The sequence below is a fragment of the Diabrotica undecimpunctata genome, chromosome 8 (assembly GCF_040954645.1).
Source record: "Diabrotica undecimpunctata isolate CICGRU chromosome 8, icDiaUnde3, whole genome shotgun sequence".
In the NCBI taxonomy this organism is placed as follows: domain Eukaryota; kingdom Metazoa; phylum Arthropoda; class Insecta; order Coleoptera; family Chrysomelidae; genus Diabrotica; species Diabrotica undecimpunctata.
The window spans coordinates 36,506,861-36,569,661 of NC_092810.1; the positions used below are offsets into that span (position 1 = coordinate 36,506,861).

Consider the following 62,801-nt stretch of genomic DNA (forward strand, 5'->3'; position numbering starts at 1 on the left):
GAGAGATTTCGTCAGGGCAATTCAGCTGTGAGGAAATCTACTACCAACTAGAGGCATCCCTTCAAATCCATCACATGAACGGAGGTGCCGAAAGGGATGCGAACGTAACGAGAGCCTTTCTCACGTTTTGCAAAAGAGCCCCGCAACACACTGGCACCGAATTAGAAGACACGACCAGCTCGTTACGTATCTCCGAAAAGCAGCTGAAAAGAAAGGGTGGACTTGCGAGGTCGAGCCTCGGATAAGATGCGCCGACGGGACTCTGAAGATACCTGACCTTGTCGCGCATTGGGATGAGCAGGCAATTGTCATGGACGTTGCCGTCAGCTGGGAGGGTCCTGAACCCCTAAGTACAGCTGCTGCCAATAAAACAGCGCTGTACACAGAGCCTCGATTCCTTTAGACCATGCAGACCCGATATCCAGGGAAACAGATTTGCATGGCACATCTAATCGTGGGAGCTCGCGAAACATGGTGTCAGTCGAATTCTCGTGTCATGAGAATGCTAAACCTATCACGGTTCGACGTCCGCAACTTTATCACTAAGGCAATTATGGGTAGCATCCATATCCATAGTCATTTTATGAGTTCCTAACATAAATGACTTATGAGATCTTTCATTTTCGAGTATTCTTATCGGCTTTTTCCTATCGCGGGACCGACGTTCGTCTAGTTAGGGTTTTTTTTTCTATTTTACTTATTGACAACGTGTATGTTTGTGCTGTCTGTTCATGTTTGTGAAGGTCCCATTTTACTATTTTCATATGTTTTATACTATTTTTAAAACTTTTATGACAGCCTTTTTGCTGTCCGGCTGATTTTTCCAGTCCGCGATAAGCGTTTGGCGATGGTTGCACTACAGAGGGGGGAGGTCGGTCTCTCACGGTTTTTAAGCTGTTGCTTTCCGGATCGGAACGGGGAGGAACAGACCAGCAGGATTGGGCCGGTTTTCGGATGGCGGGGGTTTGGTTGCGTGATGACCGTAGCCACCCAGCAGGCATCGCCCGGCCTGCAAACTAAAAGAGGTTATGGCTCCACTCTAATACTTATGCTTAAATCAATTTTGCATGGGACACGCACAAACTTAGAAAGCAATACCGTAAAATATCTCTGTTCTGGTCATAGTTTTCTGCCCAACGACACTGATTTCAGTGATATTGAGTCGGCTCTTAAACGACAGCAAAGATTATACACTCCAAATGACTACATCTAGATTATGCGTTCTTGCAGAAAGCAGAGACCATTGTTTGTTACCCAAATGCACGTCGAAGATTTTTTAGGCGTAATGAACATTGAAAAAAAATTACTAATCGCAAAGTGACAGTAGATAAAGAAAAAATTAATTGGTTAAAGAATAGGTCAATCAAAATAGAAAAGTAAGACCCATTTCGGCTAATAATACCTACAACACGATTTTTCACAACCTTAAGAAATCTTTAGCGATTTAATACCACTGTGGCCTAACGGAAAGCCTATCGTTGAAGCGAAATTACAAAATTGGAAATGATGAACGTGATGATTTTGAAGTGGATGACGTAGATTAATATTAAAATTTATTAAATTAATACGTTGCATAATCATATCCCTAACTTTTCGGTAAATAAAAATAATTTTTCTAACTTTACTTTTGTTTTTATTTAATATTGTTGGTATTAATTTCCCACTTTGCAAAATGCAAAAACCTACCAATCCAAAAAAATTTCCCGTTTCTCTTTTTAATATACAACAATTAAAATATTTAAACATGTAGAAAATACCAAAATAACTATCCACAGTAAAAAAAGTAACACAGTAGTAGCAACATATCCTACAGATATTTTAAATCAATAAAAACTTTAAACTTGATTATCTCAGTTTGTCACTATTGAGGGTTGGTAGCTTTCTGCATAACGCCGTCCAATTATGGCTTATATTCAAGAAAAATAATAAATCTTATCCTTATTACCATATGGTTTTCTTTATATTTGTCGTCATCAGTAACTTGCAATAGGTATTTTTAAAAAGTTTTTGTTATTAGTTCGCAGAAATTGTTTCCCCAAAAAAAGAAAAATAAATAAATCTTTCAGCAATTTAAAACTGTCCGTCTAGGAAGTGCAAGATCGAGCACTGGGTAATATGCAAAAAAGAAACCAACCAAATGATTTATAAAGGAGCCATTGTTAAACGGTTCGGTCCAGCATCCAGCGAAAATCACCGCGGGAAACTCAATTTAAAATACTCATAAATCTCTCAGTTACAAATATCCCACATTTTTCGTATAATCTTTTATAATAACAACAATCCGTGTACATACAAGAATTTGAACAGCGTATACATTTATGTTAATATGGGCCTTTTTTCTTAACCAAATGCAGATTTCGTTTTATGTTGAAAAATTCCTCGATTTAAAAAGATCTGAAATAAATTCTTTCCATTCACTGATATAAAAAAATCAAATGCCATTCTGGTTTAGTGAAACAGTGAGCAATTGAAAGAAAGAGGACTGTAGGTAGCCAATAAATTATTTAAAGAATTATGAGAAAAATGTAGCATTCAAGTAAAAAACGCTATCAATTAACTCTAAATAAATTATGTCCTGTTATATTTTGGTTGTAACTTTCGAAAACATTTAATTTTTGACAGTTAATGTATGGCCTTTTCTTTTATTTTTCTTCTTGATCTTTTTTTTTACTAGCTTTTTATGGTATTTAACTTTAGGTTCGCAACATTGCTCTTATTGACAGATTTTTATAACTAACATCTAATTGTTATTCGGTATTGTTAATTATTTCATCGTTAATAGGCTGACACCTGTACAAAGCTTCTAAATTGTGCAGATTTATGTAGAAAACTATGGTTTCGTTAGTGAAACTTCGTGCATTACGCCCATTTTTTGGTCGACCAAATCGTCCATCAAAGCCACTAGTTATATATTCTTTAATAATAAGGTTAATACATGTGCCATGGTAGAATTAACAATGTGAAACTGCATCTCAAGCAAGTAATTCAGCCTTCAAAGAACTTAAGAGGCATAAAACAACTGTAAATAAAATCAGATTTAATTCACTTTTAGCAAAATCCCAACTTATTACCTGCCATACTAAAAAGTCCCCTTGATCGAAGTACATTTAAGTTTTGAAAAGGATAAAAAAAATCTTTAGTTGAAATACATTCTTCTACTTCTATAAACGCTATCGATTGTTAAATATCATGTTGGCTATCATACTCGCTCTCATATCTGTTACAGCCTAGTAACATATAATTCTGCCCTCACATATTTCTATATTGACACACTTAATTAACATTGGAATTTTCAGTGATTTAGTTATACCATTATCTACAATTAGATTTAAAATCCGAAATAAAAAAATTTAAAATAAATTAACATTTATGCATTTTATGCAATTTTTTGGATAAATATGCAAAATTCCCAGATATTTGCATAAAATCTGCAATAAAGTCTAGTCATAAGAAATAATTTGAAGCCCGCATTTATATTTGAAAGTTTTTTTACTAGTCGGTCGTAAAGTATTTTATTGTTTTTGAATTTACAAAACTAAGCCATAAAAAGATCATAAAAAATCTCCCCTTGTTTGAAAATTAGTATAAAAGGCTCGCTTTCTTTCCACGCCAATACAACTTCCAGAGGGTATCATCCCACTTCTAACAAAAACTATTAATGCATGTCTCAAAAATAGCTACTTTCCTACTCCATGGAAGGTAGCTAACACCATCTTGTTTCCCAAACCTGGTAAACCTCGAAATAATGTGGAATCATACAGACCAGTATCTTTAATCAACACGTTAGGGAAAGTCCTCGAGCTCGTCCTCAAAGAGAGACTCAACGGCTTTCTCGAAAAAGACGAATAACATCATCCCAAAATTTCAGTATGGATTCCAAGCTAATAAATCTACTCAAAATGCATTAATAGATTTCATATCCAAAGTCACCCAATCAATAAACTACAATTCTATCGAATTAACACTTTTCTAGATGTGCAAAAGACTTTCGATCCAGTCTGGCACGACGGGCTAGTTCGGAGGCTAATTGACATCAGGCTACCTCTTACTACACTACCTCTACACTCTTACCTTATGAATCGAACTGTTAGAGTGAAAATAAGAGATCAAATATCAACCCCTTTACTCCACGAGCCAGAGTCCCCCGAGGCTCAGTGTTAGCACCCTTATTGTATATAATATACAACAGCAGCATTTCCAGTCTAAACATCCCAGGTATCCCACTGTATCTCTATGCAGACGACACTGCCCTCCTCACAACAGCGAACGGTTATTTTCCTGAGAGAACTTCCAGAAGAGCACAAATTGTTTTAAACGGCGTCGAAGAATGGTGTAATAGGTGGAGAATCACACTAAACGCTGGCTGCAAAAACACAAACAATTGTGTTCCGCAGACCTGCAACATCTGTGAAAATCAATCGCTATGGCGACGACCAATTCCCCCTGAATCTGATGGGACAAAGGCTCGTTATCAGCCTTACAACTTCCTATTTGGGCGTTCTTTTCACTAGGACACTCAACTGGGAACCTGATCTAAAGGCAACTTTAGATAGGGTCAGAAACCGAACCCGACTTCTCATACCACTTACAGGGGTAATTTGAATAATACATACAAAGACTCTCGTACACACTTACAAAACATTCATTCTGATCGTTTTGGAGTATAAGTACAACTTATATTGCCTTCTTAAAAATCATTAAAAGAAAAAACTGCTCGCTGCGGAGCGCCGAATTTTGCATAGTGTATGCAGGAAACGCTGGTACTTCCCATCCCGTGAAATCCACAATACCGCAAATGTTGCCACAATCAACGAATCAAAGCTCTCAACAGGAATTTTACTCTTTCACGTATTCCATTGAAAAATATTGTTTTTTCCACTTGCTTTGCATCCGCTATATGGTTGTGTGTCCCACTTCTTTTTACTACTGCATCTACTAAGGTTATAACACGAGCTTTACACTTGAATGTATTGTAGTAATCACATTTCCAATAAATGTTTTGCTTTTCTTTATCTTTCTGGTAAAGATAACCGTCGATCAATAATTTACTCTTACCTAGTGTTGCCCAAAATCGGTCTTGGTCTTGCAGTCTTGGTCTTGTTCTTGCGTTTTCGCAAGACCAAGACCAAGACCAAGACCGCCTAATTTTAGCAAGACCAAGACCAAGACTGACCGTGCAAGATTTACGCAAGAACAAGACTAAGCCTGCGAGACTCTTGCGTCTTGCAGTTAGGACGGAGTGTCGTTTTAGCGAGTATTGTAGTTCGGATATATGCTTAAATACTCTATGAGACGCAAAAAAATATGTAATAAAAATTTAAAAAACTGGACTTATGCGCATTAAGAACAATACCATAAACATACATCAAAATCATCAATCAAAATATTCATTAAAAACAACACATTTGACACGTGCTTAGAGATCATATGTAAAAATAAAATATTTTGTACATTCTTTTCCAGCAGACGACTTCTTCGCTCTGAAATTAATTGTCCAGATTTATAGCCGCCCTTTAATCATAAAATAATCTTGCATTGATACGTCGACAGTAATATCGTATCGAAATTTTTTTAAAATATCTTACCCCCACCCACCCACTTTTTTTTTTCTCATTATAATTTAATTAGGAGGAATCTAAATAAACAAATCTTATCGGCCTAAGACTAAACATTGTTTATGCTGAGTGTGCGATGAGATCATTCGGTTAAACCAAATTTGCTGAAAGAGTGCGATAATATTCAAAAGTTTATTAATAACAGATAATGTAGCTTACCGCGTAAACAAAATACCGAAATATTTAGAATGACGAAGTAACGATATATAATTCTCGGTTTGTTATTAGATACTTAGGGTATTGAATAGTAACGGGCATTTTTATAGTAGTAGGTACTTTTTCGACATCACTAAACTTCATTTGACAAGTTTACAATTTGACATGGGGGACAAAGATTCAAATAGTTTTAAAATAGTCGGAGTAGTGAGCGTTGGAATTATAGATATAAAAGACCTAAAAGCAAATTTGATGAGTTTTTCGAAATAATTTATGCATCCCAAATTGCTTTGTGAATGAAAATGAAAAACAGAAACACTTCAAGGTTTAACGAAGCATCTAATATCTTTTCACAAAAAATTACAAATATTTCTTCCTGAAAAACCAAAATTCTGATTCCTAAAAAAATATTCCTACTACTTTATTTTGGTAAATTAATGTATTTATTAGGTAGATATCTCCTTAATTTAAAATAACTTCTTTTGATTCTCATTGCTTTCTTACCTATTCTTTATTTTTTCAAGTTAGTTTTTTATATAAAAGTAGAGCTAAGATTGTTAATAACATTTATGTTGCTTTTGCTTTATTAAGTGGATTATAGTTTGTTATCTTATCACCTAAAGAATATGTGCCCTTGATACCTGTATTTGGATTTTTGCCACGTACCAATCTTTTTTAAGATTTCCATTTCATATATGGTGGAGGTCCATCAATACCTTTCTAGACAGAAAATGTTCTTTAAAATACAGTCAAGTTTATGTCATTAATTTTATTTTTTTGTGTTTTAACCATGTTTAATTGACTTTCATGGGGCATGGTAGATAGCTGGGTTAGTTAGAGCATAGGCACGGATCGCTTAGATCGTGGCTTCAAACTTCCCTAGTAACGTTTAATAAATAGCAATAGGCTAATGGGTAACTGCAAGACTTGCAAGACTCTTGCTGCAAGACCAAGACCAAGACCAAGACCGGGAGTGCAATACCAAGACCAAGACCAAGACCAGGTGTATTGGCGCAAGACCAAGACCAAGACTGTCTAAGTCTCGTCTTGTTTTTGCATTTGGGCAACACTACTCTTACCCTTTTCACTAAGTACACACTCCAAATCCATTTTGCGTCGAGACAATATCTCAGAGTTGTGACAATCTCAGTCTATCAAATTCAGACCAAAATGAAATTAATTACAAAATATAAATAAATATCATTTGGTACTAAATTTAATTATATAAACAAATAATGTTTAAAAATAATAATTGTATTTATATGAAATTATTTTAAAACGGGAAATATCATAAAAATTTAAATGTTGCTCTTGATTGGATAACATCTTTAAATTTTGACAATTGTTACAAATCGAATCTTTTAGTGGCATATATTCTTTTAATTTTATGCTTGTATTTAACTATGAAATACTTATTTCCCTGGACTAAGATCACCAACGATGATATGATCCAGCGTATGAACAAAAATAATTGTTAAATACTATTAAAGACAAAAAACACGACACTTGGATCAAATATTGAAGCCTGCCTGCAAAGTATTTCGTGGTAATATTTCAAAAAGTACAAGTGCCATTTGATTAACGAATCTTCGAAAGGAGACTACGTAGTAAGAAAAATTATCTTCTTAATTCGCTCCCAATTTTCAAAATAGAGTAAACGCGTAGTCACTCCCTGGTACCTCATTTTGAAAAAAAATTTCAACATTTATGATCAATTTAATATTAATAAAATATTTTTAGCCCAAGAAATTCTATACTATCGAATAAAATTAGTAAGTTTCCGTTCACCAATGCGTGAGTGAAACATTATTTTCGTTTGACTTTACCAACTGATTTATCGCTAGGCAGACAAGCTGTGATAAATGGCTTTTACCAAACCCGAAAATCATCTCATTTAACCAGTTAACATTCCGACTGTACAACTCTCTGGGCTGTATTCATACATAAGTCATCTTTAGCAGATATGTACTTTTACCATATATCTCAATATGTACACTTCTGCGCAAAAGTAAAGCTTCACTTGAGGATTTCTTTGCGTACAGTGTAGATCTTATAGACATTTATTAATATCGACTACTATTAAGCCTCCTATAAAAATATTTTAATAAAAATGTTTTCATATTAATCTGTGTACTCATTTATAGTCGTTTACCGATCAATATACAATACTATATATATAGTATACAATACTATACTATATGATATATATATATATATATATATATATATATATATATATATATATATATATATATATATATATTATATATATATATATATATATATATATATATTATATATATATATATATATATATATATATATTTATATATATATATATATATATATATATATATATATATATATATATATATATATATATATCGACTGCTTACCGCCAATAACCTCCTATCAGTTTTGTCAAAAATGAGGTTTTTACGCCATCTACTAATGCATAGCGAAATGTATTATGTGCCAATGACTCGTATCTGTACGTAATCTGTAATGTGAGAAACTCTTTGTATGACAATACCTTCTAAATGTATCCGTACTTTTCAAAGAAGCAACAACTTGTATCTTCCGTATAACCTATAATAATATTGTGGCAGACACGTGTTGCTGCAAACAATTCCAAACAAAATGTAAGTTTTATTGTATATTTTAGCATGTTTGTTGTGAATCGTATTTAGTGTAACTCGCGTTAAAATGTATAGTTTTATGATGCCATACTATTTTTTAGTCATGTTTTTTAGATAGCAGGTATTGGTATTCTTGTAAATGTAAAGTAAATTAACTTTTATATAATAGGGCATATTTAAGATAGGTATTTAAGATAGATAGATATTAAGATGCTACCGACCTCAGGAATTACAGACCCATAAGTCTACTTTCACATATTTATAAACTATTTACAAAAATAATTACGAAACGACTAGCGGAATTTTATCAGCCCATAGAACAGGCGGGTTTTAGAAAAGGCTATGGAACAAACGATCACCTACTGGTAATAAAAAATCTTATAGAAAAATGCACTGAATATAATAAACCACTAGCTTTAATATTTGTCGACTATGAAAAGGCATTCGACACCGTCAATCAACAAAAAATGTTGGACGCCTTGACAGAATGCCGAATTGACTATAATGATTTGGAATGCCGAAGATTTTGAATAGTCACTCAATTCGAGTTGTGAACAAGTATTGTAAGAAATCGACTACATTATCGGTTGTTCATATTTTTTGTAGTATTTGTGGCCCGAGTAAAATATTGTCGATTCCAATTTCAGAGCAAAAATGCTTTGCAAAAGATATCTACGTTTACTAAAAATTGTTTCTTTCAATAATGTTTATAATTTTCTCTTACAAACAACTTTGAACCAAATACATCGATCAAAAGCAAATCGATCCTTAATTTGAAATTTAATAATATTATCACTTTTCCTTCTAGAAAAATTCAGATTCTTCTCATTTCTTACCCTTCAATCTCTTCAGTCCCCTCAATTCTTGTATATTTTCCATTACAGAGTTTTTGATGTAAACAACAACATATCATATTACAATTTCCTGCAACCAAGTAGCATTATTGAAGTTATACTTCTATACGCGTGTTCGGCGTTGAAAATTTGTACGGGAGTGAATTGGCAAAAACATTACATATGTAAGATATAGGTAAGAGAGAGACAGAAGATATATTTCTCTCTCTTTCTCCCTCGAGAATAAAAATGTTCCTTTTGTAAATACATTTAATAATTATTAATATTATTATTATTTTATATTAATTCGGTAGATATATACATTTGGCCAAAGTCTTTTGCAAATAAATATTGTTTTATTCGTAATAACATTTTTATTTTTGGAATACAATAAATAAATAAGCACAAACACAAAATACAACCAGAAAACTGACATAATGTTCTTGACAAAGAATGACATTGATTAGCCACCTTATTACTTTAGGTTTTTGGTCGAATGAGTTGAGGCGCGGTATTTAGAACCAGAAGTCGCGAGTTCGATCCCAATGAGGGAATATATTTTTTTAATTATTGTTCTGATTTTTGTCACTTTCGTTTCAAAAATCAAAAAATGGAGATATCATAATATATTTTTTAATATTGTTTGGCTGATTTTATACATTATTTAATTTTCCAAACTATTTTATTTATCATTGAATATTTAGTACATATAGAAGTCACGGGCGTAAAGATGAAAGGGACAAATATAATGATTGTTATTTTAAATTTCTTTTATGTATATGTCTATATGCATGAGATAAATTTCAAAACAGGTCGATTTTATTTTTAAATTATGATTTTTGGCATATATATGATACTAGGTTCGTTATCCATCTGGGAAGAAAGAGTCATTCTTTCACTGAGAGTTAATTTAATATAATTTTCACAATTTAGTGGGGATTTTGAAACGGTGCCACAGATAATCAAAAAATCCAGGGATCTAATGATTTATACAAGTGCTTTCAAATAGTATAATAATTTCTCCAGGGTCCCATTTAAAAGTATCTTACAAAATGGCGCCAAGACGCTATTAATAAAACTGAGGCTTAGTTCAATTACCTAAAAATTTCGTAATTCAAGTTTTAAGGTTCAGAAAAGAGTTGTGTGGGTGAGACTTCGTTTTTGAAGTTATACTTCTATACGCGCGTTCGACGTTAGAAATTTGTATGGGAGTGAATCGGCAAAATCATTACATATGTAAGATATAGGTAAGATAATCTGATATCTGTAATCCAGATATCTTGCCTATATTACCAAAAAATATACGAATTAGAGTGCTTCACATGGCAGTTTTGCAATGCCATGCAAAATGCAAAATGCAAGAATATAAATGCAATATGCAGTATGCAATAATACAAAATGCAATAATGCACAATGCAATAAGCAAATTGTAATCATGCAAAATGCAATAATGCAATAATGTAAAATGCAATAATGTATAATACAATATAGCAAAGTGCAATAAAGCAAAATGCAATAATTCAATAATGCAAAATGAAATAAATCAAATTGCAAGATTGCAAATCGCTGGCTTCTATCGTTTTTTTTACTCCTTGATAAAAATTTCTAATTTCTTTTTGGACATAATTGTCTTTTGTGTGTTCTCTTCTTCTTTAGTTTCTCTTGTTTTGGTTACCTAATGCTTTTTACTTTTGTGTGTATTAGTTCTAATATCAATTTTTGCGTTGATCCTCTGCGCTAGGATTATTTTGAAGTTCTCATCAAACCAGTCTTTTCTCTTTGCTTTTTTTGCTTTCTCGGTGTTAAGGTCTGTCGCTTGTATCATCGCTGTTTGTATTAGTTTCCATTCCTCCTCTAAGTCCCCATCGTGATCTTTTCCAATCTCTTGTTTATTTCTTCCTCTATTCTGTTTGCTACCTCTTTATCTTAAAGCTGCTACTTGTACTTTTTCCGTTGTTTTCCTTTTTTTGCGTTTTCCTTAAGTTTGACTATTGTCAAGACATGGTCACTGTTGGCATCTGCTCCTCTGTAGCTCTACAATTAGTCACGGATCTATTGTATTGGGAACATGGTCTATTTGGTTTCTCGTCAATCCATCTTTCTTTTTCCATCCAATCAATTCCAACCAATCCAACCAATTTTTTCCATCAGGAGAGGTCCAGGTTAATTTACGTACATCTTTATGATCAACTTGTATACTTGCTACTTTAGTACAAGTTATGTTCCATTGAAATTTCTATTAGTTTTTGCCATTGTCATTACTTTTTTATGAAGACTTTTGCCACATATATTCATATAAATATCTTCTTTTCCTACTTTCGCATTAATATCTCCTACGATTATTTTTATGTCATATTTTGGTACTCTTCCAATTAGCTCACTGAGTTGTTCCTGATTTTTTTATTTCCACGTCTTCCTCTCCTGTATTAGCATGTGTGGTAATTATGCTGATTTTTCTATATTTTCCGCGCAATCTTAAATAGCAGTATTTCTGATATGGCTTAAAAATCAGTAAGTACTACCATCAGAAACTAATCCCAAGGTATATATTTGGCCCGCTGCTTTTAAAAAGAGTAAAGACAAACAAAAGACAAACAAAAGACAAAAACGCAGAAATAAGGCAGCCACAAAATATAACAATAGGAGAATACAACATAGAGGGGGTAAAAAACTTTGTATACTTGGGATCCCTAGTCACGTCTGATAATAACGTTACGGAGGAAGTGAAGAGGCGAATACTTATTGCAAATAAATGTTGCCATGGCTTAATTAGACACCTAAGATCAGATAACGTCGCAAGAAAGACAAAATGCCAAATATATAAAACCCTAATAAGACCGGTACTCACATATGGCTCAGAAACCTGGACACTCACTAAAAGAGAGGAAACGTTGTTAGCCACCTTCGAAAGAAAAATCTTGCGACACATATATAAGGGCACAAAAGAAAACGGAATATGGCGAAGACGATACAACTCTGAACTATACAAAATATACCAGGATCCGGATATTATCACATTCATTAAAATAGGACGGCTGCGTTGGATAGGACATGTAGAAAGAATGGAAGAAGGCGAATACCAAACAAAATATTCAAACAGATGCCAGTAGGAAAAAGAACAAGAGGAAGACCGAAACTGAGATACTTAGAACAAATAGAAAATGATATAACAACCTTAAAAATAAAAAACTGGAGAAAAAAAGCACGAAACAGATCAGAATGGAGAAGAATCCTGGAACAGGCCAAGACCCAAAAAGGGTTGTCGAGCCAGTGATGATAAAAGACAAACAAAATCATGGTTGAGATGTTTTTAGATATGTTTTTCTCTGTCAATATTAACTAACCTATTCAGGTTGGCTCGTTTTAAGGAATGCGCTGTATTTACTATTAAAATTGCACTCTCAATTATAAATTATACCTATACATAACATTATACTAATTCAAAATAATGGTCCGAAGATTATGCAGACCTTCGTTCGGCGTTCTCTCTACACATTTACTAACACTCAGTATTTTTGTGCTAAAACGAGATAAACGATAGGAATGAATACGCGTCCACTCGTGCGTATAATCAATGCCTAGATTTCTTGTTCACGGGCGAAAGTTCGCTTTTTGATTGTAAAATGATACATTTTAATGCTCTTGAAACAATACATGCTGCATAACATGGCCCAGTTATATCTCGTGTACGTTTTTAAAAATAATAAGTAAATACGGCATTCCGAGAAGGAAGAAGAATTAAAGCAGTGTCGGACTGTGAGAAAATCAGTAACACTATACAGCTTTTCTTTGTTACAATTAAAATCTGGTCTAGATGACCAATAATTTTTGAATATTTATTGATGGTATTAAATTGTTATCAAAATTATGATTTTGGACGGAGTATCATAAAGGAAAATTATAAATATGAAATAAATTATTGAAACTGACTTATATAGTAGTTTAATAAACTTCTGGTGCATTTAAAACTTATAGAAGGTCCTAATTCAACTCAAAATATATAATATTTTTGCTGATATATAAAGACTATTATGCTGTGCATATTATAATAATCCTAGTAGCGTGACTAATGCACTACTTTTTTTTCAAGCAGTGGACGCCGTTCTCCTCTAATTTGGCCATATAAGGGTCGTAGAATGGCTTGGGAAAGTAATGAGGGTAGTGACTTCAAAGCAATAGGCAACCAAGATCCTGGAGACCTATAACATAAGACAAAAGTGATTAATATACTTTAAACTATTCAGAAGTTATATATTAGATATTTTTAGAAAAACATATAAAAATCGCTAGGGATTAAGTTAGGAGTGTAAAGTGGATGTTTAAAAATTTAAACACGCCCATTTTCATGTAAATTATATTTTTTATCCCACCTAGTTCACAACGCTTTAGAAACTTACGAGGCTAGAACAATGAACAGAATATAGGTTTTACAAGAAGGTATAAGTACCTAAAAAGAAAGCTAAATATCTTTTACCATAATGTGATGATATTTTATCATTTTTTATGTGGGCCAGAATCATCGCCAACGTCTCATGAGCATACGGTATGACACTAAAAAGATATAAGGTGGTGGCTAAGTTTTCTCTAACGTTGGCAATAGAATATACGTGTTCATATTCACTAATATCAAAAAAGAAAACCCCATGGTTTAGAGAGGAAGTGAAGAAAAAATGTGAAGAAAAGAAGAAAGCATTTTTACAATACAGGACACAACAAACATAACAGGCATATAACCACTATAAACGAATCAGAAATTAAACCAATAGTTTAGCTAGACAAATAAAAAGGGAACACTGACAAAGCTTCTCAAAACAGATGGAACACGACTTCTATGGAACACAAAAAGAAATATGGAGAATGATCAGAGGACAAAGAAAAGAGATAAGCGAACTAATAAAAACGAAACACATTCAAAAGGAAACATGGGTAGCCTACTTTCGATCCCTATTTGCTAAGGTGACGATAATGAACCACCAACACGAGAGGTCATGGCAAATGAAGAAATAAATATTGAGTAGGAAGAGGTAAAGGAAACATTAGGTAAATTAAAAAAACAGAAAATCACCAGAAGAGGAAAGAATACCGAACGAACTCCTAAAGTACGGAATACCAGATCTGACCAAACAACTATTAAAACTAATCCAAAAAATAATAGAACAAGACAGAATTCTTCAAAAATTGAGATCTTTCTTTAAAAAGGGAGACAAATTGGACCCGGAAAATTACAGAAGAATTAATTTATTAAACACAACACTAAAATTAACAACCGAAGTGATAACAAATAAACTGAATGAAATTGTAACACTAGCAAAAGATCAACAAGGCTTTAGGTTGCGAAGATCATGCACCGACGCTATATTTATAATGAAGCAAGTGCAAGAGCAATCATTAGAATACAACAAACCGGCATATCTATGTTTCGTGGAACTTAAGAATGCATTTGACCGGGTCAAATTAAAGGACGGTATCTATTTATTGCACGCAAGAGAAATACCTTTAGGAATAATGAAAACGGTTGAAAATATCTACCAAAACAATACGATAAAAGTAAAACTAGAAGAAGAACTAACTGACCTTATTGAAGCTGGCAATGGGATAACACAGGGAGATTCTATTTTTTAACCTGATTATGGATGAATTAATAAAAAATAAGAACTAAAAAGGATACCAAATGGGAGAAAAACAACTTAAAATAATCTTCTACGCAGACGACGCAATACTACTATGTCAAAGTGAAGATGATTTACAACGTATGCTGCACCAATTTAATTAACCGCCAGAAAATTTAACAAGTTAATTTCCACAAAAAAGACAAAATGCTTGGTTATAACAGCAAATTTACTAAGATGTCAATTGGAGCTGGAAGGTCAGATAATAGAACAACTGACGGAGTTTAAATATCTAGGCATCACATTATCTACATAGCTACGGAAAGCTCGAAAGAGAAGAGAAAGATTAAGTGAATAGAGCAAACAGAGCTGCAGTTTGCCTCAATGGAACAATATGAAGAAATAAAAATATCGGGAAAGAAATGAAAAGCAGAATTTACAAAATAGTCATCAGACTAATAATGACATACGCGGCAGAAACACTACCTGACAGAGAGGACAAAAATAATGTTAGAAGAGATGAAAACACTTACAAAAATTGATTTAAAACACTATGGGACAGAGCTAGAAGTACATATATATGACGTAGATGCAAGGTGGAGAATATCAAGGACTGGGTAAGAAATAGAAGAGTCATGTCTACATAAAAAGAAGACGAAGAAGATATTCACTAATAGTAAGATACCTAGGTGAAAGATACCATGATGCAAAGATCTAGAGTTAGAAACAATCAATAATCAATACAGCTACGTCCTTGGTGAACATGATGCAGGAAAAGGCTGATATTTATATAAAGAAGGGCACAAAATACACTACGAGGTCTACAATAGACAACAGATTATATATCATAATCATATCATTATCCGGAAGCTATCAAAAAGTTATAATTTAAACGTCAAACTTTACTGTTTTTTGTAAAGCCTTTAAATATTTGACAGTCAGTGTAGTACAAGTGTTTTACAGTGAAATTTTTTCTCATGCTTATTGAAGAAATGAAGAAGAGTGTACTGGGTTTAAGAAACATTAGTGTTTTTAAGGAAATTAACTTCGTGTGTTAATGGTGCAGGGTAAGTCGATGGTAGTTAATGTTTTGCTGTATTGCTTTGTCTTACTATTTGGTTTTAAAGTAACAAGATTATATATTTATATCTAATATTAATAATAATATTAGATTTGTACTGAAAACTGATTATACTATAATAATTATACTGAAAGTATGGTATATTCTGAGGTAAAATATTCCAGAAAGCAGACTGAGCCTCCGTTCAGATTTCCAAATGAGGAATATTTCTAGGTGGCTATTACAGGTTAGAAAAATAAGGATAGGGTCTTGGAATCTTGGAAGTCTTACCGGTACGTGTATGGAGTTGGTAGAGGTGCTTAAAAGGAGAGTACAAATTGCTTGAAAACAGGAGATGTGAGAATTAATATAAATATTTAATGTTGTTTGCGTAAGAACTTAGAAGCCTTTAAGTTTGCTTTTCCTATGGTATGAAGGAAGCCTAAAAACCACACTGGTGGTTGCTACTTTTGCAGTATTGATATTACTGGTCATAACTGGTCATAATTCAAAAAACAAGAAGAAAAAAACCAACCCTAACCTAATGTCCGCCATCCGACTAGTAGGACTATCCGATCTAGATTTGCGGTCCCAAAACTTATAAATAATTTGAATTTTGTTAAAACTGAAGTGTTTTCTGATGCACAGTCAGAGTAACATAAGCCAGCTAATGCAAAGTTCTAACGTACTTTAGAAAATATAGATCCTAAACTGTTTAAGCAGATCGAACTTAACGACTCGGTTAGGAATCTTGGGTTAACAAAAGAAAAAGCTGAATTGCTTGGTTCTAGACTAAAAAAAACTTGTTGGCAGTAGTAACGGTTTTTGAACAAGAAGGTAATTAAATGTACTGCTCAGGCATTCCAGGTCTGATGAACCAGTTTGAAGTTGAATACAAAAAAGAAGACTAGAAACTGTTTATTGATTCATCCAAAGCTTGTTTAAAGACTGTTTTGGTACACAATCTTAATACTTATGCATATATACCTTATAGTGATCGACATTGCTGCAGAAAGAACTGACCTGTGAGGGAAAGTTTAAACTCCGGCGAGATAAACATTCTCTGCAAAAATCCTAAAAACATTCTCCTACGACCTCTACATATAAAGTTAGGCCTCATGAAACAGTTTGTAAAGACATTGCCTAAAGATGGACCTTATTTCAAGTATCTCTGGAAAAAGTTCCCAAGCCTTTCAGAAGCTAAACTTTGAGAGACGTCTTTGTAGGACCCGACGGAAAAATGACGGTAACTTTGAAACCACAATGACCATAAATGAAAAAAAAGCATGGGTATTATTCAAGCAAGTTGTTACAAAATTCTTAGGAAATGCAAAATACCCAGAATATTGTACTATTGTAGCTAACATGCTAAAGAAATTTTAAAAATAAGGATTTTTGATGAGCCTGAAAGTTCTCTTTTTGAAGTCATCTTGACTACTTCCCAAAAAAATTGGGAGATATTAATGAGGAGCGGGGTAAAAAATCAGGGCCGTTAGAACACCAGCATGATGGACGACTACAGTTGGTCAGTTCACCGACAGTCTCTACAAGCTTCTTGTCGCAGAAAAAGCAACACAAGATGCTTAAAAAACAGAAAAGGTGTATATACCAATTCCGTCTGACTAGTGAAACCTACATTACTGTACTGGATTATTATTTCAAGTATCCTACTGTAAGTTAAAACCATGATTGTGATTTAACATAGCGTTTCATAAATTTTACCATATACCATATAGAGATTTTAAACTATTTAATAAAAATCAGGTTTCTCAAAATCTTTGGGTGATACTAAAAAACTAAGAACAGATTTGATTTTAAAGATAAAAATCAGCAATTAAAGTCAAAAACATTTTCAACCAAAATTTTGTTGTTGGCTGCTGTAGTTGAAGTACCGAAATATTGCTTAAATACTAGAGTGATTTAATAGTGCTCAAAGTGTGAGAAAATCGTACCAGGTGTGCTATTAGGCATGTGTCTGTGTATATAAGCTAGAATCAGTACTCAATGTTAAATATTATTATGACATATCGCATGCCACAGTTTATGTATTAAACCAGTGTCAAAACATGCAGAAAACCTAATCAAACCTATTATTTTTCGCTCGCTTCCGAGCTTATGTCTATATAGCGAAAATCATCGGTCAGAATCTTGGTAGTACTAGAAGAATCAGACAGGGAACTATTTGGTATCGCCAAGATGAACACTAATCGTAGCCTAACAAGAGATCTGTGCAGCTGGCTGTAACTAAAAGATATTATTTTGTCATTAGCGATATGTAATGACCCTTCCTACTTGTTCAAACTTATTTACCATGTTTATTGAAGAAAGTCACTAGCTGTTTACAAGATATGGCACCAGTTTGTATAGAGAGACTTAAACTAACGTCATTTCGCTTAAGAAATTTCTGCGAAACATATGAATCAGCAGAGGATGTAAATCACAATCAGACAATAGAGCTTCCCAGGTCATTAACTAGTGAAAGAACCCGTATAGGATAGCTGGAAGAAATTTAGAGGCTGGTAAGTTAAGAAATCTATTCCTTGAACTGGGCAAGCTAGATTTGTCTATCATTGGGGTAAGTGTGACAAGTTGACGAAACACATCAATAATTATGAAATAGCATATTAGTAAGTATGTCACTTTACGAAAAGAAGTAGAAAAGGCTCTCAATTAACTAAGAACCAAAAAACCCAGAAATCGATGACATACCAGTGGAAACTCTAAAAGCAATAAACGATATTGGCATATATGTAATACTGGATATGTGTAACAGGATATGGATTACAGATGAATGGCCTGATGAGTGGTGTGAATCGACCTTTATCCCTATTTATAAAAAAAGATCACTAATCGTATGCAGTAATTACATTACCATTGCTCTTATTCCGATTGCAAGCCAAATCCCATATAAGCAATGAACGGCTAAAGATCTTTATACTTCCAAAGATAGCCAAAGAACAATGCGGATTTGTACCAGAACGGGTGAGATGATATTGAACACCAGACAGAAAATAGAACAAGCGGGGCAACACAATAGACCAATACTGCTCTGTGTCGTAGATTATACGATTATACGATGCAAAGGCTACGATGCAGCAAAGTGGGATCCCTTCTGGGGTATAATGGGAAATGTGGGAGTAACGAACTCCATAGATATCCTAATAAGAAATCTGTATGATAAAATACGGAATATACATATTTAAATTCGTTAAAACAGAAAGAAGCTAGGCAGGGCTGCATAATATCATTATTCTGAACATATAGTGTAAGTACTAGACGAATGGGATAATAGAGATAATAGAGGAATCTCTGTAGGAGAAAGAAAAATCAGTAACCTGCAATACGCAGATGATACACTTATACTAGCAGCGAATGAAGTCAAAATGATTACCATCACCTAACAGCTAAGCCATATAAGAAAAGAATTCAAACTTTAGATCAACACTGCAAAAAAAAATAATGATAAGAGATAGGGCAAATAATGTTCTACCGCATATACACCAACTGGCAAGTTTCGAAGTAGTAGACAAATTGAGAATCCATAAGAACCAACAATGACGATAGCTCCTTAGAAATCAAGCGTAGACTAGCAATTGCCCGAACCGCAACAGCTATATTAATTAAAATATGGAATACTAAACAATTACAAGGAATACTAAGCTCAGGTTTAGTAGTCTTTTTAGTATACTCCAGAGACTCTTCGAAAAAGTGGAGAACACAACTGAAAATAAAGAGGTGATGCGGGGAGCCCTTTTGGATATAGAGGGGACTTTCGACAACACTTCGATAACATCCATAACCAATGCTCTAAGTGGTAAAGGAATCGAGGACATATGTTTGAACTGGATAGAATCTATGGTCAGGAATACAGAGGTAAACACCACCATCCTTGGAAACCCGTGTTGATAGAGGATATCTACAAGGAAGAGTTCTGCGTCCATAGCTTTGGAATCTGGTGATAGACGGACTAATAGGAACTTTAAAGGGAAACGGTCATAAAACAATTGGACGTACAGGTGATTTGGTAGTAATCTCCCAAGGAAAGTATAATACGGTAGTCAAAGATCGCATGAACGAGGCCCAGAACTAGTGAGACAATGGACTTATAAAGAGGGGCTAAATATAAATCCACCATAGTCGCCTTCACACGAAGACGAAAACTAGAGGGATTAGGTCCTCTAAATCTGGAGTGACAAGTAATTCAGCCAAAGGGAGAGGTAAAGTATCTCGGGGTTATACTAGACTCGAAACTGACCTGGAACCGGCAATTACGAAAAGAACAAGCAGTGCAGTTACAACACTTATGAGGGTCAGGCGTATGTATGGGAAGAAAAGGGGATGAAAACCGGACATGGTGCTCTGGGTGTACAACATGGTAACCAAATCCTCAATTACCTATGCAGCGACGATGTGTTGGACTAAGACACTTCAAACAGCTGCAAAAGCCAAACTTAGCAAGATGCAAAGACTTGTGTGAATATAGATAACTGGTGCCATGCGTACTACTCCAACAGCAGCTATGTAGGCTCTACTAAGCCTGCCACCCTTGCATTTGATAATACAAAGAGAAGCAAGATTGGGGCCTAGAGAATAAAACAATCACTGAAACTTTGCAATAAAGAGACAGGGCATATAAGTATCACAAGGAATGTGACAAAGGACATCTTTAATGAGAAACCAGATCACATGACATAAAATAGAATTTTAAGAATTCATATAGGATGTCTATTCCAGCCAGGAATGTATGGAGAACCAAAGAGTACCATAACCAACAGGGTAAGATCTGTTATATAGATGGATCCAAAATTACAGAGGGTGTGGGGGCAGGAATATACTCCAAAACCCAAGAATTAGCGAAAGCTTTGCTTTGGGGAGAAACTGCACCGTTTTTCAAGCGTAGATTTATAAAATATTGCAATGTGTAAAAGGAAATAATAAGAGAGCTCTTGAAAAAGAGTAGATCCATACATTGTCTGGCAGCCAAGGGGCAATGAAGGAACTGGCATGTCATAAAGGGACGTCTAGGTTGATGTGGGATTGCATCAAAGAACTGAATGAATTGGGAGACCGAAATAAGGTTGAGCTTGTCTGGATACAAGGATATCGGGGCATTGAAGGCAACGAAAAAGAAGATCAACTTGCAAAAAGGGGATCGAACGAATCAAACAAAGTGGCTATTACTCTGGGGCTACCAAAGGCTGCAGTTTGTAGAACTGGGTCACAGAGGGTCATGAGCGATATTGGGAGGGAATCCCAAAATAAACACATGGAAAAATCTTCATTGGTGGACCATGTAGAAAAAGAAGAGAGGAATTGCTTTATATGGGCCGAAACAAATTGAGAACAGTAACCAGAATGTTGACCTGGTATGCACCAGTAAGAGAATTCATGAATAAAAAAGCATTTACAATGGAGACCTTAACTACAGACTCTGTGACAAGGAACTAGAAACTGTAAAACATGTATTATGCGATTGCGAGGCTACGGATCATAAAAAACTGTATGAGCAACCAAGAGGAGACTCTGGTATATTTAGGACAAACCAAGCAAAAGATCTGTACAAACTTCTGCAGGGTACAAAAATTCTAGACTGGATGTAGGTAACAACAATGGGCAGCCAACACAATAAGCTTCAGCATCACTGATAATGGAGATCTTTCTGATCAGACGGGCCCAAGGAGGAAAAAATGCTCAGGTTTGCCAATGCCCTTATTTTTTCCACTGCTATATTCGCAGATGAAACATGAACTCCGAAACAACCACAGACCACAGAATTAACCTGTCAATTCTAGAAGAGTTTTATATAAAAGACAGGCTATAAAAAAAGTAAACCGAGCATACCTAAATTACTTTGACCACATAGCTAGAAGAACGGGGACCATGGAATCATTGGTAGTAGATGAAAAGATAGATAAAGATAGGCTGAAGACCGAGAGGAAAATCTCTTGGTCCAGAAAAAAGGTATTGGAAAAAAGATACGTATTTATCGTAATGATGCTACGTTGCCAATTAGCATATTCTTTGTATTTAGAATTTTATAATAATTATATTAATAAATTAATTGTATTGTAAACCCTACTTCTTAAAGGGCTATTTAGTTAATTAAACACATAGAGTTACTTACACTTGATTTTCTTCAAGATTCTGGTAATTTTCATCGACGCTTAACGAGAATTGCGAGTTTTCCGGAAGCGGTCTACCAAAAATAATTCCAGTTAATACAACGAATATAAATGTAGATCCTTCTTTGACTAGGTCGTCCACAAATGACCATCTGTTTGGTAGTCTTGTTTCTAGTTCATAGATAAGTACACGTGTACCGTATAGATAAACCAATAGAAGCACGAAGAAAACGCGGAATCTGTTCAACATTGCACATCTACCAATCGATCGTGGTCTAGCCTGAAAAAAAAATATTTGACAGAAAATGTTAGGTTAAAAGCACGTGGGAATATCAATAGATCGCTGTCATATCTCACGTTTTACTTTATGTTGTTGAATTTAGGTTTGTGCTGACAGCTATTAAAAAGATTTTTAGGTAGAAATACACAGACTCATAATAATATTAATATCAGTGGTACTTCGACATATGAGTTTAATTTTTGTTGTTGTTGAGTTAAATTGTTCTTATCTCAAAGCAATTTTCCCCACAGCAAAACACTACCTCAGTTGTTTTTGTTAAGTGTTTTTGAATAAGAAAAATGTATTTACAAGAATAAACATATATTTGTAAATAACAAATACATATTCTATAAAAACATGAGAACAAGTGAAGTGCTTATGGAATCGCTTAATTTCCTTCACTGGTCTTCGCTTTTTTCGTCACGCTTTGGTCATTTTCACCTACAGATCGTTTAAAAAACTGTCCAAGGAGTTTTGTTTCTTCCTCCCTTCCAGGATATTGCGGAAATGAGTTGGGCAAGTTTCGTTAAAGAACTCCGATGTACGACCAATTGCAACTTTTTTGGGGTGAGTTTTATTTACGAACTCTTCCACATTTCCAAGATCTTCTTTATATCTATTATAGATATAACCTCCTCCATCTCTGGCATCGTGCGACTCCTCGGTTGTCAGATTCTGAGACTGTACCTCAAAGAGTACGTTCACATCTCTCTCTCTCTCTCTCTCTCTCTCTCTCCATCACCAGATCCATGGATTTTCACAGAGAAACAGTTTCCTCTACCATTAACACTCCTAGTTCCAATCCTTCGAAGGCCCTTTCAGCTACAACCACAGCTTCTCCCATGCAGAGGTTAAGGTCCTCGTTGTAACACCCAGCCAGGCCTGATCAATAATTCTTACGCATATCACGATGTTAAAGATGTCCTTCCGGAACTCTCGAAGGGTAAGATTTGTTCTCCATCACCTGGTGGTAGGTAGAGAACCTTTATAAACTTGAACGCTTCAAGTAAATCATCTTCGAGATTTGGTGTGTGAGCAGCGGCATTGTCGAGGACGAGAAGGGCTTTCACGGGTAGGTTGTTTTTCTGTGGATATTTTTTAACAGAAGGGCCAAACATCAGGTTTATTCACTCCACAAAGAATTTCTTGATGACCCAAGCCTTTGGATTTGCCCTCCACATAACTTGTAGTTTTTCTTTTAAAATCTCATGTGACTTAAAGGCTCTGAGATTTTCCAAATGGTATACTAGCAGATATTTGATTTTTTAGTCTCCACTCACATTGACGCAAAGTACTAGAGTTAATCTTTCCTTCATGGGTTTGTGACCTGGCATCCTCTTCTCTTCTACCGTTACGTAAATCCTATTCTGCATCCTTTTCCAGAAAAGCCCTGTCTTGTCACAGTTGAAGACTTGCTGGGGGATGTATCCTTTGGCTTTAGCTTTGATGTAAACCTCAGCTGCCTTCACATATGAACTTGCTGCCTCACCATGCCTGACGACGGAGTGAATGCCGGTCCTTTTCCTAAAGTTATCAAATCAGTCCCGACTAGCTTTAAATGAGTCTTCTGATTCTTCGTTTGTGGAAGTGTGTGGGATCTGCTTCAACAAATAACCGTAAATCACTTGTGTCACATACAATGCTTTGTGTTAAGGTTCCTTCTTGAAGCTGCTTCTCTGTCACTCACAGAATCAATAGTTTCTCTATCTTCTCATGGAAAGAGAGAGGGAGCTTGGAAATAAGTGTAACGTCCTTAGCGGGTTTTACCTTTTATCAACTCCTTCTGTTTAAGTAGAGTACATATTATTGATATGCCATGCCCGTACATCGTTGCAAAGTCAATTACTCGCACACGTTCTGACACCTTCTTCTTCTTTAGACCCATGGTCATAAAAGTAAATGTGATTATGTTTTGTAAATGTACCAAACACAAAAAACGGGAACCCAAGTTATCAAAAATGAGAGAAACAAGCACACAGACTGAACTCTAGTCTGAGGTGCAAGAAACTATTAGACGCTGCACACGACCTTAACATGCGGGGCGCATGTTGGGATCGTGTGCAGTGGTGTAATGTGCGATTCCTCGTATCTCCAAACCTCCAAACCAAGGCGGCCGATAATTCTGATGTGATTCGTATTGAAGACTGGAAAAAAAAACTGCTCGGTAGGCATATTAGAAACGGTTATTGGTTAAAAGTCCAATACATCAGCGGTAATATGCATATCAAGCAGGAATCTCTACAGAAACAGCATTGCACAATCTCATACAGAAGGTAAAATATGTTCAGGAAAACTAAGGAGAGGTGATGTTAGAAGAGGTGATGTTAGGAGCATTTCTCGATGTAGGGGAAGCATTCCTACAACACTTCCTACAAAGCAATTACAAGGGCAATTCGTCTAAACGGAATAGATGAAACAAGCTGCAGATAGATAGACTGAATACTGAGGAGCCGTGCGATATGCTCAACGTTACTGGAGGATACAATACCAACACAAGTAGTCAGAGCCTGTCTGTCGGGAAGAGTACTTTTAAGAGTGCTTACCCGTTGTTGGTTGTTGTAGTTCTCATATAAATTTATAAATATTATAGACACATTATGACACTATTACAGAAATAAAATTGATAAATAAATGTCACTCAAATGTTAGAGAAACGCCGTATAAACATATTAATAATTGTCCAATTTTCTTCCTTCTCGCTTGCAAAGTTCAGGATATCTCCTCTCTTGTCATGGATCTGGTCATGGATCATTATCCTCGAATATGGTCATGGATGAACTGATAGCTAAATTCAGCAACGACATTCATTATGTCCTGAACTATGTGGATGACCTGGTCATCGTAAGCTCCGACTATATTTCAAGTAGACTCCAAATGTAGTCTTTGGAGGTCCTCTGGGCTCTGGGCTTAACCTAAATCTCTCGAAAATAATGAAATTTACCAGAAGCGGGGAATTTAAAGGTACACAGTCTAATCTGAAATTGTGAAAATAACGTAATAATAATTTTGAACAATGTTTAAAAGTTTTTATACTTCTTCGTTGAACAATTTTATTATAATAATATAATAAAAAGATAATATAATAAAAAGAAGAATAACTATTTGTACTAACCCATATCTGTGTGAGGGTCAAAATCACCGGAATCAACATAAATATTGTGCCAGCCCAATCCAACACAATGGTCATGATCCTAAAAGTTGTATACATCGTAGAAGTTTGAAAATTCGTTAATATGTCTTCTGCAGCTGCTTGAACTTTAATCATTGTTGAATTAGAACCTATTTGATCTATTGATGTTAACTGGGATATATTCATTATATTTTCTGGTGTTGTTAAATTAGATACACTAACTGGATTTTCTTGACTTTTAGGCAGAAGAATTTGCCCTACTATCGCTAAAATCTGAACGGGAGCTGCAATGATTAAAAGAATTTTTTCTCTTGCTGATAACGTCTGTTTACTGAAATCCCATCCGGTGCCGTAGAGCAATTGAGTAATAGATTGGAAGCCTCCTGAAAATACAAAATAAGAAAAGAAGTTCAATATCTTTGAAATGTACAACATAACAACATAAAAAAATGTTCGTAATAAGTCTGAAAATCCTAACCTTACTTTTAAGAGTGCTTACTCGTTGTTGGTTGTTGTAGTTCTCATATAAATTTATAAATATTATAGAAACATTATGAAACTCTTACAGAAATAAAAAATGATAAATAGATGTCACCTAAATGTTAGAGAAACGCCATATAAACATATTAATGATTGTCCAATTTTCTTCCTTCTCGCTTGTATAGTTCAGGATGTACATACCATCATCATCATCATTCTGGCTTTAAAACCTTGTGTGGATCCTAACCTTCTCAAAAATTTCTCTTCAGTCGTCTCTATCTGCGCGTTCCTCTTCTTCTCTGACCAATAGGTCTATCAAACTGAGTTTTTCTAGATCGGTCATCATGCGTCCTATCTTAATATGTTTTACGATATCAGGTTCCTGGTATATTCTATAAATTTCGAAGTTGTATCGTCTTCACCACACTCCATTATCATTCACTGCTCCATAGATTCGCCTTAGTACTTTTCTTTCGAAACATCTATCTATCTATACAGCCCTTGCTGTTCAATTTTGGACATAGGCCTCCTCTTCCTTCGTCCACGTCTCTCTATTGTAGGCAGTTTGTATCCACTTCGGGCCAGCGTATTTCTTCAAGTCATCTGACCATCTCATTTGTGGCCTTCCTCTTTTTCGTTTGTAACTATATGGTCTCCAGTGTATAACCATCTTATTTCATCTGTCGTCTTTTTGTCTTATGGTATGTCCAGCGAACTTTCACTTAACTTTTGCTATCTGCGTTAATACATCGGTCACTTTTGTTTTGTTGCGGATCCAAGTATTTCTTTTCTTGTTTGATAGCCTGATGTTCAGCATTTACCTCTCCATGGCTCTTTGGGTCTTTGCTATTTTTTCCATATTTTCCTTTGTAAACGTCCAAGTTTGAGAACCGTGGTGAGAACAGGAAGTATACATTGGTTGAAGACTCTTGTTTTTAAATATTGGGGGTATTTTCTATTTTTTAGTATGTAGGAAAGTTTTCCGAAGGATACCCAAGCCAACCGTATCCTTCTCTTTATTTCTCCGGTCTGATTTTCTTTATTTAATTTAACTAGTTGTCCCAAATATACATATTCTTTTACTTGTTCTATAGTTGTTTGTACTGGAATCAGACAGCAAATCTCAGAGTTGAAGATGAACACACTGACTATGTGAAAATCATGCGTGGAGTGAGGCAAGGCTGTATTTTATCTCCTCTAATCTTTAATCTGTACTCCGAAAGAATATTTATCGAAGCTTTGCACGAGACTGAAAAAGGTATTCTACTAAATGGTTGCCGGCTAAACAACATCAGATATGCAGATGACACCATAGTATTTGCAGACAACTTAGAAGACCTACAAGTTCTTATGAACAAAATCACGTATTACAGTCAACAATATGGACTCAATATAAACGTTAAGAAGACAAAGCTTATGATAATTAGCAAGAAAAGAATAACAGAAGGTCAACTCTACGTCAACCAATCCCCTGTAGAGAGAGTGACGCACTACAACTACCTCGGCACCATAATAAATGAAGAATGAACCAACAACCAGGAGATTAGAGCACGCATCGGAAAAGCTAGATCCACCTTCAATCGAATGGGGGCCTTCTTCAAGAGTCACAACCTCTCTCTTGATACAAAAGTAAGAATGCTGCGATGCTACGTCTTCTCTGTCCTTTTTTATGTTGTTGAATCGTGGACCTTGAACGAAGATATGTGCAGAAAACTGGAAGCATTTGAGATGTGGCTATTCAAGCGATCCATAATCTGCTACAGACTATTCCGTCCTCATACTCAAACTTTTTCTGGGTGATGCTTTTTCTCGATGGTTCTTTTTGTACTGTTCCATGTATTAAATCTATTATAGTTATTCAATACCAAATAAAAAGTTAAAAGTTTAGTATATCTAAACGCTCCAAAACATATAGTACATTGTAAATTAAATAAAGTTAACTGTTTATAAAATCGTAGATTAATTTTCGAAACCAAATTCAGAATTTCGCTTTAATCTGTGCCTTCTAAGAAATACAAGGCAAAACAGACGTTGATAAAGATGTTATGATGTTCTTTTTTTTTAACTGTTTATATATCCACTTACCTCTTGCAATTTCGACTCCGTAGTAAGCTTTATCCAGGATAGGCGAGTGTATCCGATGCTTCTTAACGTAATACCAACCGCCAGCACGTAACACTAGAACTGCCGCCTTTAGAAACATCACCGTGACCATCATAAAATGTATCTTATAAGTCAAACCTGCCTTTATCAAGAGAACCAACATCACTATAGCTACCAGGAAAAATAGAATAGACATTATGATGTACAGGATACCTGACGATTTTTCTTCTTTGGATGTATTCATACTGTAGTTAAAGGGTCTACTAAAGTCAACAGATGGTTCGGTCGTTATAGCAGTAGGTACAGTTGATCGTTCCGTAGTTGCGTTTGTGGCAAAGGAAGGTTCTTCTATAGTCGTACTTGTAGGTGAATTTTGTTCTTCTATCGTTGTGCTACCAGATAAACCAAATTGTCCTATCGTTGTGCTGGTAGGTGAATTAGGTGTTTCTATTGTTGTGCTGATAGGTGAACTTGGTTCCTGTATAGTTGTTCGTGAAGGTAACGTGGACTCCAGTGTGGTGGTACTTGAAGGTACCATTGTGCTTGTACTTGTAAGTAGAGTTGTTTCTTCTGTTGTGACTGTGGATATCGATATATTTGGTGGCTCTACTGGAATTGTTTGAGTTATACCAGTACTTAAAGTAGTCCTAATGGACGTAGTAGTTTCCGTTTTCTGTGCTGTTGTCAGATCCACCGCTTTAATTTTCGGTAAAATTTTAATATTTAAGGGAAGCTTCGGTAAAGGATTTATACTTATTTCTACATGTGATTCTTCGGGTTTCATAGTAGAAGTCGATGTTTCGTTTTCTTCAGGAAGATTCATTCTGCTTGGATTATCCTCCAAAAACTCGATGTGGAAATCTATTTGGGATTCTTCTACTGCTTTCATATTATCGACAGGACAGCGATGAAAAACAAATGCATAAAATCCTTCTTCTTGTTTACTTTTTATCTCCATAAAGAACTTAAAACAAAATAAAATATATTAATAAAATATACAAAAACTAAATAGATATAAAGACGTAATTTCATAAAATACTGCTGACTACCTGAAATTTGAAATACAACGCCCGATAAATACGAATATATCTTAATTTTTTTTGGTACTAAACTTTGTTCATATAATGCAGTAAATGATGAGTTTCGTAACAATCTAAAAAGAAATCATCTAGTAATCTAGTAGTTGTTGCTTGTTATTAAAAAAATATTTGTGTTTATCACTGCTATTGTTTGAAAATTTAAAGTTTGGTGTAAATTTTATTCTTGAAACTGCCTTTCTTCTTCTTCTGGTGCACTCCATTATTGGAAGTTTGCGATCACTACATCAGAATGTTCTCTATTCTGTGCCACTCTTAGTAATTGTTAAACGTTCATACCCGTCCAAGTTCTGATATTGGGAAGCTATGACATAGCTTGTCTGCCTACTCCTCTTCGGCCCTGTATCTTCCCTTTAGTTATTATTCGTAGCAAATTATATTTGTCATTTTTCATTATGTAGCTTAGATACGAGGTCCTACGAGGAACTTATACTTACCGATGTGCTGTAATGTATATTTCCATTATGATCAGTCGATAATAAAGGAATGTTTAAATCTAAACAATTCTTGATGAGGCCAGAGCCAATGTCGTGTTTCTGTGTGTATATATTAAAATAGTTATATATGCCTTCGCATTTCATTTGAATCCTACAAAAAAGTTAAGTATTACACTATTTTACAATGCAATAGTATCTAAGAAAAGGCAAAATTCAATGCTGTAAAATCTATCCCTAATCATTTGTTTTTCATTATAATATGAAGAGTATGTAACTCTAAGATTACAACAATACTTACAGGCATTCACAACAGAAGGGAACATAAATTATAGTGATACAATATAAAGGAATGCATCACAAAAACCGCAAATAAAGCAATCAAGAAGAAAAAGAAGTTTGGAAGAAAAACCGGTTTAAGAATTAAGACAGAAGACGTAAAGAATGTAATAAAAGAATAATATAATGCGTACTTGAAGACTCTTCACAAAAATATTTATTTTTTTAATAACGGATTGATTACGGCTGTCGCCGCTTCTCCGCCCTTAATTTCCATCTTTCTCTGTCATATGCAGTTGGCTCTTCTAAGTATCTTGCCGCCATTGCTTCATCAATATCGTTGCGCCAAATTCTCTGTGGTCGTTCTCTCTTTATTCTTTCAGGAGGGATCCATTCCAGTACTCTTCTAGGCTATCTGTACTCTGGCATTCTTTTAACATGTCCGAACCAGATTATTTGTTTTCTTTCTATGTCATCATTGATATTTCGCTCCATTTTTATTTCGTTTCTTATTTGTTCGTTTCTAACTCTCTCCAGTTTCGATTTACCGCAGCTTCGTCTCAGATAACCCATTTCTGTCGTCATAAGTTTGTTTCTATTAGCTTTGGTGACGTCCCATACTTCTGAACCGTAAAGGTAAAGGTTTTGGTTTCTCGTCGAATTGTTTTTTGCCAGAGAAGTGAGTTTAAGGTACGGGTCGCTGCTCTGCCCTTGTTTATTCTTTCTATGATTCCATCTACGCTATTTTCCTTCTTGTTGAAAATGACCCCCAAATATTTGCAGGATTGCACGCCTTTGATTTTGTCTTCTTCCAAGACTAGGTCACATATTTCATCTGTTCCCACTGAGAGATATTCACATTTTGTCATATTCTTGTTTAGACCTGTAACTTTATATTCTTCTTGTAGTTTTCTTGCCATATAGCTAAGATCGTATCTGCCTTTGGCAATTACTACCTGGTCATCCGCAAAGAAAAGTGTATATAGCGTGTTTTCTTCCACCGTTATTCCCATGTTTCTACATTTTTTACCCATTTCACTAAGGATCTGTCCAAATAGATTACAAGAAGCTAAACATAATATACAAGAAGCTAAACTAAATATTATGTTTATGTGGGATTAAGCCACAACTAATTGTAATGAAAATTACATTTTTAACTAACTAATGTTTTTTCTTCTTCTTGACTGGCTTTACAACTCGGCGTGAGTCTTCACCGCAAACACTATAGATCTTCTACGATCTTGAGCTTCCATTTTCCATTGTTATACCCCAATCCTAGATTAATCAGCTTCAGCATCATCCTTTTATCTTTTCCTGGGACGGCCTACTGATGTTCTATCCTCTGGTCTCTCAAAAAACACTCTCTTTAGCACTCTGTCTTCCTCTGATCTTACCACATGACCTGTCCATCTTATCCGGTCAGCTTTTACACGTCTGACGTTGTTTTCAGTACCATAGAGAGTCAGTCACCAATTCAGCATTGTGGCGCGTTCTCCACTCACCTTTCAATTCATCTCTTTGGGGTCCAAATATCATTATAAGATCCTTCCTTTCAAATACTAGCAGATTATTTACTTCCCGCTGATGTTAGAGTCCATGTTTTACTTCCATATGTAACAACTAGGCGAATAATTTACTTGCACAGTCTTAATTTAGATTTAATAATGGTGATGGGGAGTATAATGCTCTATTTCCCGTATCTATCCTTGCTGAGACCTCTTTTTCTATGTGGTTGTCATCTGTGCTTACCGTCCCCAGATATTTAAACTCATTAAACTACTAAACATAAACTACTTCGAAGTTATGGTCATTAGTTATGTTCTGCATAACTCTTGGTCTTAGATTTTTGGTTACTAGCATATATTTCGTCTTCTTCTCATTTATTCTAAGACCTAGAGTACATGTTTCCTCCTAGAGTTGTGAAAACACCTATTTCACGTATCTTATAGAATGAGCGACTGCATCCAGATCATCAGTAAAGGCCAACAATAGTTTCAATCCTCGATTTGCAAATCCCCCTGTCAGTTCAGACGATAATTACTTATTGCATATTCTAAGGCTACATTAAATAGCAATGGTGATGAGGGATCTCCTTGTCTAAGTACTGATACTAAATGGCATAGATGTTCCGGTTCCTATCTTTACCTTTGCATATGAGTCTGTCACACACATTTGAGTTAGCTCCACTAATTTTCCTGGTATTCCCATTTCTAGCATTGCAAGCAAGAGTCTACTTTTTTTATCGAATCATATGATTGCTGAAAATCTACGAAAATTTGGTGTACATCTCGGTTGAATTCCTATAACTGACGTTTGACGTTTCGATTTCTACTCCGAAAACTGTTTTTAAAAAAGAATATTTAAAAATTGTGTATAGCCAAGAAGTTGTTGTTTATAGGTTATGACTAACTTGGTCTCGATATTATAGACAACAGCATGCATGTAGTTGAAAAAAATCTGAGGATGGTGTTCTTACTCTCGGACTATTAAATTCTGACTGATTTGTGTGTTTTTTGTATTATATGTTTGTGTAAAGTGAATTACCAAGTGAAGTCAACGTATCCAATCTGACGAAATGAAATTTTTAAGAAGAACAAAAGACTCTGACTTATCACATAATAAATGACGACATAAGAGCCAAATTAAACATCTAAATGAACGACAGAATAAATAAAGATGCTTTAAAATAGGGAGAACACATTTAAAGAATAAACAAAGACAGATTAGTCAAACAAGTAGTAACTATAGACCACGAGGAAGAACAGACTTGTGTAGATCTAGAAGAAGATGGCTAGAAAGAATATGGAACACGCTGCAAGCCTTATCCTTGAAATTCAGAACAAGAAGATATGATGTGAAGATACTACAAGGTATGAAGAAACTATTATAATTAATATAACTATCAAATATAACTATCAAATACTATTTATTCATTGCTCATAGAAAAACTCGGTTCACATTAAAAATATATGACTCCATAAAAAAAGTCTAAAGCACGATACAACAACAACTATCTATCGTAGAATACTGGGTGTTTCAAAAAGGTATGTCATAAATTAAATCACGCATAACCTCTACAAATATGATATTATAATAAATGTTTAAAATGACCCCCATTTTCTTCAATACACATTTGGTATCGTTTTAATAAGGAAAACCGAATGCCCTGAAAGATCATATTTTTCTGACGAAATTGATTTGCAGCTTCAATTATTCTAACCCTCAATTGTTGTCCGTCCTCTATTGTTATAGAATACACTTTCTCTTTCATAAAACCCCAAAAGCAAAAGTCCATGGGGTTAAGACCTGGACTTCTGGGTGGCCAAGAAATAGCTGCGTCATAACCCCTTCCAATCCACTGACCAGGATACTGCCTGCAAAGGTATTCCCGGACTTCATTACTGTAATGCGGTGGAGCGTCATCTTGTAGAAACCACATGTTTTGCCTTATTGCAATATTCACTTCTTCCAAATACTCTTAAATCGTCTGTCAAGAACTGTAAATAATTGTGACCATTTAAATTGTTGGGAAGAAATACTGGGCCTATTAGATTGTTATCCACAATTCCTGCCCAAACATTAACTTTGAAAGTCCTTTGGTGATGAGTCCTTTTTTTGACGTGAGGATTTTCGTCGGCCCAAATGTGCTCGTTATGATGGTTTGTTATTCCATTTCTACTAAAGGTAGCCTAAAGGGTTTAAGCAGCTGATCTTTTAAACGCCTCCAAACCCTTACGTGAGGAACATTTAGTTGAGCAACTATTACCCTGGTACTTGTTCCAGGGACATCTTCAATGATTTCTAAAATGTCTTCATCAGTTGCATCCATTATTAGACGACCACTATTGATAGCAACTTGCGGTTGGAATGTACCCGTTTCCCGTAAACGACGATAAATGGTCAGAAATAATCGTCTATCGGGTGTATTTCGATTGGGGTATTTTACTGCATAACGCCTTGCGGCTGCTGCACTATTTCCTTGACATTCGACACCTACGATATTTCCGATAGTTTATTGAAACAATAATTAAATCTGATCCAACTTACCCAAAGTTAAATGCATATCTGCCATTTCCTGAAAGGTGTGTTTTTAAAAATAATGTATTAAACTAATGATGCTACAAAACTCATTTGATTTGAACGTACTCAAAAGTTTGGGGGGATTTAGGGCTGCACACCCCACTTAAAATTTTTCTGTGCGCTTAGATTTTGTTGTTTTTTTTTCTACGAAAAATGCTTTCAGAACAAGAAAGTAACGTGTCCATTTTTATTACAAAATGTCAAGTAGTTTAGGAGATAATGCAAAAAAAAACAATTTTTATTTTGTAACTTCAAAGGGCTGTAACTTTTTTTGTGTACACTTTTGTACTAAGGTAAGTTAGATTCAATCAATTTATTTTTGTTCCTGAAATGCGTGACTTAATTTATGACATACCTTTTTGAAACACCCTGTACTATTAACCTTAGAATATTTAAATTAACTACACTCTATAAAAATTATTGATAACACAGTATTTATGGCACAGCTAGTAATCCCTTACATAATGTTACAAATCGTTAAGTGAAAATCTGAACATTTTTTTTTCTTCTTGTAGTACCTATCCGTTTGTGTGATTTGTGGTTGGAATTAACGCAAAATAATTCTTGTTCGATAAAACTACTACCTAATACATTTTAGAACCATTTTAGTTGTAATTTTTTAAAGATTTTTAACTTGTTACAGTATTTTTCGATGACGCTATTTATTATTTATATTTAAATTAACTACACTCTATAAAAATTATTGATAACACAGTATTTATGGCACAGCTAGTAATCCCTTACATAATGTTACAAATCGTTAAGTGAAAATCTGAACATTTTTTTTTCTTCTTGTAGTACCTATCCGTTTGTGTGATTTGTGGTTGGAATTAACGCAAAATAATTCTTGTTCGATAAAACTACTACCTAATACATTTTAGAACCATTTTAGTTGTAATTTTTTAAAGATTTTTAACTTGTTACAGTATTTTTCGATGACGCTATTTTCACTGATCATAGAAAACAAATAATTGTTTACGAAGCTTAATTTTAAAATAAAATGTGCTGTATTGGTATCATACTTACTGGCGTTTATCTAAATCTAACAAAAATAGGGCAATTTCTTTCGTCTGCACTTGAATATCTTTAAAAATGCAAACGTCACCGTCTCCATACAAATAAGGCTCCGCATCACGTTCACAAAAATTTCTTTCCATACTGAAACCAAACTATATTTCTATTAATACTAAAAGAAAGGATTTAGGATTTGGTATTTTGTATATAAAGTGTTTTGTACAGTAGCTATATTTTTATAACGATTTAGAGTTTTTTAATGAAGAGATTTCATACTAATAAGAATAGCCTGATATATCAAATCTTGGGCTGCGTCATTGCCAGCCTCAACTCCAGGTGAGAAAGGATGAAGGTGAATGGTTAGTGATGGATCTTGGTGGCAGTAGCTATGCAAAGTGGCTGCTGTCATTAAATACCATGCAACGCCGAGTTGACACACGTCAATGACACTAACAAATCCTACTTGCGATGAAATGGGTGAAGACGAGATTGGGAAACCAGAACAGAAGAGTCCCTGGCCCTCTAGGTTGAGCGCAGGGCTAACTCCTTTTACTACTCGGCACCCAGAACGATATGGAATCCTCAATCTTATTATTCAGGTCAGAATATGTAAAAAAAGGTGTCCTGGTTGAAGAAGGCCATCATGGCTTTGTGACCTACGTGAATGTCTTAATCAGTCTTCGTCCTCCCTCTTCAGAGCTGCGGTGAACAAAGTTATGATAGCCAATATAATAAGCAACGTTGAGTAATTTACATGGTATGAATATAAGAAGAATCACAGATTAAATATCTAGGAATTGGGCAAGATCCTGCAAAACATGTCAAAAGCATTATCAGCAAACTGTTATCATAATAGTAAAATCCATATGGAATAGAAAGACAGAAGATGCTAATGAAATCAAAAGTCTGCTCAGGGTAGCAGAAATGATATTAAGAAGCATGGAAAGCAAAACTAAAAGAACCGTGTAAAAAACCAAGTAAAAATCGAAAACGTAAGAGCGTAATGTATGATGTAAGATGTAGTAAGGCCGGGAAGACAAAAACGGTGTCAATGGTAAATTAACATGAGGAAACTGGAGGAATTCATATTGCTAATGAGAATGATGCTAGAAAGAAACCCAACTGTAGACGATATGAAATGAAGGTCGACGAAGAAATTGTTGGCAATATTAAGAGTAAAACAATTTTAAAATATGAATATTAGGAGAAGAAGAACTCACTCTGTATATTTTAAACCATAATGCACTGCTAAATTAAATACAAAGCATCTTGTTTAGTACCGTGGCGGTATATAAAATTAAGAAGCCTGAGTACCTTATAGAACAGTGGGCAATAAACAAGATTTTTAACGTTTTGTTGACTTTTATTATAAACATGGTCTCTTAACTACCAAAATAATGCAAGAATGACTGTCACTTAGCGAATTAAATGGAAGATTTATTGTCCTTTTGTAAAAGTTACAGAAGTAAAAGTTTGGCAGGAGTAACATTCAGCAATAACACAAAGATGAACAAGGTGTAACAGAAGATGAATAGATTAGAAAATCTGTTGATATGTAAAAGGTTTCATATATAAATTTTAAGACTTACCGTTTTTCGAAATCTTAATGGCAAATGCATCACCAGCTTATTCAGTTGCTAAATTAACATTGACTAATTTTTTATGTGTAATGAAATAAAAAGGATATTAGATATAAATATCAAAAAGAAAGCAATATTTTCTGTTTTGTGCATATTTTTTTCCTTTAAATGTTTATTACATATTTTATTTTCATACAAGTAATTTTTGGCAAAAGTAAAACATATATGGGATGTGCGGGACACAGTGGTGCAACGTATCTTATCCAAATGTCAACCTCACCTGTCCATGAGATGATATCCTGATCATCCGGTATATCTTGCTAGATAACAAAGGAGGCTCTGACGTCAACGGCATGGATGAATCAGTCAACGGCATGTAATATTCGTTGTTTTATGTAACTTTACTGCTATAGCCTTTTAGTGTGAAAGTTTTTTCGATGTTCTCCTTCATTCTTCCATTAACTCTAATGCTTCTCGCTTCAGTTTCTTTTTTCTCGGGTTTTTTTTTGCACGGATCTTTCTTTAGTTAAGTTAGTATTCGATGGTTAAATAGACCAATACAACTAATTATGGTAGAAACCGCTATATTCTTGAACATAACACCAATAGGAATCTAGGTAATATAAATACTTACCAAAGTCGAACCTCTTTGAGGGTAAGCCGTGAAGTTGCTCAGTGTTATTTCCAAATATCCTCCTGAATAGAAACCAAACTGGCTTAGAAGGATAGATCTACGGGTATCATTCTGAAAAAAATAAACATTTGGTAATTTATGGAAAAACATAAATTGGTACTTTGGGCGAGTACAAGTAAAATCATCATCCATTAGCGAAAATGCACTCGTAGATAGAACCAACAGAATATCGAAAGAGTCGAGCAATATACATATCTAGGCACCAATTTAAATAGCCAATGGGACCACTCAACAGAAATTAAACAGCGAATAATAAAAGCAAAAGCAGCATTCGTTAGAATGAGAACTATTTTCAACAGTCGAGACATATCATTAAAAACAAAATGCCGTCTATTGAACTGCTACATATTCACAGTTCTGCTCTACGGAATGGAAGCATGGACACTGACTGTTGCATCTATGAATCGGCTCGAAGCTTTCGAAATGTGGTGTTATAGGCGCATCTTACGTATATCCTGGGTTGACAGAGTTACTAATGTGGAGGTCCTGCGTAGAATGGGGAAAGAATGTGAAATTCTCATGACCGTCAAAACTAAAAAGTTGGAATATCTAGGTCATGTAATGAGAAATCAAGAACGTTACGGCCTTCTCCAGCTGATTCTCCAAGGGAAAGTAAATGGTAAGAGAGGACCGGAAAGAAGACGCATTTCCTGGCTTCAAAATTTGCGAAAGTGGTATAACACGACTACCACTGAACTGTTCCGCGCTGCAATAAGCAAAGTGAAGATAGCCGTGATGATCGCCAACGTCCGGAACGGATAGGCACTTTAAGAAGAAGAAGAAGATAGTACCAACTCATCGCCGCGATAATACCAGGATTTTAAAATATACCTGGAGAGATTTTTAAACTGATCACTGATCAGTAGCAGGTAAAGACCATAAAATGGACCCTTGACCGTTTTTAAAAGCCAGGAACTGGACTTAAACATTTTGGTGCATTCGGTCATAATAAATAAATACTACTATATGTCGAGACAGGGATGCGTATTGTCAGGGCCGTTCCTGGCGGGTATGCAATGAATGCCCCGCACGCAGGCGCTAAATTTTAGGGGCGCCAAATATTTGGTTACCATTACAAAAATATTCTCACTTCTAAAACAAAAAAAGTCAGTGTTCAGTATTTTCCCGGTAAGCACTAAAGCAATCACTTCATCCGATTGCTATTCCCTATTATAATACCAAAATTACTAATTAAATTACCACCCTACAATTTTATTAAAGTCAGCACACGACGCGCCGTCTAATGCCGCTCGCCGCGTTTGAGTAAAGAATGTACTATTGATAAAGAGCAACAAAAATATTATGAAATTGAAAAACAGCGATGGCGTGGAATCATTAAAAGAATGATTTGTATTGTGCAGTATTTACCTGGCCAAAATTTAGCTTTTAGGGGTGACAGTACGAATCTTTATGAGACTAATAATGGCAATTTTTTGAAAGTAGTTGAAATGATTGCTAAATTCGATCCAATTATGATGGAACACCTGAGCTATATTCAAAGGTCTAAAAGGTTGTGCCGAAATATGCCTCATTACCTAAGCAATCACTTCCAAAATGAATTAATTCATTTATTGTCAAGAAATATTCAGAAAGAAATTCTGAGTTGCCTCAGAACAGCAAAATATTACTCAATTATTTGGGATGAATCTACAGATGCCATGTTGAGCAGCTGACGGCCATAATTCGCTTCGTTTATTGTTCTCCATATGAAGTCGAAATTAGAGAACACTTTCTGGGTTTTTTCAAAGTTTTAAATACTAGAGAAGAAGGGCTCTTCAATTTTTTAAAAGAAGAAATATTATCAAAATTTGAAATAAACCTTGATGACATAAGAGGTCAGGGTTACGACAATGTGGCAAATATGTCTGGCAAGCATGTGGGCTTTCAAGCTCAAATTCTAAAAATTAATCCCAGAGCAATGTTTTTGCCTTGTTCAGCTCACACTTTTAATTTAAGTGTCAATGATGCAGCTAAAATTTCCTATGAGACTGTAGTTTTTTTTTCAATTATTCAGGAGTTGTTCAATTTTTTTTCTGTTTCACCCTACAGATGGGACATTTTAAAAAGGAATGTACCAAACTTAACTTTAAAATCAGTAAGTGAAACACGATGGGAAAGCAGAGTCAAAGCCATTCGCCCTCTTAGGTTTCAATTCCTCGAAATTTGTAAAAGTTTACATGATTTGGTGGAAGATAATTCAAGAGATATGAACACGAAACATTCAGCAAGGTCACTATTAGACAAAATTAAAACGTTCAAATTCATTTTTTCTATTATAATTTGACAGGATGTGTTAACAAAAGTTAATATAGTAAGTAAAATGGTTTAGAATCCAAATACAACTTTAAATGAATGCCATACAGAAATAAAAAAATCTTATTATTTATTTCACTGAAAAAAGGTCAGACAAACATTTCGAGATTTTCATGAATGAGGCTGTAGCAGAAGCAGAAAAAAGTGATGTAGAGCAAACATTTCCATTATTAAGACAAAGAAAGACGAAGCTTCAATTTTCGTATGAAGGTACAGATGAAACAGTATTCGATCCAAAACAAAAATTTAAGATCAGTTTTTATTTTCAAATTTTTGACACAACAATTCAATCCCTACAAAGACGCAGTAGAGCAAACATTTCCATTATTAAGACAAAGAAAGACGAAGCTTCAATTTTCGTATGAAGGTACAGATGAAACAGTATTCGATCCAAAACAAAAATTTAAGATCAGTTTTTATTTTCAAATTTTGGACACAACAATTCAATCCCTACAAAGACGCTTTGGGGGAAGAGATAAGTGCCACGATTTATTTGTATTTTTGGATAATTTTCAAAATCTAGATTCTGATGTGATTAAAAGATCATGTATGGATTTGGATTTAGCTTTACAAATTCAACATGAAGGAAACGTATGCAAAGATATTGATGGTCTTGATTTGCATAATGAAAATCTGTCATACAAAGTTCTTAACCCAATCACAAACTCTAGCAAAATTTCGGATTCGCCCATAGATATTTTAAATTATATAACAAAGAAAAATTTACAATCCTTGTTTCCAAATCTATTTATAGCCTTGAGAATATTCCTGAGCCTTCCAATTTCGGTGGCATCTGACGAAAGGTGTTTTTCAAAGCTAAAGCTCATAAAAAATTATTTAAGAACGTCAATGTGTCAAAGGCTATCAGATTTGGCAGTCATCTCAATTGAAAATAAAATTTGTGAAGCCATTGATCACAATGAAATGATTAATGAGCTTGCATCTGTGAAAGCACGACGTATCATGTTGTAATTCCAATATTTGTTATTTAATTATTTTTCACTTGGTATATATGTATTATTTATTAAAGTTTTTTTGCATTGAGAGTATCTCATTTTCGTTATTGTTTCATGTTATATTGCAGAATGCCTTATTAATTTGCGAATTGAGTATTTTCTTTCTTACTGTTAACTTATATAATAATATTGTTTTAAAATGACCTTTTTTCTTCATTTAATTTTGAAAATAAAACCTTTTTTCAAACATGGTTCGTTTTATTTTTCTTTTTACATTCATATCGTATTTTCAATTATATCACAAGAACATGTTATGATATAGGTATCCTAAAAACATAATATGGGGGCGCACAAAAAATCCTGCACGCAGGCGCTCACTACCCTAGGAATGGGCCTGCGTATTGTCGCCAATTCTTTTTAATGCCTACTCCGAAGAGATCTTGAAAAACGCTCTCGAGGGTGAAACAGCTGGAATAAAGGTAAATGGAGTTCCCATTAACAACATTAGATATGCGGACGACAGTGTGATCTTAGCCGAAAATATTGAAGATCTTGAGAGACTGGTGACGAGAATAGCGGAGTATGGAAAAGAGTACGGTCTAAAAATGAACGTCAAGAAGACGAAATTTATGAGAATACCGAAAACTCAAAGAAATAACGGGAATCTTCTAATAAACGGAACCAACGTCGAACAAGTGGACAAATATGCATATCTGGGAACAATCATTAACTCCACAAATGATTACATTCAGGAGATCAAAATCAGAATAGAAAAGGCTAGAGCAAACTTCAACAAAATGAGATGAGTGCTATGTACAAGGGATTTAAAATTGGAACTAAGAGTTAGGTTGGCGAAGTGCTATATTTTTTTGACTTTGTTTTATGGAATGGAATCTCGAACCTTGAATGCGACGTCAATGAAAAAACTGGAATCATTCAAGCTGTGAATGTATAGAATAATTCTGAAAATATCGTGGACAGAACACGTCACAAACAAAGAGGTTCTCAGAAGGATGAATAAAAAAATAGGAATTTTAAATACAATTAAAACAAGAAAATTGGATTATCTCCATGATTGCCAACCTCCGCCGTTGAGATAGCACTTGAAGAAGAAGAAGATGTCGGTTCTCCGCCCTTTTCCGACTTTCAACTGCCATTCCCTCCGGTTATTCCATAAGTCCTCCCCTTTTGTTTCTTTCTCTCACCTCTTTGTCTGTTTCTTCTCTTCAACTTATTCTCAGTCTACCTCGTTTTGTAATTTGTATGTCCAAACCAGGTAAGTTGTTTTGTTTATAAGTCATCTGTAATTATTCAATATCAATTTATATCAATGATACCATCAAGTTTGAGCGTGTAAAAAATTAAGGTTCTTTTGTCTTCTATGCAGTGATGGCACTCTTAAGTTTTTAGTTTTACCTGTGTTTCATTTGCATTTACCTGTGTTTGCCTCAGTCCACCTGTGAGTTCTTTAACTTTCTTATGTACATTGTAATCATCGTGTTTTAACTGTAGTCCCAATTTCTTTTCGCTTTAAGGCATCTCGCAGGCATCTTAAAGATTTTTTGACATATTGCAAGAAGAAATAGTGATAATCTTGAGAGACTTATAACTTCGATAGTCACAGAGGCAGAGGACCCTTAGATGGGTAGATCAACTGCCCAAATCCAGTGGCAAGACATTTTCTGTGTCCATGAGAGCAGCCCAGGATAGAAGCAGATGGAAAGAGACAGTTACTCCTACGGTAGGAAATCACGACCCTCAGTAATGAGCAATTGACTAGAGAGAGTGTATTTCACTGTATATAGAAACCAAAGCATTTTAATTTTTGTAAATGAACGTTTTTGATACATATTTGACTCCCGGATCGTTAAGCTCATATTAGAATTATTTTCATAGATATTTTTAGAAGACAAATAGAAAATAGTTTAATTAATATATTTAACCAACACACAAAATTCTTTTAATGTTTATATTCTAATTAGTCAAGACATAATTGGTGTTTAATAAACAAATCGAAGCCTTGAAATTTTGAACTAGATAAGAGTTCAATAATGAGAAGATTTTTAGCATTTTGTTTTTACTTAAAGTTAAAATTCATATTAGTTTAATTGGAAAACATTAGAATATAGTAAATAGACTGTATTCTATGACCGGATGTTCATTTTGCCACATTGCTCAAGGGCTTTTGTCTATCGAAACTGTTGAAACAAATGGTGCTTTTTTTTCAATGATTTGTTATTCTACAACTATTTAAAATATTACCAAAATTTTTTTTAACCAGATCTAGTCTTCGAAAGTTGTTTCTTTGGATATATATATATATATATATATATATATATATATATATATATATATATATATATAAATATATATATATCATTATTTTTAAATCTAATAGAAAATTAAATAATATTTCTAATATAAATAAATTATTTTAAATACTGCTTTCTAATATAAATGAATTTCAATACAATTATCAAACAAAAATTTATGATTTATGTCACCAAATTATGTCTTTGTGTAGTGTTCAATAGCAACAGGAGTAGAAGGAAATAAAGAAAATTCAATACAAATAAATATAATGTTCTGCGCAGCCTAAATTAAACTAACTTTTAAAACATATTGTTGTGAATTTATTAAAAGGTTCAATATTTATAACACTTACGGATTTAATTTATTTCTTTATTTATATTAACTTATCTGACAATAATTTATTATATTCGTACGTAACAAATTCGCGAGCGCGGGTCTTGAGAATTAACTGTCCCTTCCAAATAAAGTTCCGTTATTATATACCAGTGCCGTTATCTCGAAAACTCTAAAACCTTCGATGGCGAAACGGTAAAGGCAAACTGGATTTCCCTCGCATCGGTTCTGGAAGGTCGCTCAGGTAAATCGAAGGCTCTCGTAAATTCTAAAACATATTAGAATAAAAACATGTTTACAGGTTAAAACTATGACTCATATTTTTACGTAACATTGCCCCCCTCTCAAAAGATGGTTCCTCCTGGAACCTTGTCGGGACTAGAACTGGAACGGTATGCTGGTATCGGCAACTGGACCCTCTTTTACAACTTCCAGTTGTATAAAAATGACAAGGGACGGTTTTCTCTCCGCACCAGTAACTATGCGGATTGCAACAGACTAACACCTGGACTTCGGTGTCTTTAAAGATCTCCTCCACCATATTTCGGATAACCCTCCAATCTAATTGGCGGCACTCCAACTTTGACATGGCTAACTTTTGCACGTCGGACTCTAGTACGTGCTCTCTCAATTGAAGTAAGGCTTCCCATACATCTCGGTTGGTCACGGGCAGTGTCTTTTGTTACCAGGTAGAAAAGGTAACGTGATGCATCTTGGAGTTTCAAGGTTTTACCGGGAGCTGGCACCTGGCATTGAAGTTCTGCAACTCGACCAAACTTCCTTCGAAAGACGGATGCCAACCCTGGTGCGTCTTTGATACTGGCCGGGATGGTAAGGGCCAGCGAGTAGTCATCGGGAAGCGCGAGTAGATCTTGCTTTTCTTCAGTGGTAACACCATGTCTTGCTTTACCGGTACCTCCATAGGCACCCATGAATTCCTCAAACGTGAGGTCAGACACGTCTTGGACTTGGTTTACTTCCACTTCTTCATCTACGTCGTGGTCACCTTCGAAAGACGCCAGCCGGTTATGGTGTACTATCATCGGCTTTCCCCTCGGAATCTTGCTTATTCGGTAGATGACATCGTTGATCTTCTCCATGATGAGGTATGGACCTTCCCAAAACTGCTGCAATTTGGGAGAACAACCTTTTCGCTTCTTGGGATTATACAGCCATACTTTGTCGTTCTTCTTAAAGCAACCCTTTTCGGCTTGTGTATCGTACCGTTTCTTCATTCGGTCGCTAGCGATCTGAAGGTGGGAACGGACCAACTCATGTACATCGTCCATTCTTCTTCGTAATTCGATCACATAATCTTCACCTGCTACATCTTCTCCAGGTCGACACCCAAATTCTAGATCACAAGGTAGTCGCATTTCGCGTCCGAATAGGACTCTGGCTGGTGTCTGGCCCGTTGATTCGTTAACAGCAGATCTGTAGGCCATTGTGAAGAACGGAAGGTATTGGTCCCAGTCTCGCTGATGATCGGACACCATCTTTGTCAAATACTTGCCAACTGTCCTATTCATTCGTTCTACCATACCATCCGATTGCGGATGATACGCGGTAGTTCTTGTTTTCTTCATGCCTAGTCTATCACATATTCCTTGGAATAGATCACTTTCAAAGTTCCTGCCTTGGTCACTATGGATCTCCAAAGGCACTCCAAATCGGCTGATATATTCTTGGATCAACTTATCTGCAACGGTGGCGGCCTTCTGGTCTGGAAGTGCGTAAATCTCGACCCACTTAGTGAAGTAATCCATTACTACCAACATGTACTTGCCCCCATTTTCACTTTCTGGAAATGGCCCAGCGATGTCCAAAGCTATTCTTTCAAACGGGCTTCCAACATTATATTGTCTCATAGGAGCTCTCCTTTTTCGGTAAGGCCCGTTACTCGTGGCACAAATAGTACATTTCTTACACCAGTCTTTTACATCGTCGGAACTGTTCATCCAATAAAACCGTTCCCGAATTCGCTGAAGGGTTTTCCTTACACCAAAATGCCCTCCCGATGGACTGTCGTGTAACTGACGAAGTACTTCGGCTATTCTGCTCTTTGGGATCACCAACTGTCTTCTCTTCTCTGAACCGTCATCATTTTCCAGGACTCGTTTGAGCAAGCCATCTTCGATGATAAATGAGTCCCACTGGGCCCAATACGTCTTAACTACTGAGCATAGGTTTGATATTTCCTGCCAAGGTGATCGACGGTTTTCCTCTTTCCATTTTCGGATTTTCTGTATAACTGGATCTCTCTCTTGTTCTGCCCTTATCTTAGTAGGCGTCCAGTCGTCGTTGACAATCGTCGTTCTTAGCACTGCTGCTTCCTTGGATTCCGTTTTGTTGCAGTGGGAACACTCTGCTGGGCATGGCCTTCTGGAAAGAGAATCAGCGTTTCTGTGGCTAACTCCGGCCCGGTGCTCAATCTTAAAATCGTATTCTTGGAGTCGTTCGATCCACCTGGCTATCTGACCCTCTGGATTCTTAAACTGCATCAACCACTTAAGGGCGGCATGGTCGGTTCGGATTAGAAACTTTCTGCCATAGAGGTATTGATAGAAGTGCTCTACTGATTTAACTACTGCTAGAAGTTCTCTTCTCGTGACGCAATAATTCCGCTCAGGTTTTGAAAGAACTTTACTAAAATATCCGAGGACTCGTTCCTGTCCTCCTTGAATCTGAGACAGCACTCCTCCAATTCCCACATTACTTGCATCCGTATCTAAGATGAACTCTCCTTCTGGCAGTGGATACCCTAAAATTGGTGCTGTTATTAAATGCTTTTTCAACGTTTCAAAGGCATTTTGGCAGTCTATATCCCAGCGGTATTCTCTTGCTTCCTCTGTAAGTCGCGTTAATGGCTTAGCGATATCTGCAAACTTCTTAATAAACCTCCGGTAGTAAGTACATAGTCCAAGAAAACTTCTCACTTGATGTTTGTCAGTTGGTTTTGGCCATTCCTTAATGGAATCGATTTTTCCCTTATCCACGGCCACTCCTTCTTTACTGACTATATGACCCAGATAATTGACTTTACCTTGAAATAGCTGGCACTTCTTGGGGTTTAGCATCAATTGGGCAGCTTTAAGTCGATTAAAAACGTTTTCTAAATTCCTCAAATGATCTTCGAATGTCTCCCCCAAGACGATTATGTCATCTAAATAAACCAGGCATGTTTTCCAAGATAACCCTCTCAACACATTTTCCATAAGCCTCTCAAATGTCGCAGGAGCATTACAAAGTCCAAATGGCATAACGTTGAATTGCCACAATCCAGATCCTGTGGTGAAGGCTGTCTTTTCTTTATCGACTGGGTCCATTTCTACCTGCCAGTATCCAGACTTCAAATCCAAAGTAGAAAACAATTTACTTCCAGCCAATGTGTCCAATGTGTCATCGATCCGAGGCAGAGGATAACTATCCTTCTTGGTAACGTTGTTCAGCAAACGGTAATCCACACAGAACCTCGTCGTTCCGTCTTTCTTCTTAACCAGGACCACCGGAGAGACCCATGGGCTCGTAGAAGGTTCTATCACCCCGTCTTTCTTCATTTCCTGAACAATCGTTTCAGCTTCCTCTCTTTTCGCCTGTGGTAATCGTCGAGCTGTTTGACGAATTGGCTTAGCATTACCAGTATCAATTTTATGCTTAACAACGGTAGTTCTTCCCGTCTTTCCTCCTTTCGGTACGAAAATATCACGATACTGCCGAAGAAATTCCCTTAATTTCCTTTTCTCCATCTGATTTAGAGACTGTCCTGCAACTGCAACCATTTGGTCGAATTTGTCGTTGGAATTATCAGATGTTGTCGCCTGACGGATTATGGATGTCACAGGTACACAAGTTCCTACCTTTGTCTCTTTCTTGATGGTCACTGGGTAGTCGTTGACATTGATAAGTCTCACAGGAATTTCTTTAGCCGAAGTCACCAATTCCTTTCCAATTATGATTCCACGGCCAACCTCATCGTCGTGGTTCCAAGGCTCCATCATAACAGGTCTCCCTTCGTCTACAATTCCCTGTAGTCGCGCTACTATGATCGTTTCGCTTCTCGCAGGCACGACTGTATCTTCTGTAATGGCTGCTTGCACAGTGTTGTCATTATGTGGATGGAGAAATACCTCCTCGTTGCCAACTTTGATTACCTTATTCTTAAAATCCAATTGGAATCCATGCATATTCATTACGTCCATTCCTAATATAACATCCTCTTCGATGTCAGCAACTATAACAGTATGGACAAACTTTTCTGCCCCAATTCCCAATTGTACCTGGATTTCTCCATGAATGTTGGCATTTTCACCTGTAGCGGTCCGAAGTCGTAACCTCGTTGGTAACAGTTTCTTTCGGCTGTTTATAACTGTCGGGCGTATAATGGTTCTGGTCGCTCCGGTATCCACCAACAACGTATGCTTTTTACCATTTATGTCTCCATCTACATATACACTATCTTCACGACATTTCAAAGAAGCTATTAGTATGAGAGGGTCTTTGGAAAAGTTTTGGGTCGAAGCTGCCCCCCTAAGGCTGACCCGTTCTAGTTTTCCTGATGGTGAGTTTCTTGATTTGCGTCGTACCTAGGGTGTTTACAGGAGCTTCGTACGTGTCCTATTTCGCCACAATTCCAGCATCTGATGGTCTTCGTTTTCTTATATGTCATGCTTTTCATCATATTAACGAGCTGGTCAAGTTTATCTTCATCTCCTTCCTCTTTTACAGTCCTAACTTTACTGTACCCGCCAGAGGCCTGCGTAGCTGACTCGTATTCGAGGGCGGCGGATAAGACATCAACCAGCGTCTTGTGACGAGCTAATCGTAGTGTTCTCTGCATTTCATGATCACGAAGACCATCAATAAACGTTTGAACGGCCAATTTTTCCATCATGTCTTCGGGAGCTGTTGGATAAGCATATCGTACTAATCTGGCAATATCTACCTCATATTCTTGAAGAGCCTCATCTTTCTGCTGTCTACGATTTTTAAGCTGTGACTGATATACATGCTCCAAATGTTCGTGGCCATATCGCATATTTAACCTCTTCTTCAGTTGTTCGAAATCATCGGTCTCCTCTACGGCTATGGTCTGAAGCACATCTAAGGCATCTCCTCGAAGAGCGATAGTCAGGTTTACAGCCTTTTCTTTTTCAGACCATCCATTTGCTCTTGCGGCTGATTCGAACTGTTTCATGTAGTTGTTCCATGATGATTTTCCGTCGAAAGTTGGGACTTTAACATGAATAGAACCTCCACTTCCTTCAAATTTCGGCCGTGTCTCCAACTTAAATTTCGTCTCGTCTTCTTTTATCTCCACTGTAATCGGATTGTTACCTCTCTCTGCTGTCCCTGTTTCTTCCATCTTCCTTTCCATCTCTTTAATCTTTTCTTCGAATGCCAACTTATCGGCAGCAACTTGGTTTTTTAACGAAGATATTCTATCGTCCAGGGCAGACATCTCAGAAGTGACTTTAGAGATTTCCAAAGAGATATTAGCAGAGACTTTGCTTTCCAGCGAAGAAATCTCGTTAGAAACTTTGTTTTCTAATGAGGCGATGTCGCCGGAAACTTTGTTCTCCAATGATGCGATGTCGCCGGAAACTTTCGAAATCGACGAGAGGACAGCATCTTCAAATATATAAGTCTCTGGATCTAGTCCTTCTTCTAGCAAAGCGTTCTTTAGTCGTTGGACTAACTCAGCCTTTTTTCCGGTGGAAGCTAATTCTCTGTCTTCAAGATGTCTTCTTAAATTAGTCACTGTCAGCTCATAAATCGTAGCCATTTTCACAATTTATTTTATATTCACTTGTATTATTATTATAAGTCTAATTTATGTTCGATCTCACTCTGACACCATTTGTTGTGAATTTATTAAAAGGTTCAATATTTATAACACTTACGGATTTAATTTATTTCTTTATTTATATTAACCTATCTGACAATAATTTATTATATCCGTACGTAACAAATTCGCGAGCGCGGGTCTTGAGAATTAACTGTCCCTTCCAAATAAAGTTCCGTTATTATATACCAGTGCCGTTATCTCGAAAACTCTAAAACCTTCGATGGCGAAACGGTAAAGGCAAACTGGATTTCCCTCGCATCGGTTCTGGAAGGTCGCTCAGGTAAATCGAAGTCTCTCGTAAATTCTAAAACATATTAGAATAAAAACATGTTTACAGGTTAAAACTATGACTCATATTTTTACGTAACAATATATTATTCACACATATATAAACTTTTCATAAAAATTATCAAAAAAAGACTGGACGCTAAATTAGACTTCTATCAGCTTAGAAAACAAGCTGGATTTAGATAGGGATACAGCACTAATGACTACTTGCTAGTGATAAAGAACCTGATAGAGAAGTCTGCAGAATACAACAAACCATTGGCAGTGATAGTTGTCGACTACGAGAAAGCATTCGATACCATAAGCCATCAAAGATTGTTAAAAGCATTGACAGAATGCCGTATATACCATCGCTACACTAACATAATCAAATATATCTACCAAAATGCTTTAGGTAGCGTAAGCCAATCTGAACAAGAAACAAATAAATTCTATATACAGCGAGGAGTGCGGCAAGGATACACAGTCTCTCCAAAGCTATTCACGACGCTTTTAGAACATACTTGCGACAAGCCACATCTAAACGAGCATAGCATCAACATAAATGGATAGAAGCTCAGTTATTTGAGATAAATTTGCAGATGACATCGCCCTTATAGCGGATCATATGGATGATGCAATAGTAATGTTTAAAAAATTATATCACGCTTCCTTGGAGGTCGGACTAAAGATTAATATGAACAAGACGCAAATAATGACTAATCTGGTGCTAAATCAAAATATTGCTGTTGATGGAAGGGATATTGTGCAGACTACATCGTATAAGTACCTAGGACATGAAATTCGGTTGGGCAGAGATTACCAGACATGTGAGCTCCCACGTCGAATAGGATTAGTCTGGGCAGCGTTTGGTAAATTAAACTATGTATTTAAATCAGATCTATCCATATGCCCCGAAAGGAAAATCTTTGACCAATGTGTGTTACCTGTACTCACTTATGGATCGGAAACATTGACACTCACAAAAAAAGTAGTTAATAAGATTCGCGTGACTCAGATGGCTAGGGAGCGCCAGATGTTGGATGTCTCTCTGAGAGACCGAATCCCAAACGAAGAAATACGTCGTAGAACAAAAACAACAGACGCTAACGAAAAAATCACGTCGTTAAAATGGAATTGGGCAGGACACGTCGCCAGATTATCAGACAACCGATGGACAAAACGTATTTTAGAGTGAAGACCAAGGCAAGAAGCAATACGGAGCAGACGACACCCACCAACTATATGGACTGACGACCTGAAGCGTGTTAGCAATAACTGGATGCAACCCACACAAGACAGAGACAGATGGAAAGAGCTGAGGGAGACCTATGTCCAGTAGTGGACGCATACCAGTTGATGATGATGATGATGATGATTGTCTTACAGAAAATTTACAAATAAAATAATACAAATCGCCATTATACTGTTGTTTTATTGTTCAGTTTCAAATCTTTATGCCTCTGTAATATGAGATTTTAGTTTAAGTTTTGCATATAGCCATAAAGACAAAAAATATATAGTCTTAAAGTGCTTTATTGCATTTCAAAATATGTCCCACCATGGTCGATATACTTTTTCATACGTTCAAACCAATTGGTAAAACAGTTATCCCAGTCTTCAGTTGACACCTGCAAAATCGCTGTTTTTAAAGGCATCGATGGATTCTGGCAACCGGAATCGCTGCCCACGCAATGAATTCTTGATCTTTGGAAACGTGAAGAAGTCGTTGAGACTTGGGTCGGGGCTGTATGGTAAATGGTTTAACAATTGGATGTTTGAAGCTCCAAAAACGCTATTGTCTTTTAGACAGTGTGAGCACTTGCATTGTCCTGATGTAGGATGATTCGCCGCTGTGTGTTGCTTTGTCGTAGTTTCTCGATAAATTCTGGTAAAGAAACGGTTATATGCCAATTAGAAGTAACCATTCTTCGATCTTCTAAACCAATTGTTGCCACATATCCAGATTTTGACACAAAAGTTGGACCATTTTCTTTGACATACTTCGAGAACATATCACTTTTGTTAGTTTTTACTTATTGTGAACACAGCATATTGGCGTTTATTTTCCGGTTCGTAGGAGTAAATCTAAGATTCATTGCCACTAACAATACTATAAACGTTTTTTAAGCTTCCTTTGTTAAACTATTCCAATGTTTTTCGACATCAATTGACACGAACCGCTTTTTGCTCTTCTATGAGCAAATGAAAGATCTAGCGGGAAACCAACTTCGTAACACCCAGTTCTTTATGTAGGATCTTTTGGATCGAGGTTTATGCCTAAAGATGCCTTTATCTCCCGGTATGTTATACACGGCGGTCATCCTTAATTAGCTGACGAACCGCATCAATGTAACTGCTATTTGATGGACCTGACCTGGATTCGTCGCTGAAGCTATTACGTTGAAATTTACAATACCAACAGAAAATAGTTGACTGGTGTGATGCTTTATTCCCAAACACAGAAACCATTTTAGCGAGAGATTGCTGTTGGGATAATCCTCTCCGAAAATTGTAAAAAATTATTTCTCGAAAATGTTCTCGACTAAGATACATTTTTCGACCGACTTGCTAATTTCAAAAATGCGCTATAGTTACAGGACTTGTTGTATCGCAATGAAACTCTCTATTTATATCAACAAAAGATTGAGGTTATACTTGTGTTGGAAGGTTTTATCGGTTTTACCCTCTAAGCAGCTATATGCAAAACTAAAAATACAAGCCTCGTAAATTTTCAAAACACACGGTTAAATTTCAATTAGGAAATATCCCTAATATTCGTTCATCAAAGACGCTGTAGATAGATTCCTTCCTTTGGTCTGCTTATACAGAATCTAGATCAAACGTCCTAATGATCCGTTCGATCTCTTTTGGCTGACAAAAATCTTCTTGTCTATGTTTCTCCCGATGTATAATAACCGGTTTGTACTTACAATAAATACTGCAAAACTTTTACTGCAACTTCTCCCAATCAACATTTATAGACCAGGACTGCTACTACGTTTTAACTTTTATTTACAAATTACTTTTTCACTGTTTAAATTTGTCGGTACTCGTTCACTTGTCAGGATTAGATTTTCTTCAAGATCAAGGATAAAATAGCTGGACTCCAATGGTTCCGTTTATTTTTAAATAGACGTAGAAACTTGGTATACGTAAACTGATCTACTATAAGTTGCTGTCATGAAGTCCTCGGAGACACTTTGTCTCAGGACCAGCAACTTCATGTGGAGTCGTACGTTCCCATGTTATCTAATCCACTGGTAACTTTAACATCCTAATATATAAGATTAAATAATGTAAACCAAATTGTAACCCATAACTTTTAACGGGTTTTTACCCAGATATTTAGTGGCTCCAAACATGTACACCTAGGCACTGATGATGGAACATGGTTTCCGAAAACGTTTTGTCTTTATGACATAGCCCAATTGAGTTTTTTAATTTTATATACCTTTTATAAAGGATTTTAACAAATTTTTTTTTATACCCAATTTGGTTTTAGAAATGCTATGGGACCCAGGAAGACACTTTTTGTGCTAAATATCCTATTACAAAAATGCCGTGATCAAAAAAAGATATATTTGCATCCTTCGTTGACTTCGAAAAGCATTCGATAAAGTACAGCATGTAAAATTAATACAGATGCCAAAAAATATAGGAATAAATGATAATGAATAAAAGATATTCGTGTCATTAAAAATCTGTCAACAAACAACGTCTAGACCAAAAATTAATAGAATTCAGATTCGGCAACATCGAAGAAATATACGAGCATATAAAGTCGAGTATAAAACAAGCAGCATTCAAAGCCCTTGGAAAGAAAGAATATATAACAAATAAACAGCATTATTATGAAATAAATGAACCAACAAAAAGAATAATTGAAGAAAAAAAGCAACTATACAGAAAATGGCTGACTACAAACAATAATGAAGTTTATAAAGAATATAGAGAAAAATATAGAGAAGTGAAAAAACAAATAACACAATAAAAGAATGAAGAATAGGAAAAAATCTGCTTAAATATTGAAAAATACGTAGGAGGTACAAGGACTTCGGAGTCATGGAAAGTACTGAGAGGATTGAAAAAAGAAAAAATTAAATTGGGAAATATACAGGACAAAGAATGGAAGGACTATTACAAGGAACTGTTAACAGAACAAAGACCACAATTCATTGGAAAAGAAAACAGGCGAAGACGAAGCAGATCCCCACAACAAGAAATAGAAATAACAGATAGGGAAATGAGAACGGCCATAAAAGCAATCAAAAATAACAGTAGATAGATAAAGAGAATAACCGAATGGAGCCCCATAGGAAGGAGGAAAAGAGAACGACCCCAAAGATCTTGGAGGAACGAAGTAGACAACGCTATCAGTAAGAGAGGCATAAACGATGAGGAATGAGACAACAGAGAGAGATGGAAACGGTTGAGGGAGGAATCCCTGAATATATATATATATATATATATATATATATATATATATATATATATATATATATATATACATATATATATATATATATATATACATATATATATATATATATATATATATATATATATATATATATATATATATATATATATAAATCTGTACTGGAATCAAACTGCTATAGTAAAAATTGGAGATAATTACACTGACGAAATCTCCATATAACGAGGAGTCAAACAAGGTTGCATTTTGTACCCAATATTGTTCAATGTTTACTCGGGCCAATTATTTAAGTTATTTAAAGAGACAGTTAAGAGACTAATATGGAATAAAAATCAACGGGGAACTACTTAATGTAATTAGATACGCGGATGCTACAGTAATTCTGTCAAAAAATATTGAAGGTCTTCAAATTCTGCTTGATCGTATTCACGAAGTAGGAGAGGAAATGGTCATTAAAATAAACTCAAAGTAAACCAAATTTTTAGTCTTTAGTCGTAACCTACATCTAGATACAGAGCATCAATTAAATGGAGTCGAAGATGAAAAAGTTCACAAAATTACATATTTGTAAACTGTCATAACGGACCAACTAGATCCAGACATAGAAATAAAACGAAGAATAGCAATTACTAAAACTACTTTTATGAAAATGAAGGCATTTCTTTGCAATAATCTTAAAACTAAGACAAAGAATGGTTAAGTGCTATATTTGTTCTGTACTTTTGTATGAAGCAGAAATGTGGATACTAAAAGTATCAAGTGTGAATATAATTGAAGCATTGAAAATGTGGATTCATAGATGAATGCTGAAGATACCTTGGACATCAAGAAAAACTAACGAGGATGTACTAAGGAGGGTCAAAAAAGATAGAGAACTGCTACAGATTGTTAAACACCGGAAAAGGTCTTATGTGAGACATAGAGTGAGGGGAAAGCGATATAGAATATTACAACTAATCCTTAAAGGCAAAATAAAAGGCCGTAGAGGTGTAGAAAGAAAACAAGTTTCTTGGTTACAAAAAATTCGTAAATGGACTCAGATATCAAATACAGGACAATTATTCCATAAGGCAGAAGATCGAGAAGCCATCGCAATGGGTATCGCCAACATCGAATAACTCTGAAATGTCGGAGGAAATGTCTAAAATAGAAAAAAATGTCGGAGGTTCTTGAAATAGAACTCAGGTTCAGCTAACAAATCCTACTCGTATGTCCCCGAAGGCTTTTGTCTCGTAACCACTGGGTGCATGGCGTACAATAGTTGTGCGTTATGTATCCGGCGAGAGAGGGTGAAAGACGAGTTTCTGGAACCATATCGACTAAGGGAATAAACCGTAACAGAAAATTCTAGTCCTCCGAGTTGGGGATTGGGCAATGTGCCGGTAACCCGTTACCGCAAAAAGTTCAAAACCATGAAACATTCAAATAAGCTACGCCAATTATACCAATATTAGATTGAATTACATTAAACTCTTAAACTATTTTTGTGTAGAAAGTATGTAACATTATACGAAAACACCATCCATATATTAAAATAAAAAATATACTTTACCTTTATCTGCAGATCATTCTTCATCGTCCAAGAGGCACAAGAATTAATAAAAAGCACAAAAACTAAAATCTTCATTTTAAATTTTCTGTATTTCTGATATAATTTAAAACACACAGGACGTTTTGCTTTTTGAATTCCTCGCAATATTCATGTTAAAACTGTAACATGGATATACTGGAGACAAGAAATATTTTAGAAAATAGTTTTTAATATTCAAAATTTAAGATAACTGCCGATTCAAATTTCTAGTTGGTAATGATCTGCGTTTATCGATTATTGGTAAATATTTTCAAATTGTCGAGTCGGCGCAAGAGATGAGAGATATCATTGGCAATTTTGTGTTTGCATATAAAGTAAAAAAAAAATGTTATAGGAAAAGATTACTATAGTACATTTCACGAATTTGTGATTATTTTGAATTAGGGATGAAAACTTTGACTTAAACGGTCCGCTGTGCTGAGAAAGTTAATAGCAAATTCTCCCAATATTTGAAGTTCCATTCATTTAGAGAAATATACGGGGTAAAACACCCAAACGTTGGCACTCGACCGTCGATTGGCACACTAACTTTTAAACTATGTTAATAAAGACAATAAGTCAATTATCTGAAAAAATTATACATATTTCAAATCTGGCAACATTTCCCTTGGTAGTAAATGACTGCTCGTGTTTGTACCAACAAGGTAAGATTTTAAGTTTTTCGTAAGGATAGCGCAATGTTAAACTGCTTTGTAAATCAGGTTAATTTTTGTAATATACAACACAAATTTTTACACACATTTACGGACCTTATTGGTTTGATTTTAGCATAATTTTATCTTAATAAAAATGTCGATTCGCGTCAATTTAAAGCACAATTTGACATAATCTAATTATTGGCATAGGTGCCGATATATAGAATTGAAGCTATTTTTGTTATTCCTAATATTGGCACTCCAACGGTAAACGTTAATTACCACCTCTTTTGAATTCGAGATTGATAATAATTGTGCGTAAAAAATAATAAATCATTGTACCTGTACATTGAACAAAAGTAAAGAAACAAGCAAAATATACAAAATCATACACCGAGGAATTGCTTCAGAAAGCATTAACTGATGTAAGGAATGGTGAACAGAAGAAGACAATAGATATGAAGTATGGCATTCCATGGCAAACACTTCAATATCGTTTGGGTCCTAAATTTTCAAAACCAGAAGAAAACAAACTGGTCGAATGGATTTTAGATAGCTATAAAAAAGGCTTCCCACGAAGAAAGGTTGATATTCAGGCCTCTGTAAAAAGCTTTTTGGATGTAAATAATAGAACCACTCCATTTAAAAACAACATTCCAGGTGAACACTGGTATAACCTATTTTTAAAGAGGCATCCAATACTCACGACAGAGACACCTGAAGGAGTAACTGCGGCTTCAGCAAATGTGTCTGAGGAAAATGTAGGAGGTTGGTTTTCCGAAATAGAAAGCTATCTTTTCTGTTTTGAATGTCCCAAGCAGAATATACAACGGCGATGAAACGTGTTTCTAGTTTTGTCCCAAAATGGGTAAAGTTATTGCACCAAAAGGTTCCCGCAATGTATACGAGGTTGACCAAGGAGAAGCGAAAAAAAATCTGACAGTAATGTTTACGTTTTTGGCCGAAGGCAATACCACTTACCTTTAATAATTTACCCAAACAAGCGTCTGTCAAAAGCAGTTGTTAATAGTGTTCCAGACACATGGGGAATCAGATTAAGCGATAACGGCTGGATGAAAACAGAAATTTTTATAGATTATATACAAAATGTATTTCATCCATATTTAAAAAAGAAAAATGTTGAATTTCCTGTCATTCTCTTTGTGGACGGCCATGCAACTCATCTTAGCTATCAACTTAGTACTCTTTGTACAAAGCTTGGTATTGTTCTCATAGCTCTTTGCCCTATCTCTACCAGGATATTACAGCCTGCAAATGTCTCAAACTTTAGACCACTTAAGGCAATGTGGAAAAAATCGCTGTTAGATTGGCGTCGTAAAAATCCATTTTGTAAATTTTCCAAAGAACATTTTGCACAAATCCTTAAAGAAGCTGTATATTCTTTAAAGCCTGAAGTTGCCTCTAGCGGATGTAAAGCTTGTGGATTATATCCGTGGAATTCAAATTCAATCGACTATGACAAATGTTTCGGCAAAAACTACCCAAAAATAACCGGTTCCAATGTTGCAAACACTGAGAAGCGTAAGACTGATATAAATAGGGTTTTAACTTATCAAAAGTTTATTGAAATAGTTGGAATAAATAAGTCATTAGACCTTGATGATTTTGGCGCCTTATTTACTAGAGGTGATGAAGGCTGTGAAAATTTTCTATTATTACAAAAATTGAAAACCTATTTTAAATCTGAAACGGAATCTGACACAGATAACCATACAATAGAGATATAAATAGAAGATCTAAATGATAGCGTAGTACATTACAATAAAATATTGTAATAAAGATAATGTAGAGGATATACCTATTGTTTTTTGCGATATACAACCCGCTGAAGAGGGCAGTATTAGTACAAAAAAAATTGTCGTACTGGAAAATACAATTCTGACAGAGGCTTCTCTTTCGTCGGGTATATGCAAGCCTAAATTAACCCAATTACCTGATACATCGCTAAATATTCGGCAAAAATTGGAATTTCAAGAAGAAGAATCCATAGAAATTGATGACAGCGTAACTTCTATTGGAACAAAGTGCGAACAGTATGTAAAACAAAACAATTCGATGAGGACACAAGAAAAAGGTACCGATAAAGAGAATAATAAAAACGAAAACAACAATCAAATATCCTCACTAATAATTAAATTTTTGATCTACGCGAAAACCCTAGAAAGAACGGGTAAACGACAAACTGAGAAAACTTCATTCATGCTTACGTCACCGGTTTATTAAAGACAATTGGAACAAAAGGAAAGAATTAAAGAAGACAAAGAGAAAAAGAAAGCAAAGAATAAATAAAGAAGATTAGATAAGCAACAGCTAAAGAAGGATAAAGAAACATTTCAAAAGAAGAAACCCCTAAAAACCTTAAAAACACGGCAAATAGTAAAGATGTTCACAACCAATCTTTAAATAAGTCTGTCACACCTTATAAAACGTTCGGTCTCAATGCCACATCTGGTTGCAGTCCTTCTAGAAGCTGTGGTACTAGCAACAATAACCATGACTTACAAAATTCAACAGACCTAAATTTTCGGAGATCGCAAGTATCAGACGCTGTTACTCCAAATTTAAAAACTAAAGTCTCACATATAAAAAATCTTTTTCAAGAAAGTCCAGAACGGCCGTCACCACAATCTTTACCAGAAAACAATACGATTGTTCCGCGAGGACTATGTTTTATTTGTACATACAATATTTATAGGACAAACATAGGAATAAAATGTCAGAACTGCACTACGACTTATCATGTTAGCTGCTTAACTAAATACAAATTACATAAAGAAAAATTTATTTGTAGCACTTGCTTTGCTAAGAAAAATCCTAAGAATACCTGAATGTAAACACAATATAAGATTTCTTTTACTTTAGTTGTTTACTTAAAATGGTTTTTTAGTTGTTTTTTGGGGTGTAGAGTTGTGTTGTAGAGGTAGCACCTTTTACCGGAACGGCCACATTGAGCGTCACAGACGGGAGATGGTTCTTGATAACTGGTCCTCATAAGACAATTAACTCTCACTTATGGCTCCACGTGCCACACCCCGGGCAACTGCGTTGGTCTGCAGGCTAAACTAAGTGAGGGTAACCAGATATGGCGAAAATTCCACCGAGCGATTGCCGGTATAAGCAAACCCCTGTTTACTGGCCAACAGCTTCGGGTGGAGGAGCTAGTAAATGGTAGGGTACCCCTTTATCCTGGAGTTAAGAAACTGGCTTCAAAGGCGGAAGCGTGCAAGCGGTCAACGGCATAGAAATGAGGAAGAAAGATTGGGACAAGACACCTCATTAAAGATGCGGATTGGATAAGTCCTAGTAGAATCAAATGGCTATGCTTACAGCGAAATTCAATTCCGGAGTAAGCTCCTCAATCGAATCTCCGGGAGGAGCAGTTACAAGTATAACAAAAAGATTAAAATGCAAAGAAGACATCAGAATAGGCACACGGAACGTGAAAACCATGGCACAGGAAGGTAAAATCCATAATGCAATACAAGAAATGGCACACATGAAATTAAATATTCTGGGAATAAGCGAAATGCGTTGTCCAGTTTCAGGAACCGCAAATATCGGGGAACACCGCGTTTACTATTCTGGAACAGATAACGGCAAACATGAATTTGGTGTCGGCATTATATTGACAAAAGAAGTGGCAAAATCTGTTGACAACTTCATCCCAATCTCAGCAAGAGTAATGCTCATACAACTAAAAGCAACACCAATCGACATCAATATAATTCAAGTGTATGCACCTACAACAGAAGGAACAGAAGAAGAGATAGAAGAACTATACCATAGCATTAATCAAGTCATGAAAAGGTTGAAAAAGCAAGACCTAACAATTGTCATGGGTGACTTCAACGCTAAAGTTGGGGCCAGCAAAACATCATCTGCAGCTGGACCATTTGGTCTAGGAAACCGGAACGGTCGGGGAGATACTTCCCATTCCAAAAACGAGTGTTTTAAGAACAGCTGAAAGTATAAGTGTAAAGGATAGACATAAAAAGGTCGATTTACTAATAAAAAACTAAGTAAGAATAAAATATAGATTGACAAATAGGCGGCGGGCATATTTTGACCACAGGACGTTGTTGGATGCCATCTAAAACTGTACTCAGATAAACAACGCGTACAATGCCATCAGTTAAAAGGAATAGCGTCGAATTAGTAGAATGTTTCGACCTACTAAACTCGGAAGACTGTGTCAAACAGAATACCGTTATCCTCTTTTCCTATAAGAACTCTGTGGGGTGCGAAAAACAAGCAGAAGACCAGCGTCGAAATCTCGGCACGGTGTCGCATTTCAGAAGAAAGTCTTCGACGACAGCCGGGGAGTAATAATATTTCGACGATCTCCACGGTAGGAAAATGCCAGTTTGGTAAAAATTGTAACAATTGTGCAGGTGATAAACCACGTCTAGCACAATCAGAGCATAGTGTGGTATCACTGCTTGCATGTGTTTAATACGATTGGCAATTGGTGGGTAGAAAAATTAGTTCAAGGGAGCGTAATCGCCGAATCAGACCAAACATCGGAAAATCTGATTAAAAATCCTTTGATAGATGGGACTAGATCAGTCAGCAATACGGCTGTCAAAAGCTCCAATCTTGTCGAATCAGAGCGAGCATGAAAATTGGACGAGACTCGTTGATAAAAGTGACTAGATCAGTGCGTAGTATAGCTGCCAAGAGCTCCGATCTTGCGATAGATGGTCTTGTGTAGAAATAACACTAGAATTGTTACACATACAAATACAGATGTCAGTTGTATCTGTTCAGATACAACTGACATCTGTATTTGTATGTGTTGTATCTGTTTCATCATCCCAGGATACATTGAAGTACTACAACGGTTGTAGAAGACGTTTCGCTAGCAAAAAAGACATGGAAAAATAAACCAAGATAATAGAAAAAAAATGCGACTGATTTCCGAACGAATAGCCCGCTTTGTACAAGGTTTGTCAAAGGGACGAGAAGAACAAGAAAAGAAGTCAGTCGTAGGGTCCCATTTTAGGCCTAACACCGTAACAATGGAAGGTTCCTCTTTGTAAAACAAACAACATGTCGAAATGTCTGAGCCAAAGCTTTGTAATAAACGAAGATGGTTGCTGACGTTGTTGATTTATCTAGCGGAAAACCCTCGAGCTTTAAATGCTGAGTGAGTGCTCACTGCAGAAGGTGATTAGATAAAAGAGAATCACTTTAAGCGTGATTCTAACGGAAGGCCGTCGGGATGGTTGCTGGCACACTTTCTAGCGATATACAGTACACTTTATGACCGCGACCTCCGAAGGGTTATTGTAATGTTCATTTCCTAATAGGCCTTCTATTTACTGTTGAAAAATTTCAATGTTCTGGGCTTTCATTACGGGGGCTATGTGTGAATTTTTTTTTTCCTCTGGTATGTAGTCCATGAGCTTGATACCATGATACTATTACAGTCCCTGGCTGGTTTGAAGAATAAAAAAAATGGTAGTAGTTTGAACTCTGGAAAGTGATTTTTTATCCTTTTCCTTTCGGCCTATTGAGTCGGTAGACAAACACGTTTTTTGTCATGTTTGAGCCACCACTTTTTAAATTCAAAAATATTCGATGTTTCCATTTTAACAAGAAACTTTTTGTGTCGTGTAGAATTTACTATCATTTCTGTATATTCTTTTGGGTGGTAAACACGGTCAAAGTTTTTTATGACTATTTTTATTGCCGCAAAGTTTCTATCGTTCGGCAAAAAGGAATGGCCACGTTGTGGAAAGTACTGGTTTATGGTTTTAAACTTCATTGGGACCTTTCTGGCTTGAACCTCGTGGTAGGTGTAAAACGTCCCATGTTTTTTTTGCATGTTGTAAATTCCAATGACGTTGTAGGTTAGTTGACGTAAGAAAAAAGTCTCCTGTACAGGAGTAAGTGGAAGTTGAAGATTTTGCATATAATCAAACGTAGGGCCACATACAATGGCATCTGTCTTGCATATCTCTGCAATTTCTGCGATTTTATTGTAGAACTTCTTTGCACGTGTTTTATATACAGATAATTCCGCAACGGCCACGCGCTTCACTGTTTTGTTTAAAGATGGACTCTTAATTTTTATTTCTAACTGTTCACATTCACAGCAAGTGTCTACCTGTGGACGTCCAATAGATAGAAAAAATGTTCCTGGAAAATCTTCAAATAAAATTTATACTTCACTGAATTGTTATTATCAGGAAATTTGGAACAAAATAGGTCATACATAATTCGCATATTCAATTTTTTGTCTAAGTAATGCTTCTCTTTCCCTGTGTAATGTGAAATCTTAGTGGGAAAACTCCCAATATGAGTCTTAATCTGTTCTATTAAACTTTCAGAATTAGCATTCCCTGAAATATTTTTTCCACTTTTATCTAGTGGTGCTTTTCCTTGTACAAGAAGTTTAGAAATTCTTCTAATTATTTCATGACTCACAGTGTGAATTCCCATGAAAGCTTTTTTGCAAACAATAATTTTGTCACCCGAGCCTGTCACGGAGTAACTAATGTTATATCTTCTATTCTTTGGATTTTCATTTCGAGGTCTTTTTTTTACTTCACACTTTCCCATAAGTCCTTTAAGTATGAATCTTGTGCATTCTTGGTAAGCATGCTTCTGAATTTGGCAAGTATTTCAGCCCTTACATCCTTTAACTTTTAACACTTTTCTTATCTTAACTTCATCAAAGCACTTCAAGAGACAACTCCAAAAATATATAATTTTACGTTTTAAAACTATCTTAACCTTAAACCTTACCGACAGTCTCCTCCTAGTTTTCTTGCATGCACATCATTACCTTTATAATTTTCATATTCTTCCCCACACAGCCTCGCTTTCTTAATAATTTCTGACTTATAATTGTCTTTCTTACCTCTTTTTAACTTTTT

At 35.5% G+C, this 62,801-nt stretch overlaps 1 protein-coding gene across 2 annotated transcripts; it reads right to left on the reverse strand.

Moving 5' to 3' along the window:
- Positions 1-13,097: 13,097 nt before the first annotated feature.
- LOC140447431 (uncharacterized) lies at positions 13,098-55,530 on the reverse strand. 2 transcript variants are annotated; one of them, XM_072540076.1, is made up of 9 exons: positions 55,226-55,530; positions 37,146-37,256; positions 34,944-35,086; positions 29,562-29,712; positions 28,010-28,991; positions 25,427-25,827; positions 22,037-22,314; positions 18,000-18,156; positions 13,320-13,442 (listed from the first exon to the last, which is right to left on the reverse strand). In XM_072540076.1, exons 1-8 carry the CDS (start codon positions 55,298-55,300, stop codon positions 18,003-18,005), a joined length of 2,295 nt encoding a protein of 764 aa, XP_072396177.1. In that variant the 5' UTR covers positions 55,301-55,530; the 3' UTR covers positions 13,320-13,442; positions 18,000-18,002. The 2 variants fall into 2 exon arrangements, with proteins under 2 accessions (XP_072396179.1, XP_072396177.1); XM_072540078.1 differs by lacking the exon at positions 18,000-18,156 and having other exon boundaries at positions 13,098-13,442; positions 55,226-55,528.
- Between the last annotated feature and the right edge of the window lie 7,271 nt (positions 55,531-62,801).

What these genes read in the sequence shown, in the direction of transcription:
- LOC140447431 (XM_072540076.1), bottom strand. Translation starts at nt 55,300, where the DNA reads ATGAAGATTTTAGTTTTTGTGCTTTTTATTAATTCTTGTGCCTCTTGG. An exon ending in AGAATGATCTGCAGATAAAG is followed by an intron (nt 37,257 to 55,225) that starts GTAAAGTATATT and finishes TATTTTTTTCAG; the next exon opens with AATGATACCCGTAGATCTAT. An exon ending in AATCTTGAAGAAAATCAAGT is followed by an intron (nt 18,157 to 22,036) that starts GTAAGTAACTCT and finishes AATATCTTTTAG; the next exon opens with TTACAGCCAGCTGCACAGAT.